Source organism: Leptodactylus fuscus, chromosome 1 (assembly GCF_031893055.1).
Source record: "Leptodactylus fuscus isolate aLepFus1 chromosome 1, aLepFus1.hap2, whole genome shotgun sequence".
NCBI classification, from domain to species: Eukaryota; Metazoa; Chordata; class Amphibia; order Anura; family Leptodactylidae; genus Leptodactylus; species Leptodactylus fuscus.
In genome coordinates this window covers 368,535,210-368,607,298 of record NC_134265.1, presented here as the reverse complement: position 1 = coordinate 368,607,298, position 72,089 = coordinate 368,535,210, and the positions used below count along the sequence as shown (strand labels likewise).

General features: G+C 46.6%; 2 protein-coding genes across 2 annotated transcripts; one reads left to right on the top strand and one right to left on the bottom strand.

Moving 5' to 3' along the window:
- The first annotated feature begins 33,555 nt into the window (after positions 1 to 33,555).
- Positions 33,556 to 36,913, top strand: LOC142188611 (AP-5 complex subunit sigma-1-like). Its single transcript, XM_075261897.1, has 4 exons — positions 33,556 to 33,600; positions 33,731 to 33,772; positions 33,852 to 34,030; positions 36,414 to 36,913. Exons 3-4 carry the CDS (start codon positions 33,861 to 33,863, stop codon positions 36,823 to 36,825), a joined length of 582 nt encoding a protein of 193 aa, XP_075117998.1. The 5' UTR covers positions 33,556 to 33,600; positions 33,731 to 33,772; positions 33,852 to 33,860; the 3' UTR covers positions 36,826 to 36,913.
- A 225-nt stretch (positions 36,914 to 37,138) lies between these two features.
- On the bottom strand, positions 37,139 to 51,992 carry LOC142189632 (uncharacterized). Its single transcript, XM_075262245.1, has 17 exons — positions 51,862 to 51,992; positions 51,653 to 51,724; positions 49,705 to 51,601; positions 49,359 to 49,518; positions 48,071 to 49,222; positions 47,841 to 47,965; positions 44,005 to 45,394; positions 43,482 to 43,598; positions 41,832 to 41,987; positions 40,488 to 41,452; positions 40,301 to 40,406; positions 39,989 to 40,165; positions 39,591 to 39,835; positions 38,733 to 38,895; positions 38,410 to 38,473; positions 38,067 to 38,254; positions 37,139 to 37,194 (listed from the first exon to the last, which is right to left on the bottom strand). The coding sequence occupies exons 1-17, from the start codon at positions 51,990 to 51,992 to the stop codon at positions 37,139 to 37,141; spliced, it is 7,164 nt and encodes a 2,387-aa protein (XP_075118346.1).
- Positions 51,993 to 72,089: the final 20,097 nt, after the last annotated feature.

Below are 72,089 nucleotides of genomic sequence, written 5' to 3'. Positions count from 1 at the left end.
TGACATGGCTGATAACAGATAGTAATAGATTGTATTCCCCTGTCCTACAGTCGGCCTCTCCTCTCCTGACATGGCTGATAACAGATAGTAATAGTTTGTATTCTCCTGTCCTACAGTCGGCCTCTCCTGACATGGCTGATAACAGATAGTAATAGATTGTATTCCCCTTTCCTACAGTCGGCCTCTCCTGACATGGCTGATAACAAATAGTAATAGATTGTATTCCCCTGTCCTACAGTCGGCCTCTCCTCTCCTGACATGGCTGATAACAGATAGTAATAGATTGTATTCTCCTGTCCTACAGTCGGCCTCTCCTGACATGGCTGATAACAGATAGTAATAGATTGTATTCTCCTGTCCTACAGTCGCCCTCTCCTGACATGGCTGATAACAGATAGTAATAGATTGTATTCTCCTGTCCTACAGTCGGCCTCTACTGACATGGCTGATAACAGATAGTAATAGATTGTATTCTCCTGTCCTACAGTCGGCCTCTCCTCTCCTGACATGGCTGATAACAGATAGTAATAGATTGTATTCTCCTGTCCTACAGTCGGCCTCTCCTCTCCTGACATGGCTGATAACAGATAGTAATAGATTGTATTCTCCTGTCCTACAGTCGGCCTCTCCTCTCCTGACATGGCTGATAACAGATAGTATTAGATTGTATTCTCCTGTCCTACAGTCGGCCTCTCCTTTCCTGACATGGCTGATAACAGATAGTAATAGATTGTATTCTCCTGTCCTACAGTCGCCCTCTCCTGACATGGCTGATAACAGATAGTAATAGATTGTATTCCCCTGTCCTACAGTCGGCCTCTCCTGACATGGCTGATAACAGATAGTAATAGATTGTATTCCCCTGTCCTACAGTCGGCCTCTCCTCTCCTTACATGGCTGATAACAGATAGTAATAGATTGTATTCCCCTGTCCTACAGTCGGCCTCTCCTGACATGGCTGATAACAGATAGTAATAGATTGTATTCCCCTGTCCTACAGTCGGCCTCTCCTCTCCTGACATGGCTGATAACAGATAGTAATAGATTGTATTCACCTGTCCTACAGTCGGCCTCTCCTCTCCTGACATGGCTGATAACAGATAGTAATAGATTGTACTCTCCTGTCCTACAGTCGGCCTCTCCTGACATGGCTGATAACAGATAGTAATAGATTGTATTCTCCTGTCCTACAGTCGGCCTCTCCTGACATGGCTGATAACAGATAGTAATAGATTGTATTCCCCTGTCCTACAGTCGGCCTCTCCTCTCCTGACATGGCTGATAACAGATAGTAATAGATTGTATTCTCCTGTCCTACAGTCGGCCTCTCCTGACATGGCTGATAACAGATAGTAATAGATTGTATTCTCCTGTCCTACAGTCGGCCTCTCCTGACATGGCTGATAACAGATAGTAATAGATTGTATTCTCCTGTCCTACAGTCGGCCTCTCCTGACATGGCTGATAACATATAGTAATAGATTGTATTCCTCTGTCCTACAGTCGGCCTCTCCTGACATGGCTGATAACAGATAGTAATAGATTGTATTCTCCTGTCCTACAGTCGGCCTCTCCTCTCCTGACATGGCTGATAACAGATAGTAATAGATTGTATTCCCCTGTCCTACAGTCGGCCTCTCCTCTCCTGACATGGCTGATAACAGATAGTAATAGATTGTATTCTCCTGTCCTACAGTCGGCCTCTCCCCTCCTGACATGGCTGATAACAGATAGTAATAGATTGTATTCCCCTGTCCTACAGTCGGCCTCTCCTCTCCTGACATGGCTGATAACAGATAGTAATAGATTGTATTCACCTCTCCTACAGTCGACCTCTCCTGACATGGCTGATAACAGATAGTAATAGATTGTATTCTCCTGTCCTACAGTCGGCCTCTCCTCTCCTGACATGGCTGATAACAGAAAGTAATAGATTGTATTCCCCTGTCCTACAGTCGGCCTCTCCTCTCCTGACATGGCTGATAACAGATAGTAATAGATTGTATTCCCCTGTCCTACAGTCGGCCTCTCCTCTCCTGACATGGCTGATAACAGATAGTAATAGATTGTATTCTCCTGTCCTACAGTCGGCCTCTCCTCTCCTGACATGGCTGATAACAGATAGTAATAGATTGTATTCTCCTGTCCTACAGTCGGCCTCTCCTCTCCTGACATGGCTGATAACAGATAGTAATAGATTGTATTCTCCTGTCCTACAGTCAGCCCCTCCTCTCCTGACATGGCTGATAACAGAAAGTAATAGATTGTATTCCTCTGTCCTACAGTCAGCCTCTCCTCTCCTGACATGGCTGATAACAGATAGTAATAGATTGTATTCACCTGTCCTACAGTCGGCCTCTCTTGACATGGCTGATAACAGATAGTAATAGATTGTATTCTCCTGTCCTACAGTCGGCCTCTCCCCTCCTGACATGGCTGATAACAGATAGTAATAGATTGTATTCCTCTGTCCTACAGTCAGCCTCTCCTCTCCTGACATGGCTGATAACAGATAGTAATAGATTGTATTCACCTGTCCTACAGTCGGCCTCTCTTGACATGGCTGATAACAGATAGTAATAGATTGTATTCCCCTGTCCTACAGTCGGCCTCTCCCCTCCTGACATGGCTGATAACAGATAGTAATAGATTGTATTCCCCTGTCCTACAGTCGGCCTCTCCTCTCCTGACATGGCTGATAACAGATAGTAATAGATTGTATTCTCCTGTCCTACAGTCGGCCTCTCCTCTCCTGACATGGCTGATAACAGATACTAATAGATTGTATTCTCCTGTCCTACAGTCAGCCCCTCCTGACATGGCTGATAACAGATAGTAATAGATTGTATTCCTCTGTCCTACAGTCAGCCTCTCCTCTCCTGACATGGCTGATAATAGATAGTAATAGATTGTATTCACCTGTCCTACAGTCGGCCTCTCTTGACATGGCTGATAACAGATAGTAATAGATTGTATTCTCCTGTCCTACAGTCGGCCTCTCCCCTCCTGACATGGCTGATAACAGATAGTAATAGATTGTATTCACCTGTCCTACAGTCGGCCTCTCCTCTCCTGACATGGCTGACAACAGATAGTAATAGATTGTATTCTCCTGTCCCACAGTCGGCTTCTCCTCTCCTGACATGGCTGATAACAGATAGTAATAGATTGTATTCACCTGTCCTACAGTCGGCCTCTCCTCTCCTGATGTGGCTGATAACAGATAGTAATAGATTGTATTCTCCTGTCCCACAGTCGGCTTCTCCTCTCCTGACATGGCTGATAACAGATAGTAATAGATTGTATTCTCCTGTCCTACAGTCGGCCTCTCCTGACATGGCTGATAACAGATAGTAATAGATTGTATTCCCTTGTCCTACAGTCGGCCTCTCCTCTCCTGACATGGCTGATAACAGATAGTAATAGATTGTATTCCCCTGTCCTACAGTCGGCCTCTCCTCTCCTGACATGGCTGATAACAGATAGTAATAGATTGTATTCTCCTGTCCTACAGTCGGCCTCTCCCCTCCTGACATGGCTGATAACAGATAGTAATAGATTGTATTCCCCTGTCCTACAGCCGGCCTCTCCTCTCCTGACATGGCTGATAACAGATAGTAATAGATTGTATTCTCCTGTCCTACAGTCGGCCTCTCCCCTCCTGACATGGCTGATAACAGATAGTAATAGATTGTATTCACCTCTCCTACAGTCGGCCTCTCCTGACATGGCTGATAACAGATAGTAATAGATTGTATTCTCCTGTCCTACAGTCGGCCTCTCCCCTCCTGACATGGCTGATAACAGATAGTAATAGATTGTATTCTCCTGTCCTACAGTCGGCCTCTCCTGACATGGCTGATAACAGATAGTAATAGATTGTATTCCCCTGTCCTACAGTCGGCCTCTCCTCTCCTGACATGGCTGATAACAGATAGTAATAGATTGTATTCTCCTGTCCTACAGTCGGCCTCTCCTGACATGGCTGATAACAGATAGTAATAGATTGTATTCTCCTGTCCTACAGTCGCCCTCTCCTGACATGGCTGATAACAGATAGTAATAGATTGTATTCTCCTGTCCTACAGTCGGCCTCTCCTCTCCTGACATGGCTGATAACAGATAGTAATAGATTGTATTCTCCTGTCCTACAGTCGGCCTCTCCTTTCCTGACATGGCTGATAACAGATAGTAATAGATTGTATTCTCCTGTCCTACAGTCGCCCTCTCCTGACATGGCTGATAACAGATAGTAATAGATTGTATTCCCCTGTCCTACAGTCGGCCTCTCCTGACATGGCTGATAACAGATAGTAATAGATTGTAATCCCCTGTCCTACAGTCGGCCTCTCCCCTCCTGACATGGCTGATAACAGATAGTAATAGATTGTATTCTCCTGTCCTACAGTCGGCCTCTCCTGACATGACTGATAACAGATAGTAATAGATTGTATTCCCCTGTCCTACAGTCGGCCTCTCCTCTCCTGACATGACTGATAACAGATAGTAATAGATTGTATTCTCCTGTCCTACAGTCGGCCTCTCCTGACATGGCTGATAACAGATAGTAATAGATTGTATTCTCCTGTCCTACAGTCGGCCTCTCCTCTCCTGACATGTCTGATAACAGATAGTAATAGATTGTATTCCCCTGTCCTACAGTCGGCCTCTCCTCTCCTGACATGGCTGATAACAGATAGCAATAGATTGTATTCCCTGTCCTACAGTCGGCCTCTCCTCTCCTGACATGGCTGACAACAGATAGTAATAGATTGTATTCCCCTGTCCTACAGTCGGCCTCTCCTCTCCTGACATGGCTGATAACAGATAGTAATAGATTGTATTCTCCTGTCCTACAGTCGGCCTCTCCTCTCCTGACATGGCTGATAACAGATAGTAATAGATTGTATTCTCCTGTCCTACAGTCGGCCTCTCCCCTCCTCACATGGCTGATAACAGATAGTAATAGATTGTATTCCCCTGTCCTACAGTCGGTCTCTTCTGACATGGCTGATAACAGATAGTAATAGATTGTATTCCCCTGTCCTACAGTCGGCCTCTCCTCTCCTGACATGGCTGATAACAGATAGTAATAGATTGTATTCCCCTGTCCTACAGTCGGCCTCTCCTGACATGGCTGATAACAGATAGTAATAGATTGTATTCCCCTGTCCTACAGTCGGCCTCTCCTCTCCTGACATGGCTGATAACAGATAGTAATAGATTGTATTCCCCTGTCCTACAGTCGGCCTCTCCTCTCCTGACATAGCTGATAACAGATAGTAATAGATTGTATTCCCCTGTCCTACAGTCGGCCCCTCCTGACATGGCTGATAACAGATAGTAATAGATTTTATTCCCCTGTCCTACAGTCGGCCTCTCCCCTCCTGACATGGCTGATAACAGATAGTAATAGTTTGTATTCTCCTGTCCTACAGTCGGCCTCTCCTCTCCTGACATGGCTGATAACAGATAGTAATAGATTGTATTCCCCTGTCCTACCTTCGGCCTCTTCTCTCCTGACATGGCTGATAACAGATAGTAATAGATTGTATTCTCCTGTCCTACAGTCGGCCTCTTCTGACATGGCTGATAACAGATAGTAATAGATTGTATTCCCCTGTCCTACAGTCGGCCTCTCCTCTCCTGACATGGCTGATAACAGATAGTAATAGATTGTATTCTCCTGTCCTACAGTCGGCCTCTCTTCTCCTGACATGGCTGATAACAGATAGTAATAGATTGTATTCCCCTGTCCTACAGTCGGCCTCTCTTCTCCTGACATGGCTGATAACAGATAGTAATAGATTGTATTCCCCTGTCCTACAGTTGGCCTCTCCTCTCCTGACATGGCTGATAACAGATAGTAATAGATTGTATTCTCCTGTCCTACAGTCGGCCTCTCCTCTCCTGACATGGCTGATAACAGATAGTAATAGATTGTATTCTCCTGTCCTACAGTCGGCCTCTCCTCTCCTGACATGGCTGATAACAGATAGTAATAGATTGTATTCCCCTGTCCTACAGTCGGCCTCTCCCCTCCTGACATGGCTGATAACAGATAGTAATAGATTGTATTCTCCTGTCCTACAGTCGGTGTCTCCTGACATGGCTGATAACAGATAGTAATACATTGTATTCCCCTGTCCTACAGTCAGCCTCTCCTGACATGGCTGATAACAGATAGTAATAGATTGTATTCTCCTGTCCTACAGTCGGCCTCTCCTCTCCTGATGTGGCTGATACCAGATAGTAATAGATTGTATTCCCCTGTCCTACAGTCGGCCCCTCCTGACATGGCTGATAACAGATAGTAATAGATTGTATTCCCCTGTCCTACAGTCGGCCTCTTCTCTCCTGACATGGCTGATAACAGATAGTAATAGATTGTATTCCCCTGTCCTACAGTCGGCCTCTCCTCTCCTGACATGGCTGATAACAGATAGTAATAGATTGTATTCCCCTGTCCTACAGTCGGCCTCTCCTCTCCTGACATGGCAGATAACAGATAGTAATAGATTGTATTCCCCTGTCCTACAGTCGGCCTCTCCTCTCCTGACATGGCTGATAACAGATAGTAATAGATTGTATTCTCCTGTCCTACAGTCGGCCTCTCCTCTCCTGACATGGCTGATAACAGATAGTAATATATTGTATTCTCCTGTCCTACAGTCGGCCTCTCCTCTCCTGACATGGCTGATAACAGATAGTAATAGATTGTATTCTCCTGTCCTACAGTCCGCCTCTTCTGACATGGCTGATAACAGATAGTAATAGATTGTATTCTCCTGTCCTACAGTCGGCCTCTCCCCTCCTCACATGGCTGATAACAGATAGTAATAGATTGTATTCCCCTGTCCTACAGTCGGCCTCTCCCCTCCTCACATGGCTGATAACAGATAGTAATAGATTGTATTCCCCTGTCCTACAGTCGGTCTCTTCTGACATGGCTGATAACAGATAGTAATAGATTGTATTCTCCTGTCCTACAGTCGGCCTCTCCTCTCCTGATGTGGCTGATAACAGATATTAATAGATTGTATTCTCCTGTCCCACAGTCGGCTTCTCCTCTCCTGACATGGCTGATAACAGATAGTAATAGATTGTATTCTCCTGTCCTACAGTCGGCCTCTCCTGACATGGCTGATAACAGATAGTAATAGATTGTATTCCCTTGTCCTACAGTCGGCCTCTCCTCTCCTGACATGGCTGATAACAGATAGTAATAGATTGTATTCCCCTGTCCTACAGTCGGCCTCTCCTCTCCTGACATGGCTGATAACAGATAGTAATAGATTGTATTCTCCTGTCCTACAGTCGGCCTCTCCCCTCCTGACATGGCTGATAACAGATAGTAATAGATTGTATTCCCCTGTCCTACAGCCGACCTCTCCTCTCCTGACATGGCTGATAACAGATAGTAATAGATTGTATTCTCCTGTCCTACAGTCGGCCTCTCCCCTCCTGACATGGCTGATAACAGATAGTAATAGATTGTATTCACCTCTCCTACAGTCGGCCTCTCCTGACATGGCTGATAACAGATAGTAATAGATTGTATTCTCCTGTCCTACAGTCGGCCTCTCCCCTCCTGACATGGCTGATAACAGATAGTAATAGATTGTATTCTCCTGTCCTACAGTCGGCCTCTCCTGACATGGCTGATAACAGATAGTAATAGATTGTATTCCCCTGTCCTACAGTCGGCCTCTCCTCTCCTGACATGGCTGATAACAGATAGTAATAGATTGTATTCTCCTGTCCTACAGTCGGCCTCTCCTGACATGGCTGATAACAGATAGTAATAGATTGTATTCTCCTGTCCTACAGTCGCCCTCTCCTGACATGGCTGATAACAGACAGTAATAGATTGTATTCTCCTGTCCTACAGTCGGCCTCTCCTCTCCTGACATGGCTGATAACAGATAGTAATAGATTGTATTCTCCTGTCCTACAGTCGGCCTCTCCTTTCCTGACATGGCTGATAACAGATAGTAATAGATTGTATTCTCCTGTCCTACAGTCGCCCTCTCCTGACATGGCTGATAACAGATAGTAATAGATTGTATTCCCCTGTCCTACAGTCGGCCTCTCCTGACATGGCTGATAACAGATAGTAATAGATTGTAATCCCCTGTCCTACAGTCGGCCTCTCCCCTCCTGACATGGCTGATAACAGATAGTAATAGATTGTATTCTCCTGTCCTACAGTCGGCCTCTCCTGACATGACTGATAACAGATAGTAATAGATTGTATTCCCCTGTCCTACAGTCGGCCTCTCCTCTCCTGACATGACTGATAACAGATAGTAATAGATTGTATTCTCCTGTCCTACAGTCGGCCTCTCCTGACATGGCTGATAACAGATAGTAATAGATTGTATTCTCCTGTCCTACAGTCGGCCTCTCCTCTCCTGACATGGCTGATAACAGATAGTAATAGATTGTATTCCCCTGTCCTACAGTCGGCCTCTCCTCTCCTGACATGGCTGACAACAGATAGTAATAGATTGTATTCCCCTGTCCTACAGTCGGCCTCTCCTCTCCTGACATGGCAGATAACAGATAGTAATAGATTGTATTCCCCTGTCCTACAGTCGGCCTCTTCTGACATGGCTGATAACAGATAGTAATAGATTGTATTCTCCTGTCCTACAGTCGGCCTCTCCTTTCCTGACATGGCTGATAACAGATAGTAATAGATTGTATTCTCCTGTCCTACAGTCGGCCTCTCCTCTCCTGACATGGCTGATAACAGATAGTAATAGATTGTATTCTCCTGTCCTACAGTCGGCCTCTCCCCTCCTCACATGGCTGATAACAGATAGTAATAGATTGTATTCCCCTGTCCTACAGTCGGTCTCTTCTGACATGGCTGATAACAGATAGTAATAGATTGTATTCCCCTGTCCTACAGTCGGCCTCTCCTCTCCTGACATGGCTGATAACAGATAGTAATAGATTGTATTCCCCTGTCCTACAGTCGGCCTCTCCTGACATGGCTGATAACAGATAGTAATAGATTGTATTCCCCTGTCCTACAGTCGGCCTCTCCTCTCCTGACATGGCTGATAACAGATAGTAATAGATTGTATTCCCCTGTCCTACAGTCGGCCTCTCCTCTCCTGACATGGCTGATAACAGATAGTAATAGATTGTATTCCCCTGTCCTACAGTCGGCCCCTCCTGACATGGCTGATAACAGATAGTAATAGATTTTATTCCCCTGTCCTACAGTCGGCCTCTCCCCTCCTGACATGGCTGATAACAGATAGTAATAGTTTGTATTCTCCTGTCCTACAGTCGGCCTCTCCTCTCCTGACATGGCTGATAACAGATAGTAATAGATTGTATTCCCCTGTCCTACCTTCGGCCTCTTCTCTCCTGACATGGCTGATAACAGATAGTAATAGATTGTATTCTCCTGTCCTACAGTCGGCCTCTTCTGACATGGCTGATAACAGATAGTAATAGATTGTATTCCCCTGTCCTACAGTCGGCCTCTCCTCTCCTGACATGGCTGATAACAGATAGTAATAGATTGTATTCTCCTGTCCTACAGTCGGCCTCTCTTCTCCTGACATGGCTGATAACAGATAGTAATAGATTGTATTCCCCTGTCCTACAGTCGGCCTCTCTTCTCCTGACATGGCTGATAACAGATAGTAATAGATTGTATTCCCCTGTCCTACAGTTGGCCTCTCCTCTCCTGACATGGCTGATAACAGATAGTAATAGATTGTATTCTCCTGTCCTACAGTCGGCCTCTCCTCTCCTGACATGGCTGATAACAGATAGTAATAGATTGTATTCTCCTGTCCTACAGTCGGCCTCTCCTCTCCTGACATGGCTGATAACAGATAGTAATAGATTGTATTCCCCTGTCCTACAGTCGGCCTCTCCCCTCCTGACATGGCTGATAACAGATAGTAATAGATTGTATTCTCCTGTCCTACAGTCGGTGTCTCCTGACATGGCTGATAACAGATAGTAATACATTGTATTCCCCTGTCCTACAGTCGGCCTCTCCTGACATGGCTGATAACAGATAGTAATAGATTGAATTCTCCTGTCCTACAGTCGGCCTCTCCTCTCCTGATGTGGCTGATACCAGATAGTAATAGATTGTATTCCCCTGTCCTACAGTCGGCCCCTCCTGACATGGCTGATAACAGATAGTAATAGATTGTATTCCCCTGTCCTACAGTCGGCCTCTTCTCTCCTGACATGGCTGATAACAGATAGTAATAGATTGTATTCCCCTGTCCTACAGTCGGCCTCTCCTCTCCTGACATGGCTGATAACAGATAGTAATAGATTGTATTCCCCTGTCCTACAGTCGGCCTCTCCTCTCCTGACATGGCAGATAACAGATAGTAATAGATTGTATTCCCCTGTCCTACAGTCGGCCTCTCCTCTCCTGACATGGCTGATAACAGATAGTAATAGATTGTATTCTCCTGTCCTACAGTCGGCCTCTCCTCTCCTGACATGGCTGATAACAGATAGTAATAGATTGTATTCTCCTGTCCTACAGTCGGCCTCTCCTCTCCTGACATGGCTGATAACAGATAGTAATAGATTGTATTCTCCTGTCCTACAGTCCGCCTCTTCTGACATGGCTGATAACAGATAGTAATAGATTGTATTCTCCTGTCCTACAGTCGGCCTCTCCCCTCCTCACATGGCTGATAACAGATAGTAATAGATTGTATTCCCCTGTCCTACAGTCGGCCTCTCCCCTCCTCACATGGCTGATAACAGATAGTAATAGATTGTATTCCCCTGTCCTACAGTCGGTCTCTTCTGACATGGCTGATAACAGATAGTAATAGATTGTATTCTCCTGTCCTACAGTCGGCCTCTCCTCTCCTGATGTGGCTGATAACAGATAGTAATAGATTGTATTCTCCTGTCCCACAGTCGGCTTCTCCTCTCCTGACATGGCTGATAACAGATAGTAATAGATTGTATTCTCCTGTCCTACAGTCGGCCTCTCCTGACATGGCTGATAACAGATAGTAATAAATTGTATTCCCTTGTCCTACAGTCGGCCTCTCCTCTCCTGACATGGCTGATAACAGATAGTAATAGATTGTATTCTCCTGTCCTACAGTCGGCCTCTCCCCTCCTGACATGGCTGATAACAGATAGTAATAGATTGTATTCCCCTGTCCTACAGCCGGCCTCTCCTCTCCTGACATGGCTGATAACAGATAGTAATAGATTGTATTCTCCTGTCCTACAGTCGGCCTCTCCCCTCCTGACATGGCTGATAACAGATAGTAATAGATTGTATTCACCTCTCCTACAGTCGGCCTCTCCTGACATGGCTGATAACAGATAGTAATAGATTGTATTCTCCTGTCCTACAGTCGGCCTCTCCCCTCCTGACATGGCTGATAACAGATAGTAATAGATTGTATTCTCCTGTCCTACAGTCGGCCTCTCCTGACATGGCTGATAACAGATAGTAATAGATTGTATTCCCCTGTCCTACAGTCGGCCTCTCCTCTCCTGACATGGCTGATAACAGATAGTAATAGATTGTATTCTCCTGTCCTACAGTCGGCCTCTCCTGACATGGCTGATAACAGATAGTAATAGATTGTATTCTCCTGTCCTACAGTCGCCCTCTCCTGACATGGCTGATAACAGATAGTAATAGATTGTATTCTCCTGTCCTACAGTCGGCCTCTCCTCTCCTGACATGGCTGATAACAGATAGTAATAGATTGTATTCTCCTGTCCTACAGTCGGCCTCTCCTTTCCTGACATGGCTGATAACAGATAGTAATAGATTGTATTCTCCTGTCCTACAGTCGCCCTCTCCTGACATGGCTGATAACAGATAGTAATAGATTGTATTCCCCTGTCCTACAGTCGGCCTCTCCTGACATGGCTGATAACAGATAGTAATAGATTGTATTCCCCTGTCCTACAGTCGGCCTCTCCCCTCCTGACATGGCTGATAACAGATAGTAATAGATTGTATTCTCCTGTCCTACAGTCGGCCTCTCCTCTCCTGACATGACTAATAACAGATAGTAATAGATTGTATTCTCCTGTCCTACAGTCGGCCTCTCCTGACATGGCTGATAACAGATAGTAATAGATTGTATTCTCCTGTCCTACAGTCGGCCTCTCCTCTCCTGACATGGCTGATAACAGATAGTAATAGATTGTATTCCCCTGTCCTACAGTCGGCCTCTCCTCTCCTGACATGGCTGACAACAGATAGTAATAGATTGTATTCCCCTGTCCTACAGTCGGCCTCTCCTCTCCTGACATGGCTGATAACAGATAGTAATAGATTGTATTCCCCTGTCCTACAGTCGGCCTCTTCTGACATGGCTGATAACAGATAGTAATAGATTGTATTCTCCTGTCCTACAGTCGGCCTCTCCTTTCCTGACATGGCTGATAACAGATAGTAATAGATTGTATTCTCCTGTCCTACAGTCGGCCTCTCCTCTCCTGACATGGCTGATAACAGATAGTAATAGATTGTATTCTCCTGTCCTACAGTCGGCCTCTCCTTTCCTGACATGGCTGATAACAGATAGTAATAGATTGTATTCTCCTGTCCTACAGTCGGCCTCTCCCCTCCTCACATGGCTGATAACAGATAGTAATAGATTGTATTCCCCTGTCCTACAGTCGGTCTCTTCTGACATGGCTGATAACAGATAGTAATAGATTGTATTCCCCTGTCCTACAGTCGGCCTCTCCTCTCCTGACATGGCTGATAACAGATAGTAATAGATTGTATTCCCCTGTCCTACAGTCGGCCTCTCCTCTCCTGACATGGCTGATAACAGATAGTAATAGATTGTATTCCCCTGTCCTACAGTCGGCCTCTCCTCTCCTGACATGGCTGATAACAGATAGTAATAGATTGTATTCCCCTGTCCTACAGTCGGCCCCTCCTGACATGGCTGATAACAGATAGTAATAGATTGTATTCTCCTGTCCTACAGTCGGCCTCTCCCCTCCTGACATGGCTGATAACAGATAGTAATAGATTTTATTCCCCTGTCCTACAGTCGGCCTCTCCCCTCCTGACATGGCTGATAACAGATAGTAATAGTTTGTATTCTCCTATCCTACAGTCGGCCTCTCCTCTCCTGACATGGCTGATAACAGATAGTAATAGATTGTATTCCCCTGTCCTACCTTCGGCCTCTTCTCTCCTGACATGGCTGATAACAGATAGTAATAGATTGTATTCTCCTGTCCTACAGTCGGCCTCTTCTGACATGGCTGATAACAGATAGTAATAGATTGTATTCCCCTGTCCTACAGTCGGCCTCTCCTCTCCTGACATGGCTGATAACAGATAGTAATAGATTGTATTCTCCTGTCCTACAGTCGGTCTCTCCTGACATGGCTGATAACAGATAGTAATAGATTGTATTCCCCTGTCCTACAGTCGGCCTCTCTTCTCCTGACATGGCTGATAACAGATAGTAATAGATTGTATTCCCCTGTCCTACAGTCGGCCTCTCTTCTCCTGACATGGCTGATAACAGATAGTAATAGATTGTATTCCCCTGTCCTACAGTTGGCCTCTCCTCTCCTGACATGGCTGATAACAGATAGTAATAGATTGTATTCTCCTGTCCTACAGTCGGCCTCTCCTCTCCTGACATGGCTGATAACAGATAGTAATAGATTGTATTCTCCTGTCCTACAGTCGGCCTCTCCTCTCCTGACATGGCTGATAACAGATAGTAATAGATTGTATTCCCCTGTCCTACAGTCGGCCTCTCCTGACATGGCTGATAACAGATAGTAATAGATTGAATTCTCCTGTCCTACAGTCGGCCTCTCCTCTCCTGATGTGGCTGATACCAGATAGTAATAGATTGTATTCCCCTGTCCTACAGTCGGCCCCTCCTGACATGGCTGATAACAGATAGTAATAGATTGTATTCCCCTGTCCTACAGTCGGCCTCTTCTCTCCTGACATGGCTGATAACAGATAGTAATAGATTGTATTCCCCTGTCCTACAGTCGGCCTCTCCTCTCCTGACATGGCTGATAACAGATAGTAATAGATTGTATTCCCCTGTCCTACAGTCGGCCTCTCCTCTCCTGACATGGCAGATAACAGATAGTAATAGATTGTATTCCCCTGTCCTACAGTCGGCCTCTCCTCTCCTGACATGGCTGATAACAGATAGTAATAGATTGTATTCTCCTGTCCTACAGTCGGCCTCTCCTCTCCTGACATGGCTGATAACAGATAGTAATAGATTGTATTCTCCTGTCCTACAGTCGGCCTCTCCTCTCCTGACATGGCTGATAACAGATAGTAATAGATTGTATTCTCCTGTCCTACAGTCCGCCTCTTCTGACATGGCTGATAACAGATAGTAATAGATTGTATTCTCCTGTCCTACAGTCGGCCTCTCCCCTCCTCACATGGCTGATAACAGATAGTAATAGATTGTATTCCCCTGTCCTACAGTCGGCCTCTCCCCTCCTCACACGGCTGATAACAGATAGTAATAGATTGTATTCCCCTGTCCTACAGTCGGTCTCTTCTGACATGGCTGATAACAGATAGTAATAGATTGTATTCTCCTGTCCTACAGTCAGCCTCTCCTCTCCTGACATGGCTGATAACAGATAGTAATAGATTGTATTCCCCTGTCCTACAGTCGGCCTCTCCCCTCCTGACATGGCTGATAACAGATAGTAATAGATTGTATTCCCCTGTCCTACAGTCGGCCTCTCCTCTCCTGACATGACTGATAACAGAAAGTAATAGATTGTATTCTCCTGTCCTACAGTCGGCCTCTCTTCTCCTGACATGGCTGATAACAGATAGTAATAGATTGTATTCTCCTGTCCTACAGTCGGCCTCTCCTGACATGGCTGATAACAGATAGTAATAGATTGTATTCCCCTGTCCTACAGTCGGCCTCTCCCCTCCTCACATGGCTGATAACAGATAGTAATAGATTGTATTCTCCTGTCCTACAGTCGGCCTCTCCTCTCCTGACATGGCTGATAACAGATAGTAATAGATTGTATTCCCCTGTCCTACAGTCGGCCTCTCCTCTCCTGATGTGGCTGATAACAGATAGTAATAGATTGTATTCTCCTGTCCTACAGTCGGCCTCTCCTCTCCTGACATGGCTGATAACAGATAGTAATAGATTGTATTCCCCTGTCCTACAGTCGGCCTCTCCTCTCCTGATGTGGCTGATAACAGATAGTAATAGATTGTATTCTCCTGTCCTACAGTCGGCCTCTCCTCTCCTGACATGGCTGATAACAGATAGTAATAGATTGTATTCTCCTGTCCTACAGTCGGCCTCTCCTCTCCTGACATGGCTGATAACAGATAGTAATAGATTGTATTCCCCTGTCCTACAGTCGGCCTCTCCTCTCCTGATGTGGCTGATAACAGATAGTAATAGATTGTATTCTCCTGTCCTACAGTCGGCCTCTCCTCTCCTGACATGGCTGATAACAGATAGTAATAGATTGTATTCCCCTGTCCTACAGTCGGCCTCTCCTCTCCTGATGTGGCTGATAACAGATAGTAATAGATTGTATTCTCCTGTCCTACAGTCGGCCTCTCCTCTCCTGACATGGCTGATAACAGATAGTAATAGATTGTATTCCCCTGTCCTACAGTCGGCCTCTCCCCTCCTCACATGGCTGATAACAGATAGTAATAGATTGTATTCTCCTGTCCTACAGTCGGCCTCTCCTCTCCTGACATGGCTGATAACAGATAGTAATAGATTGTATTCTCCTGTCCTACAGTCGGCCTCTCCTCTCCTGACATGGCTGATAACAGATAGTAATAGATTGTATTCTCCTGTCCTACAGTCGGCCTCTCCTCTCCTGACATGGCTGATAACAGATAGTAATAGATTGTATTCCCCTGTCCTACAGTCGGCCTCTCCTCTCCTGATGTGGCTGATAACAGATAGTAATAGATTGTATTCTCCTGTCCTACAGTCGGCCTCTCCTCTCCTGACATGGCTGATAACAGATAGTAATAGATTGTATTCCCCTGTCCTACAGTCGGCCTCTCCTCTCCTGATGTGGCTGATAACAGATAGTAATAGATTGTATTCTCCTGTCCTACAGTCGGCCTCTCCTCTCCTGACATGGCTGATAACAGATAGTAATAGATTGTATTCTCCTGTCCTACAGTCGGCCTCTCCTCTCCTGACATGGCTGATAACAGATAGTAATAGATTGTATTCTCCTGTCCTACAGTCGGCCTCTCCTGACATGGCTGATAACAGATAGTAATAGATTGTATTCCCCTGTCCTACAGTCGGCCTCTCCCCTCCTGACATGGCTGATAACAGATAGTAATAGATTGTATTCTCCTGTCCTACAGTCGGCCTCTCCTCTCCTGACATGGCTGATAACAGATAGTAATAGATTGTATTCCCCTGTCCTACAGTCGGCCTCTCCCCTCCTGACATGGCTGATAACAGATAGTAATAGATTGTATTCCCCTGTCCTACAGTCGGCCTCTACTCTCCTGACATGGCTGATAACAGAAAGTAATAGATTGTATTCTCCTGTCCTACAGTCGGCCTCTCTTCTCCTGACATGGCTGATAACAGATAGTAATAGATTGTATTCTCCTGTCCTACAGTCGGCCTCTCCTGACATGGCTGATAACAGATAGTAATAGATTGTATTCCCCTGTCCTACAGTCGGCCTCTCCCCTCCTCACATGGCTGATAACAGATAGTAATAGATTGTATTCCCCTGTCCTACAGTCGGTCTCTTCTGACATGGCTGATAACAGATAGTAATAGATTGTATTCTCCTGTCCTACAGTCGGCCTCTCCTCTCCTGATGTGGCTGATAACAGATAGTAATAGATTGTATTCTCCTGTCCCACAGTCGGCTTCTCCTCTCCTGACATGGCTGATAACAGATAGTAATAGATTGTATTCTCCTGTCCTACAGTCGGCCTCTCCTGACATGGCTGATAACAGATAGTAATAGATTGTATTCCCTTGTCCTACAGTCGGCCTCTCCTCTCCTGACATGGCTGATAACAGATAGTAATAGATTGTATTCCCCTGTCCTACAGTCGGCCTCTCCTCTCCTGACATGGCTGATAACAGATAGTAATAGATTGTATTCTCCTGTCCTACAGTCGGCCTCTCCCCTCCTGACATGGCTGATAACAGATAGTAATAGATTGTATTCCCCTGTCCTACAGCCGGCCTCTCCTCTCCTGACATGGCTGATAACAGATAGTAATAGATTGTATTCTCCTGTCCTACAGTCGGCCTCTCCCCTCCTGACATGGCTGATAACAGATAGTAATAGATTGTATTCACCTCTCCTACAGTCGGCCTCTCCTGACATGGCTGATAACAGATAGTAATAGATTGTATTCTCCTGTCCTACAGTCGGCCTCTCCCCTCCTGACATGGCTGATAACAGATAGTAATAGATTGTATTCTCCTGTCCTACAGTCGGCCTCTCCTGACATGGCTGATAACAGATAGTAATAGATTGTATTCCCCTGTCCTACAGTCGGCCTCTCCTCTCCTGACATGGCTGATAACAGATAGTAATAGATTGTATTCTCCTGTCCTACAGTCGGCCTCTCCTGACATGGCTGATAACAGATAGTAATAGATTGTATTCTCCTGTCCTACAGTCGCCCTCTCCTGACATGGCTGATAACAGACAGTAATAGATTGTATTCTCCTGTCCTACAGTCGGCCTCTCCTCTCCTGACATGGCTGATAACAGATAGTAATAGATTGTATTCTCCTGTCCTACAGTCGGCCTCTCCTTTCCTGACATGGCTGATAACAGATAGTAATAGATTGTATTCTCCTGTCCTACAGTCGCCCTCTCCTGACATGGCTGATAACAGATAGTAATAGATTGTATTCCCCTGTCCTACAGTCGGCCTCTCCTGACATGGCTGATAACAGATAGTAATAGATTGTAATCCCCTGTCCTACAGTCGGCCTCTCCCCTCCTGACATGGCTGATAACAGATAGTAATAGATTGTATTCTCCTGTCCTACAGTCGGCCTCTCCTGACATGACTGATAACAGATAGTAATAGATTGTATTCCCCTGTCCTACAGTCGGCCTCTCCTCTCCTGACATGACTGATAACAGATAGTAATAGATTGTATTCTCCTGTCCTACAGTCGGCCTCTCCTGACATGGCTGATAACAGATAGTAATAGATTGTATTCTCCTGTCCTACAGTCGGCCTCTCCTCTCCTGACATGGCTGATAACAGATAGTAATAGATTGTATTCCCCTGTCCTACAGTCGGCCTCTCCTCTCCTGACATGGCAGATAACAGATAGTAATAGATTGTATTCCCCTGTCCTACAGTCGGCCTCTTCTGACATGGCTGATAACAGATAGTAATAGATTGTATTCTCCTGTTCTACAGTCGGCCTCTCCTTTCCTGACATGGCTGATAACAGATAGTAATAGATTGTATTCTCCTGTCCTACAGTCGGCCTCTCCTCTCCTGACATGGCTGATAACAGATAGTAATAGATTGTATTCTCCTGTCCTACAGTCGGCCTCTCCCCTCCTCACATGGCTGATAACAGATAGTAATAGATTGTATTCCCCTGTCCTACAGTCGGTCTCTTCTGACATGGCTGATAACAGATAGTAATAGATTGTATTCCCCTGTCCTACAGTCGGCCTCTCCTCTCCTGACATGGCTGATAACAGATAGTAATAGATTGTATTCCCCTGTCCTACAGTCGGCCTCTCCTGACATGGCTGATAACAGATAGTAATAGATTGTATTCCCCTGTCCTACAGTCGGCCTCTCCTCTCCTGACATGGCTGATAACAGATAGTAATAGATTGTATTCCCCTGTCCTACAGTCGGCCTCTCCTCTCCTGACATGGCTGATAACAGATAGTAATAGATTGTATTCCCCTGTCCTACAGTCGGCCCCTCCTGACATGGCTGATAACAGATAGTAATAGATTTTATTCCCCTGTCCTACAGTCGGCCTCTCCCCTCCTGACATGGCTGATAACAGATAGTAATAGTTTGTATTCTCCTGTCCTACAGTCGGCCTCTCCTCTCCTGACATGGCTGATAACAGATAGTAATAGATTGTATTCCCCTGTCCTACCTTCGGCCTCTTCTCTCCTGACATGGCTGATAACAGATAGTAATAGATTGTATTCCCCTGTCCTACAGTCGGCCTCTTCTGACATGGCTGATAACAGATAGTAATAGATTGTATTCCCCTGTCCTACAGTCGGCCTCTCCTCTCCTGACATGGCTGATAACAGATAGTAATAGATTGTATTCTCCTGTCCTACAGTCGGCCTCTCTTCTCCTGACATGGCTGATAACAGATAGTAATAGATTGTATTCCCCTGTCCTACAGTCGGCCTCTCTTCTCCTGACATGGCTGATAACAGATAGTAATAGATTGTATTCCCCTGTCCTACAGTTGGCCTCTCCTCTCCTGACATGGCTGATAACAGATAGTAATAGATTGTATTCTCCTGTCCTACAGTCGGCCTCTCCTCTCCTGACATGGCTGATAACAGATAGTAATAGATTGTATTCTCCTGTCCTACAGTCGGCCTCTCCTCTCCTGACATGGCTGATAACAGATAGTAATAGATTGTATTCCCCTGTCCTACAGTCGGCCTCTCCCCTCCTGACATGGCTGATAACAGATAGTAATAGATTGTATTCTCCTGTCCTACAGTCGGTGTCTCCTGACATGGCTGATAACAGATAGTAATACATTGTATTCCCCTGTCCTACAGTCGGCCTCTCCTGACATGGCTGATAACAGATAGTAATAGATTGAATTCTCCTGTCCTACAGTCGGCCTCTCCTCTCCTGATGTGGCTGATACCAGATAGTAATAGATTGTATTCCCCTGTCCTACAGTCGGCCCCTCCTGACATGGCTGATAACAGATAGTAATAGATTGTATTCCCCTGTCCTACAGTCGGCCTCTTCTCTCCTGACATGGCTGATAACAGATAGTAATAGATTGTATTCCCCTGTCCTACAGTCGGCCTCTCCTCTCCTGACATGGCTGATAACAGATAGTAATAGATTGTATTCCCCTGTCCTACAGTCGGCCTCTCCTCTCCTGACATGGCAGATAACAGATAGTAATAGATTGTATTCCCCTGTCCTACAGTCGGCCTCTCCTCTCCTGACATGGCTGATAACAGATAGTAATAGATTGTATTCTCCTGTCCTACAGTCGGCCTCTCCTCTCCTGACATGGCTGATAACAGATAGTAATAGATTGTATTCTCCTGTCCTACAGTCGGCCTCTCCTCTCCTGACATGGCTGATAACAGATAGTAATAGATTGTATTCTCCTGTCCTACAGTCCGCCTCTTCTGACATGGCTGATAACAGATAGTAATAGATTGTATTCTCCTGTCCTACAGTCGGCCTCTCCCCTCCTCACATGGCTGATAACAGATAGTAATAGATTGTATTCCCCTGTCCTACAGTCGGTCTCTTCTGACATGGCTGATAACAGATAGTAATAGATTGTATTCTCCTGTCCTACAGTCGGCCTCTCCTCTCCTGATGTGGCTGATAACAGATAGTAATAGATTGTATTCTCCTGTCCCACAGTCGGCTTCTCCTCTCCTGACATGGCTGATAACAGATAGTAATAGATTGTATTCTCCTGTCCTACAGTCGGCCTCTCCTGACATGGCTGATAACAGATAGTAATAAATTGTATTCCCTTGTCCTACAGTCGGCCTCTCCTCTCCTGACATGGCTGATAACAGATAGTAATAGATTGTATTCCCCTGTCCTACAGTCGGCCTCTCCTCTCCTGACATGGCTGATAACAGATAGTAATAGATTGTATTCTCCTGTCCTACAGTCGGCCTCTCCCCTCCTGACATGGCTGATAACAGATAGTAATAGATTGTATTCCCCTGTCCTACAGCCGGCCTCTCCTCTCCTGACATGGCTGATAACAGATAGTAATAGATTGTATTCTCCTGTCCTACAGTCGGCCTCTCCCCTCCTGACATGGCTGATAACAGATAGTAATAGATTGTATTCACCTCTCCTACAGTCGGCCTCTCCTGACATGGCTGATAACAGATAGTAATAGATTGTATTCTCCTGTCCTACAGTCGGCCTCTCCCCTCCTGACATGGCTGATAACAGATAGTAATAGATTGTATTCTCCTGTCCTACAGTCGGCCTCTCCTGACATGGCTGATAACAGATAGTAATAGATTGTATTCCCCTGTCCTACAGTCGGCCTCTCCTCTCCTGACATGGCTGATAACAGATAGTAATAGATTGTATTCTCCTGTCCTACAGTCGGCCTCTCCTGACATGGCTGATAACAGATAGTAATAGATTGTATTCTCCTGTCCTACAGTCGCCCTCTCCTGACATGGCTGATAACAGATAGTAATAGATTGTATTCTCCTGTCCTACAGTCGGCCTCTCCTCTCCTGACATGGCTGATAACAGATAGTAATAGATTGTATTCTCCTGTCCTACAGTCGGCCTCTCCTTTCCTGACATGGCTGATAACAGATAGTAATAGATTGTATTCTCCTGTCCTACAGTCGCCCTCTCCTGACATGGCTGATAACAGATAGTAATAGATTGTATTCCCCTGTCCTACAGTCGGCCTCTCCTGACATGGCTGATAACAGATAGTAATAGATTGTAATCCCCTGTCCTACAGTCGGTCTCTCCCCTCCTGACATGGCTGATAACAGATAGTAATAGATTGTATTCCCCTGTCCTACAGTCGGCCTCTCCCCTCCTGACATGGCTGATAACAGATAGTAATAGATTGTATTCTCCTGTCCTACAGTCGGCCTCTCCTGACATGACTGATAACAGATAGTAATAGATTGTATTCCCCTGTCCTACAGTCGGCCTCTCCTCTCCTGACATGACTGATAACAGATAGTAATAGATTGTATTCTCCTGTCCTACAGTCGGCCTCTCCTGACATGGCTGATAACAGATAGTAATAGATTGTATTCTCCTGTCCTACAGTCGGCCTCTCCTCTCCTGACATGGCTGATAACAGATAGTAATAGATTGTATTCCCCTGTCCTACAGTCGGCCTCTCCTCTCCTGACATGGCTGACAACAGATAGTAATAGATTGTATTCCCCTGTCCTACAGTCGGCCTCTCCTCTCCTGACATGGCTGATAACAGATAGTAATAGATTGTATTCCCCTGTCCTACAGTCGGCCTCTTCTGACATGGCTGATAACAGATAGTAATAGATTGTATTCTCCTGTCCTACAGTCGGCCTCTCCTTTCCTGACATGGCTGATAACAGATAGTAATAGATTGTATTCTCCTGTCCTACAGTCGGCCTCTCCTCTCCTGACATGGCTGATAACAGATAGTAATAGATTGTATTCTCCTGTCCTACAGTCGGCCTCTCCCCTCCTCACATGGCTGATAACAGATAGTAATAGATTGTATTCCCCTGTCCTACAGTCGGTCTCTTCTGACATGGCTGATAACAGATAGTAATAGATTGTATTCCCCTGTCCTACAGTCGGCCTCTCCTCTCCTGACATGGCTGATAACAGATAGTAATAGATTGTATTCCCCTGTCCTACAGTCGGCCTCTCCTGACATGGCTGATAACAGATAGTAATAGATTGTATTCCCCTGTCCTACAGTCGGCCTCTCCTCTCCTGACATGGCTGATAACAGATAGTAATAGATTGTATTCCCCTGTCCTACAGTCGGCCTCTCCTCTCCTGACATGGCTGATAACAGATAGTAATAGATTGTATTCCCCTGTCCTACAGTCGGCCCCTCCTGACATGGCTGATAACAGATAGTAATAGATTGTATTCTCCTGTCCTACAGTCGGCCTCTCCCCTCCTGACATGGCTGATAACAGATAGTAATAGATTTTATTCCCCTGTCCTACAGTCGGCCTCTCCCCTCCTGACATGGCTGATAACAGATAGTAATAGTTTGTATTCTCCTGTCCTACAGTCGGCCTCTCCTCTCCTGACATGGCTGATAACAGATAGTAATAGATTGTATTCCCCTGTCCTACCTTCGGCCTCTTCTCTCCTGACATGGCTGATAACAGATAGTAATAGATTGTATTCTCCTGTCCTACAGTCGGCCTCTTCTGACATGGCTGATAACAGATAGTAATAGATTGTATTCCCCTGTCCTACAGTCGGCCTCTCCTCTCCTGACATGGCTGATAACAGATAGTAATAGATTGTATTCTCCTGTCCTACAGTCGGTCTCTCCTGACATGGCTGATAACAGATAGTAATAGATTGTATTCCCCTGTCCTACAGTCGGCCTCTCTTCTCCTGACATGGCTGATAACAGATAGTAATAGATTGTATTCCCCTGTCCTACAGTCGGCCTCTCTTCTCCTGACATGGCTGATAACAGATAGTAATAGATTGTATTCCCCTGTCCTACAGTTGGCCTCTCCTCTCCTGACATGGCTGATAACAGATAGTAATAGATTGTATTCTCCTGTCCTACAGTCGGCCTCTCCTCTCCTGACATGGCTGATAACAGATAGTAATAGATTGTATTCTCCTGTCCTACAGTCGGCCTCTCCTCTCCTGACATGGCTGATAACAGATAGTAATAGATTGTATTCCCCTGTCCTACAGTCGGCCTCTCCCCTCCTGACATGACTGATAACAGATAGTAATAGATTGTATTCTCCTGTCCTACAGTCGGTGTCTCCTGACATGGCTGATAACAGATAGTAATACATTGTATTCCCCTGTCCTACAGTCGGCCTCTCCTGACATGGCTGATAACAGATAGTAATAGATTGAATTCTCCTGTCCTACAGTCGGCCTCTCCTCTCCTGATGTGGCTGATACCAGATAGTAATAGATTGTATTCCCCTGTCCTACAGTCGGCCCCTCCTGACATGGCTGATAACAGATAGTAATAGATTGTATTCCCCTGTCCTACAGTCGGCCTCTTCTCTCCTGACATGGCTGATAACAGATAGTAATAGATTGTATTCCCCTGTCCTACAGTCGGCCTCTCCTCTCCTGACATGGCTGATAACAGATAGTAATAGATTGTATTCCCCTGTCCTACAGTCGGCCTCTCCTCTCCTGACATGGCAGATAACAGATAGTAATAGATTGTATTCCCCTGTCCTACAGTCGGCCTCTCCTCTCCTGACATGGCTGATAACAGATAGTAATAGATTGTATTCTCCTGTCCTACAGTCGGCCTCTCCTCTCCTGACATGGCTGATAACAGATAGTAATAGATTGTATTCTCCTGTCCTACAGTCGGCCTCTCCTCTCCTGACATGGCTGATAACAGATAGTAATAGATTGTATTCTCCTGTCCTACAGTCGGCCTCTCCTGACATGGCTGATAACAGATAGTAATAGATTGTATTCTCCTGTCCTACAGTCGGCCTCTCCCCTCCTCACATGGCTGATAACAGATAGTAATAGATTGTATTCCCCTGTCCTACAGTCGGCCTCTCCCCTCCTCACACGGCTGATAACAGATAGTAATAGATTGTATTCCCCTGTCCTACAGTCGGTCTCTTCTGACATGGCTGATAACAGATAGTAATAGATTGTATTCTCCTGTCCTACAGTCAGCCTCTTCTGACATGGCTGATAACAGATAGTAATAGATTGTATTCCCCTGTCCTACAGTCGGCCTCTCCTCTCCTGACATGGCTGATAACAGATAGTAATAGATTGTATTCCCCTGTCCTACAGTCAGCCTCTCCCCTCCTGACATGGCTGATAACAGATAGTAATAGATTGTATTCCCCTGTCCTACAGTCGGCCTCTCCTCTCCTGACATGGCTGATAACAGAAAGTAATAGATTGTATTCTCCTGTCCTACAGTCGGCCTCTCTTCTCCTGACATGGCTGATAACAGATAGTAATAGATTGTATTCTCCTGTCCTACAGTCGGCCTCTCCTGACATGGCTGATAACAGATAGTAATAGATTGTATTCCCCTGTCCTACAGTCGGCCTCTCCCCTCCTCACATGGCTGATAACAGATAGTAATAGATTGTATTCTCCTGTCCTACAGTCGGCCTCTCCTCTCCTGACATGGCTGATAACAGATAGTAATAGATTGTATTCTCCTGTCCTACAGTCGGCCTCTCCTCTCCTGACATGGCTGATAACAGATAGTAATAGATTGTATTCTCCTGTCCTACAGTCGGCCTCTCCTCTCCTGACATGGCTGATAACAGATAGTAATAGATTGTATTCCCCTGTCCTACAGTCGGCCTCTCCTCTCCTGATGTGGCTGATAACAGATAGTAATAGATTGTATTCTCCTGTCCTACAGTCGGCCTCTCCTCTCCTGACATGGCTGATAACAGATAGTAATAGATTGTATTCCCCTGTCCTACAGTCGGCCTCTCCTCTCCTGATGTGGCTGATAACAGATAGTAATAGATTGTATTCTCCTGTCCTACAGTCGGCCTCTCCTCTCCTGACATGGCTGATAACAGATAGTAATAGATTGTATTCCCCTGTCCTACAGTCGGCCTCTCCCCTCCTCACATGGCTGATAACAGATAGTAATAGATTGTATTCTCCTGTCCTACAGTCGGCCTCTCCTCTCCTGACATGGCTGATAACAGATAGTAATAGATTGTATTCTCCTGTCCTACAGTCGGCCTCTCCTCTCCTGACATGGCTGATAACAGATAGTAATAGATTGTATTCTCCTGTCCTACAGTCGGCCTCTCCTCTCCTGACATGGCTGATAACAGATAGTAATAGATTGTATTCCCCTGTCCTACAGTCGGCCTCTCCTCTCCTGATGTGGCTGATAACAGATAGTAATAGATTGTATTCTCCTGTCCTACAGTCGGCCTCTCCTCTCCTGACATGGCTGATAACAGATAGTAATAGATTGTATTCCCCTGTCCTACAGTCGGCCTCTCCTCTCCTGATGTGGCTGATAACAGATAGTAATAGATTGTATTCTCCTGTCCTACAGTCGGCCTCTCCTCTCCTGACATGGCTGATAACAGATAGTAATAGATTGTATTCTCCTGTCCTACAGTCGGCCTCTCCTCTCCTGACATGGCTGATAACAGATAGTAATAGATTGTATTCTCCTGTCCTACAGTCGGCCTCTCCTGACATGGCTGATAACAGATAGTAATAGATTGTATTCCCCTGTCCTACAGTCGGCCTCTCCCCTCCTGACATGGCTGATAACAGATAGTAATAGATTGTATTCTCCTGTCCTACAGTCGGCCTCTCCTCTCCTGACATGGCTGATAACAGATAGTAATAGATTGTATTCCCCTGTCCTACAGTCGGCCTCTCCCCTCCTGACATGGCTGATAACAGATAGTAATAGATTGTATTCCCCTGTCCTACAGTCGGCCTCTCCTCTCCTGACATGGCTGATAACAGAAAGTAATAGATTGTATTCTCCTGTCCTACAGTCGGCCTCTCTTCTCCTGACATGGCTGATAACAGATAGTAATAGATTGTATTCTCCTGTCCTACAGTCGGCCTCTCCTGACATGGCTGATAACAGATAGTAATAGATTGTATTCCCCTGTCCTACAGTCGGCCTCTCCCCTCCTCACATGGCTGATAACAGATAGTAATAGATTGTATTCTCCTGTCCTACAGTCGGCCTCTCCTCTCCTGACATGGCTGATAACAGATAGTAATAGATTGTATTCCCCTGTCCTACAGTCGGCCTCTCCCCTCCTGACATGGCTGATAACAGATAGTAATAGATTGTATTCCCCTGTCCTACAGTCGGCCTCTCCTCTCCTGACATGGCTGATAACAGATAGTAATAGATTGTATTCTCCTGTCCTACAGTCGGCCTCTCCTGACATGGCTGATAACAGATAGTAATAGATTGTATTCCCCTGTCCTACAGTCGGCCTCTCCTGACATGGCTGATAACAGATAGTAATAGATTGTATTCACCTGTCCTACAGTCGGCCTCTCCTCTCCTGACATGGCTGATAACAGATAGTAATAGATTGTATTCCCCTGTCCTACAGTCGGCCTCTCCCCTCCTGACATGGCTGATAACAGATAGTAATAGATTGTATTCCCCTGTCCTACAGTCGGCCTCTCCTCTCCTGACATGGCTGATAACAGATAGTAATAGATTGTATTCCCCTGTCCTACAGTCGGCCTCTCTTCTCCTGACATGGCTGATAACAGATAGTAATAGATTGTATTCTCCTGTCCTACAGTCGGCCTCTCCTGACATGGCTGATAACAGATAGTAATAGATTGTATTCCCCTGTCCTACAGTTGGCCTCTCCTGACATGGCTGATAACAGATAGTAATAGATTGTATTCCCCTGTCCTACAGTCGGCCTCTCCTGACATGGCTGATAACAGATAGTAATAGATTGTATTCCCCTGTCCTACAGTTGGCCTCTCCTGACATGGCTGATAACAGATAGTAATAGATTGTATTCTCCTGTCCTACACTCGGCCTCTCCCCTCCTCACATGGCTGATAACAGATAGTAATAGATTGTATTCTCCTGTCCTACAGTCGGCCTCTCCTCTCCTGACATGGCTGATAACAGATAGTAATAGATTGTATTCTCCTGTCCTACAGTCGGCCTCTCCTCTCCTGACATGGCTGATAACAGATAGTAATAGATTGTATTCTCCTGTCCTACAGTCGGCCTCTCCTCTCCTGACATGGCTGATAACAGATAGTAATAGATTGTATTCCCCTGTCCTACAGTCAGCCCCTCCTCTCCTGACATGGCTGATAACAGATAGTAATAGATTGTATTCCCCTGTCCTACAGTCAGCCTCTCCTCTCCTGATGTGGCTGATAACAGATAGTAATAGATTGTATTCCCCTGTCCTACAGTCGGCCTCTCCTCTCCTGATGTGGCTGATAACAGATAGTAATAGATTGTATTCTCCTGTCCTACAGTCGGCCTCTCCTGACATGGCTGATAACAGATAGTAATAGATTGTATTCCCCTGTCCTACAGTCGGCCTCTCCCCTCCTGACATGGCTGATAACAGATAGTAATAGATTGTATTCTCCTGTCCTACAGTCGGCCTCTCCTCTCCTGACATGGCTGATAACAGATAGTAATAGATTGTATTCCCCTGTCCTACAGTCGGCCTCTCCTGACATGGCTGATAACAGATAGTAATAGATTGTATTCCCCTGTCCTACAGTTGGCCTCTCCTGACATGGCTGATAACAGATAGTAATAGATTGTATTCCCCTGTCCTACAGTCGGCCTCTCCTGACATGGCTGATAACAGATAGTAATAGATTGTATTCCCCTGTCCTACAGTCGGCCTCTCCTCTCCTGACATGGCTGATAACAGATAGTAATAGATTGTATTCTCCTGTCCTACAGTCGGCCTCTCCTCTCCTGACATGGCTGATAACAGATAGTAATAGATTGTATTCCCCTGTCCTACAGTCGGCCTCTCCTCTCCTGACATGGCTGATAACAGATAGTAATAGATTGTATTCCCCTGTCCTACAGTTGGCCTCTCCCCTCCTGACATGGCTGATAACAGATAGTAATAGATTGTATTCCCCTGTCCTACAGTCGGCCTCTCCTCTCCTGACATGGCTGATAACAGATAGTAATAGATTGTATTCTCCTGTCCTACAGTCGGCCTCTCCTGACATGGCTGATAACAGATAGTAATAGATTGTATTCCCCTGTCCTACAGTCGGCCTCTCCTCTCCTGACATGGCTGATAACAGATAGTAATAGATTGTATTCCTCTGTCCTACAGTCGGCCTCTCCTCTCCTGACATGGCTGATAACAGATAGTAATAGATTGTATTCCCCTGTCCTACAGTCGGCCTCTCCCCTCCTGACATGGCTGATAACAGATAGTAATAGATTGTATTCTCCTGTCCTACAGTCGGCCTCTCCTGACATGGCTGATAACAGATAGTAATAGATTGTATTCACCTGTCCTACAGTCGGCCTCTCCCCTCCTCACATGGCTGATAACAGATAGTAATAGATTGTATTCTCTTGTCCTACAGTCGGCCTCTCCTCTCCTGACATGGCTGATAACAGATAGTAATAGATTGTATTCCCCTGTCCTACAGTCGGCCTCTCCCCTCCTGACATGGCTGATAACAGATAGTAATAGATTGTATTCTCCTGTCCTACAGTCGGCCTCTCCCCTCCTGACATGGCTGATAACAGATAGTAATAGATTGTATTCTCCTGTCCTACAGTCGGCCTCTCTTCTCCTGACATGGCTGATAACAGATAGTAATAGATTGTATTCTCCTGTCCTACAGTCGGCCTCTCCTCTCCTGACATGGCTGATAACAGATAGTAATAGATTGTATTCTCCTGTCCTACAGTCGGCCTCTCCTGACATGGCTGATAACAGATAGTAATAGATTGTATTCTCCTGTCCTACAGTCGGCCTCTCTTCTCCTGACATGGCTGATAACAGATAGTAATAGATTGTATTCCCCTGTCCTACAGTCGGCCTCTCCTGACATGGCTGATAACAGATAGTAATAGATTGTATTCTCCTGTCCTACAGTCGGCCTCTCCTGACATTGCTGATAACAGATAGTAATAGATTGTATTCCCCTGTCCTACAGTCGGCCTCTCCTGACATGGCTGATAACAGATAGTAATAGATTGTATTCTCCTGTCCTACAGTCGGCCTCTCCCCTCCTGACATGGCTGATAACAGATAGTAATAGATTGTATTCTCCTGTCCTACAGTCGGCCTCTCCTGACATGGCTGATAACAGATAGTAATAGATTGTATTCCCCTGTCCTACAGTCGGCCTCTCCTCTCCTGACATGGCTGATAACAGATAGTAATAGATTGTATTCCCCTGTCCTACAGTCGGCCTCTCCTCTCCTGACATGGCTGATAACAGATAGTAATAGATTGTATTCCCCTGTCCTACAGTCGGCCTCTCCTCTCCTGACATGGCTGATAACAGATAGTAATAGATTGTATTCCCCTGTCCTACAGTCGGCTTCTCCTGACATGGCTGATAACAAATAGTAATAGATTGTATTCTCCTGTCCTACAGTCGGCCTCTCCTGACATGGCTGATAACAGATAGTAATAGATTGTATTCCCCTGTCCTACAGTCGGCCTCTCCCCTCCTGACATGGCTGATAACAGATAGTAATAGATTGTATTCCCCTGTCCTACAGTCGGCCTCTCCTGACATGGCTGATAACAGATAGTAATAGATTGTATTCCCCTGTCCTACAGTCGGCCTCTCCCCTCCTGACATGGCTGATAACAGATAGTAATAGATTGTATTCTCCTGTCCTACAGTCGGCCTCTCCCCTCCTGACATGGCTGATAACAGATAGTAATAGATTGTATTCCCCTGTCCTACAGTCGGCCTCTCCTCTCCTGACATGGCTGATAACAGATAGTAATAGATTGTATTCTCCTGTCCTACAGTCGGCCTCTCCTCTCCTGACATGGCTGATAACAGATAGTAATAGATTGTATTCCCCTGTCCTACAGTCGGCCTCTCCTCTCCTGACATGGCTGATAACAGATAGTAATAGATTGTATTCTCCTGTCCTACAGTCGGCCTCTCCTGACATGGCTGACAACAGATAGTAATAGATTGTATTCCCCTGTCCTACAGTCGGCCTCTCCCCTCCTGACATGGCTGATAACAGATAGTAATAGATTGTATTCCCCTGTCCTACAGTCGGCCTCTCCTGACATGGCTGATAACAGATAGTAATAGATTGTATTCCCCTGTCCTACAGTCGGCCTCTCCCCTCCTGACATGGCTGATAACAGATAGTAATAGATTGTATTCTCCTGTCCTACAGTCGGCCTCTCCCCTCCTGACATGGCTGATAACAGATAGTAATAGATTGTATTCTCCTGTCCTACAGTCGGCCTCTCTTCTCCTGACATGGCTGATAACAGATAGTAATAGATTGTATTCTCCTGTCCTACAGTCGGCCTCTCCTCTCCTGACATGGCTGATAACAGATAGTAATAGATTGTATTCTCCTGTCCTACAGTCGGCCTCTCTTCTCCTGACATGGCTGATAACAGATAGTAATAGATTGTATTCCCCTGTCCTACAGTCGGCCTCTCCTGACATGGCTGATAACAGATAGTAATAGATTGTATTCCCCTGTCCTACAGTTGGCCTCTCCTGACATGGCTGATAACAGATAGTAATAGATTGTATTCCCCTGTCCTACAGTCGGCCTCTCCTCTCCTGACATGGCTGATAACAGATAGTAATAGATTGTATTCTCCTGTCCTACAGTCGGCCTCTCCTGACATGGCTGATAACAGATAGTAATAGATTGTATTCCCCTGTCCTACAGTCGGCCTCTCCTCTCCTGACATGGCTGATAACAGATAGTAATAGATTGTATTCTCCTGTCCTACAGTCGGCCTCTCCTGACATGGCTGATAACAGATAGTAATAGATTGTATTCCCCTGTCCTACAGTCGCCCTCTCCTCTCCTGACATGGCTGATAACAGATAGTAATAGATTGTATTCTCCTGTCCTACAGTCGGCCTCTCCTCTCCTGACATGGCTGATAACAGATAGTAATAGATTGTATTCCCCTGTCCTACAGTCGGCCTCTCCTCTCCTGACATGGCTGATAACAGATAGTAATAGATTGTATTCTCCTGTCCTACAGTCGGTCTCTCCTGACATGGCTGATAACAGATAGTAATAGATTGTATTCTCCTGTCCTACAGTCGGCCTCTCCTGACATGGCTGACAACAGATAGTAATAGATTGTATTCCCCTGTCCTACAGTCGGCCTCTCCCCTCCTGACATGGCTGATAACAGATAGTAATAGATTGTATTCCCCTGTCCTACAGTCGGCCTCTCCTGACATGGCTGATAACAGATAGTAATAGATTGTATTCCCCTGTCCTACAGTCGGCCTCTCCCCTCCTGACATGGCTGATAACAGATAGTAATAGATTGTATTCTCCTGTCCTACAGTCGGCCTCTCCCCTCCTGACATGGCTGATAACAGATAGTAATAGATTGTATTCTCCTGTCCTACAGTCGGCCTCTCTTCTCCTGACATGGCTGATAACAGATAGTAATAGATTGTATTCTCCTGTCCTACAGTCGGCCTCTCCTCTCCTGACATGGCTGATAACAGATAGTAATAGATTGTATTCTCCTGTCCTACAGTCGGCCTCTCTTCTCCTGACATGGCTGATAACAGATAGTAATAGATTGTATTCCCCTGTCCTACAGTCGGCCTCTCCTGACATGGCTGATAACAGATAGTAATAGATTGTATTCTCCTGTCCTACAGTCGGCCTCTCCTGACATGGCTGATAACAGATAGTAATAGATTGTATTCCCCTGTCCTACAGTCGGCCTCTCCTCTCCTGACATGGCTGATAACAGATAGTAATAGATTGTATTCTCCTGTCCTACAGTCGGCCTCTCCTGACATGGCTGATAACAGATAGTAATAGATTGTATTACCCTGTCCTACAGTCGGCCTCTCTTCTCCTGACATGGCTGATAACAGATAGTAATAGATTGTATTCCCCTGTCCTACAGTCGGCCTCTCCTCTCCTGACATGGCTGATAACAGATAGTAATAGATTGTATTCCCCTGTCCTACAGTCGGCCTCTCCTCTCCTGACATGGCTGATAACAGATAGTAATAGATTGTATTCCCCTGTCCTACAGTCGGCCTCTCCCCTCCTGACATGGCTGATAACAGATAGTAATAGATTGTATTCCCCTGTCCTACAGTCGCCCTCTCCTCTCCTGACATGGCTGATAACAGATAGTAATAGATTGTATTCCCCTGTCCTACAGTCGGCCTCTCCTGACATGGCTGATAACAGATAGTAATAGATTGTATTCCCCTGTCCTACAGTCAGCCTCTCCTCTCCTGACATGGCTGATAACAGATAGTAATAGATTGTATTCTCCTGTCCTACAGTCGGCCTCTCCTCTCCTGACATGGCTGATAACAGATAGTAATAGATTGTATTCTCCTGTCCTACAGTCGGTCTCTCCTGACATGGCTGATAACAGATAGTAATAGATTGTATTCCCCTGTCCTACAGTCGCCCTCTCCTCTCCTGACATGGCTGATAACAGATAGTAATAGATTGTATTCCCCTGTCCTACAGTCGGCCTCTCCTCTCCTGACATGGCTGATAACAGATAGTAATAGATTGTATTCTCCTGTCCTACAGTCGGCCTCTCCTGACATGGCTGATAACAGATAGTAATAGATTGTATTCCCCTGTCCTACAGTCGCCCTCTCCTCTCCTGACATGGCTGATAACAGATAGTAATAGATTGTAGTCACACTGTTTCTGACTGTACATTTCCATATCTATAGAGAGCTGCACATACTATACTTGACCACCGGAGGGCGCACCGATCTCACAGCTCAGATCTCTTCTTTCCTCATCTGCACTATCTCTCTCTTTCCACTAGGTGGCGCTGTTTCTCTGATCCTCCGGGTTTATCGCTGTGGGACTACAGTTCCCATGATGCAATGTGACATAGACAGGAAGTGACGTACAATGATTTTTTATAAGTCATGTGATCAGGCCTCCCTTGTTATGGCTGCAGTGTGGAGCAGAGGTGAGTGTGTGCCAGTGATGTGCGGTACCGCAGCCGTCTTCTCGTAGTAGGCGTGGACTATATATATGACGTCATGTGCCTTATTGTAGTGACGTCATGCTCTCACTAACGTCTCCTCTCTTCCTTGCAGCTTGATGTGTGAGTGGAGCAGAATCAGGCTGAGTATCTGCAGGTAGGAGCTGAGGCCTGGTATTATGTTCTGTGCTGTTTCCGGGGTTCTCCCCTCAGGCTGACTCTCTGTTGTGTTACAGCGCCCCCTCATGGTGTACGGCTTCATCCTCCACACGGTGGGCTCCGCCCCTGAGGGCCCCCGGATCCTGTACCATCGCGTCTTCTCCTGCCGTCTGGTGGATGAGCAGCGGCGGACGGAAGAAGCTTATCTGGAGCAGGAGACCGTCAGCAGGAAGGCGCAGGTGGAGGCCGTGGCCAGGTAACGTGTCCTCCGGGGGAGGGGCTGACAACGGCTGGAGGTAGTCAGAGCCTGCAGGGGGCGCACTACTCCCATAATGCCTCATAACATAGCGCTCATTGGCTCCGCCTCCTCCCACGGGCTAGTGACCACGGATCTTGATTTAGACACGGGAAGTGCGCGGCTCCGGCCCCAATGATTGGTACCAGTCTGGAGGGATGTCCGTGACGTGCCGCCGCCGTGTCTGCCTCAAGATACGGCAGCAACAAACCGCTAGCGGAAAACCGATGGCTAGTGATCGACATCGGCCGCCATTGTGAGGAGGCGGAGTCCGAGGCAAAATCCATGTGAACTAGCCCTTAGTTGTCACCATCCTCTCCCCGTCCTGTTGTATGTCACTCCCCACCCCCAATGTGTCACCCCTCGTCTCCCCAATGTGTCGCCCCTTATCTCTTTCCTTCTCCCACTCCGCCTCTTGTCTCCGCCTTCTGTCCTGCTGCATCACCCGTGGTCTCTGCTCTCTCTCCTGCTCTGTTGTGCATGGTTTCCACCACCTTCTCCTCCTCTCTCCCGATGCGTCGCCCGCGGTCTCCTCTTTTCTCCTGATGCGTCGGCCGTGGTCTCTGCTCTCTCTCCTGATCTTTTGTGCATGGTTTCCACCACCTTCTCTTTTCGCCTGATGCCTCGCCCGTGGTCTCCTCTTCTCTCCTGATGCGTCACCCGCGGTCTCCTCTTCTTTCCCGATGCGTCGCCCGCAGTCTCCTCTTCTCTCCCGATGCGTCGCCCGCGGTCTCCTCCTCTCTTCTGATGCGTCGCCCGCGGTCTCCTCCTCTCTCCCGATGCGTCACCCGTGGTCTCCTCTTCTCTCCTGATGCGTCACCCGCGGTCTCCTCCTCTCTCCTGATGCGTCGCCCGCGGTCTCCTCTTCTCTCCTGATGCGTCACCCGTGGTCTCCTCTTCTCTCCTGATGCGTCACCCGCGGTCTCCTCTCTCTTGATGCGTCGCCCGTGGTCTCCTCTTCTCTCCTGATGTGTCGCCCGTGGTCTCCTCCTCTCTCTTGATGCGTCGCCCGCGGTCTCCTCTCTCTTGATGCGTCGCCCGTGGTCTCCTCCTCTCTTCTGATGCGTCGCCCGCAGTCTCCTCTTCTCTCCTGATGCGTCACCCGTGGTCTCCTCTCTCTTGATGCGTCGCCCGTGGTCTCCTCTCTCTTGATGCGTCGCCCGTGGTCTCCTCTTCTCTCCTGATGCGTCACCCGTGGTCTCCTCCTCTCTCCTGATGCGTCACCCGTGGTCTCCTCTTCTCTCCTGATGCGTCACCCGTGGTCTCTTCTCTCCTGATGTGTCGCCCGTGGTCTCCTCCTCTCTCTTGATGCGTCGCCCGTGGTCTCCTCTTCTCTCCTGATGCGTCACCCGTGGTCTCCTCTTCTCTCCTGATGCGTCACCCGTGGTCTCCTCCTCTCTTCTGATGCGTCACCCGCGGTCTCCTGTCTCTTGATGCGTCGCCCGTGGTCTCCTCTTCTCTCCTGATGCGTCACCCGTGGTCTCCTCTTCTCTCCTGATGTGTCGCCCGTGGTCTCCTCCTCTCTCCCGATGCGTCGCCCGCGGTCTCCTCTTCTCTCCTGATGCGTCACCCGTGGTCTCCTCTCTCTTGATGCGTCGCCCGTGGTCTCCTCCTCTCTCTTGATGCGTCGCCCGTGGTCTCCTCCTCTCTCCTGATGCGTCGCCCATGGTCTCCTCCTCTCTCTTGATGCGTCACCCGTGGTCTCCTCCTCTCTCCTGATGCGTCGCCCGTGGTCTCCTCCTCTCTCCTGATGCGTCACCCGTGGTCTCCTCCTCTCTCCTGATGCGTCGCCTGTGGTCTCCTCCTCTCTCCTGATGCGTCACCCGCGGTCTCTTCTCTCTTGATGCGTCGCCCGTGGTCTCCTCTTCCTCCTGATGCGTCGTCCGCGGTCTCCTCTCTCTTGATGCGTCGCCCGCGGTCTCCTCCTCTCTCCTGATGCGTCACCCGTGGTCTCCTCTTCCTCCTGATGCGTCGCCCGCGGTCTCCTCTTCTCTCCTGATGCGTCACCCGTGGTCTCCTCCTCTCTCCTGATGCGTCGCCCGTGGTCTCCTCCTCTCTCCTGATGCGTCACCCGTGGTCTCCTCCTCTCTCCTGATGCGTCGCCCGTGGTCTCCTCCTCTCTCCTGATGCGTCACCCGCGGTCTCTTCTCTCCTGATGTGTCGCCCGTGGTCTCCTCCTCTCTCCTGATGTGTCGCCCGTGGTCTCCTCCTCTCTCCTGATGCGTCGCCCGCGGTCTTCTCTCCACCTGTTGTCTCCGCCTCCTTCCCGATGTGTTGCTCCTCCCATGATGCCTTGCCTGTTGTGCCTGCTCCCTCCATGACGCTTGTCCCGTTCCCTCCTCAGACAGGTGGACTCTCTCTGTCTCCTGAGGCGTCAGGTCTCGGCTCGGCCGCTAGCTGACACGGAGGAGGCGATCACTCTCCATGAGGAGGATGTTGGGGTGCTGGGGTTACCAGTGGGGGAGCCCTTCCCGCAGGAGATGACGGTGGTGTGGCTGGGGGTGCACCACCTGGGCTTCTCCCTGATCTGTGACCTCCAGGACAACCTGTCACTGGCAGAGATGACGCTGAGGATGCTGGTGAAGTACCTGCTGGACACGCTGCGCCTCCTCAGCCTCGGCAGCAGTGCCGTCCTCCGGCCCGACAAGATGGAGATGATCATGGACGCCTTCATGCCACAGGGGGCGCTGCTATTCCTCAGCCACCAGGCTATACAGACACTGGAGAAGGAGCTGAGTGGTAGCATGACCCTGTGACGAGCGGCGCCCCCTGTCTGTAGCCGATAATACAGCCAGCGGAGGGCGTCACCCAGTGTTAGTGTAAATAAAGTTTTGTAATTGCCAAGACGGTGATTTGTATCTTGTTCTCACTTTATTCATAACGTATAAAATCCTCCAAACACAACGAGAGCTGCAGCAAACCCCTCCCCCCCGCACAGCCCCGGAGACCCAAATATATTAAGAAAAAATATATAAAATATAATAATTAGCTAATAAAAAAATAGAAACAAATCTACAAAACACAGAAGGGAGGAGTCAGCAATAGGGGCGGAGCCTGTATTGTCACACGTCAGGGCGGGGTCAATTCCAGGGGGTCTTCCTGCCCAGGATGTGATTGGTCAATTTCTGCAAGAAAATACAGAGAAGAATTAGAGGAAATGCAAATATCAGAGGCCCCAGCAGCACAGAGGATGTCAGGAGAGGAGTGTGCAGATCCTATAGAGTTACATAGTGGGAGGAGCAGGGTCACAGCAGCACAGAGGATGTCAGGAGAGGAGTGTGCAGATCCTATAGAGTTACATAGTGGGAGGAGCAGGGTCACAGCAGCACAGAGGATGTCAGGAGAGGAGTGTGCAGATCCTATAGAGTTACATAGTGGGAGGAGCAGGGTCACAGCAGCACAGAGGATGTCAGGAGAGGAGTGTGCAGATCCTATAGAGTTACATAGTGGGAGGAGCAGGGTCACAGCAGCACAGAGGATGTCAGGAGAGGAGTGTGCAGATCCTATAGAGTTACATAGTGGGAGGAGCAGGGTCACAGCAGCACAGAGGATGTCAGGACAGGAGTGTGCAGAGCTTATAGAGGAGGTCACAGGGTGAGAGTTACATAGTGGGAGGAGCAGGGCCCCCAGCAGCACAGAGTATCTAAGAACTATATGATCTTGGGTGAGTTCCATAAAGACAGCAGAGTCCTCCGGCGCAGATTGGAACCTCTAAATGACTAGCATGTTCCCCTCCTGAAATGCTCTGTGCTGCTGTAGAGTATTTATAGATGAAGGTCACATTAACCCCTTCACAGGCGGACTTGTAGCCCTGTAGGGGGATTATGTTGTTAATCTGGAGCAGCGAGTAGATGCTGCCCTCACGTGGCAGTGTATTGGTATTACGCCTCCTGTGGTGTTCTGCAGGTATTACGCCTCCTGTGACGGTGTATGGGTATTACGCCTCCTGTGGTGTTGTGCAGGTATTACGCCTCCTATGGTGTTCTGCAGGTATTACGCCTCCTGTGGTGTTCTGCGGGTATTACACCTCCTGTGGTGTTCTGCAGGTATTGCGCCTCCGGTGGCAGCGTTGCAGTACTGCTCACCTTCCTGTACAGCTGGGCCCTCAGCCGATTGCTCTCGTACTCCGACCTCCTCTTCTCTTCTTCCTTCCTCTTCCTGATTTCTGGAAGCTGCTGGTAAATCCTGAAATAATCAGTCCAATGTGTCAGTCCAGAAGGGGGCGCTATGACCTTCTCTCATGTATACTGACCCCGCACTCTGAGCCTCGCCCTGTACATTCGCAGTTGCCCCTACATGACACCCACAGGCCCACCCTATAGTGCGGGGCCCCATCTCACCTCTTTGACCTCTGGATCATCTCTTTCTTCGGGATGCTTCGGTTCTGCTCTGATAATGCGGGACCTACAAGGAGAGGACACGTGTGAGATGAGGCGATGGCGGCTGTGGGCGTGGCCTCCGCTGGCGGCTGTGGGCGTGGCCTCCGCTCCCGCCTCATTACAGTAAATTATTACTCTGACAGTCATCTACAGGCACCTGCAGAGGGCAGCACTGGGCGACAAGTAACTACAGGAACCCAAAGAGACCAATTCAGAATGACAAACAGCAATGACATATAAAGGGGCGTCAGGACAGAGTAGTGTAGGTGGTGAATTGCCATCACCTTTGTATCGGGGGTCTCCGCTCCTCCGCGCCTGGTTGAAGAGTTCTTCTCTCTCTCCCTGGAACACGCTCTGTAGTTTTCGTTCCTCGGTGAGGAGCTGCAGCCGTTTCACCCTCTCCCCAGAGCGGAAGATGAAGTCCGGCCGATGAGACCTCAGAGACTCCTAAGACATAAGCAGAGAATAAGACAGGATTGGGGCCCGCTCCGCCCCTGACACCACACCCCAGGTCCTGCGCCGTTCCTCACACCACACCACTGGGCCCTCTGCACCCCTGACGCCACACCCTGGGGCCCACTCCGCCCCTGACGCCACACCCTGGGGCCCACTCCGCCCCTGACACCACACCACTGGGCCCTCTGCACCCCTGACGCCACACCCTGGGGCCCACTCCGCCCCTGACGCCACACCCCGGGGCCCACTCCGCCCCTGACGCCACACCCCGGGGTCCGCTCCGTCCCTCACATCACACCCCGGGGTCCGCTCCGTCCCTCATACCACACCCCGGGGTCCGCTCCGTCCCTCACACCACACCCCGGGGTCCGCTCCGTCCCTCACACCACACCCCGGGGTCCGCTCCGTCCCTCACACCACACCCCGGGGTCCGCTGCACCCCTGACGCCACACCCCAGGTCCTGCTCCGCCCCTGACACCACACCCCAGGGCCCGCTTCACCCCTGACACCACACCCCGGGGCCCGCTGCACCCCTGACGCCGCACCCCGGGGCCCACTCCACCCCTGTTGACACACCACGGGGCCCACTGCACCCCTGATGCCACACACAAGGTCCTGCTCCATCCCTGACGCCACACCCCGGGGCCCACTCCACCCCTGACGCCACACCTGGGGCTCCACTCACCTGTAGGGTCACTCTGATGAACGGCTTGTCCTGTGCACTGGGGATGACTCTGGTTTTGAGGATGGGGCTCTCTGATCTCCCGGTCACCCACTCCTGCTCGTTCTTCTCCCGCAGAGGTTCTCTCCAGGGCTTGGTGCTGGTCACTGGCTCATACCAGGCCGGGCCTGGACCCCTCCGGACCCTCGGCTCATTCTCCTTCCGGGACTCAGATTTTAGGTCTTCAGCTGGAACAAACCAGCTCATCCCTGTGAGGACGATGGAGGAAAACAGGCCGGATTATACCATAGGAACCCCCATAAATGTTCAATTCTATAAGTTCCCTGCCACTCTGGGTCAGGAAACGCTGAGTAACTTCTTTCATTCTATTGATGGCTTCCTACAGTATAGACATCACCCACCTGGTGGGTTGTACTGCGCCGCTATGTTCACTTTGCTCCTGGCTGTTCTCGTACTGGTCTCCTTGGTCACAGAAGGTGCTGGATCAGACATCAGCCTTTCACCCCCTGGAGATGGGAATGTGGTCCCCACATCTCTGGTGTTCCTCCTGGTGGCGCTCATCACAATCTCCAGCTCCCCTACAACAATCGTAAACACTCAGCACGGACCAGCGGAGGGGACACCAACAACAGGCTGCCGGGCCTCTCTGTAGACCTTAGTAAGGAGATCTGATGGTAGGGTAGATACTTCTAGAAGGCGCAGAGGTCACCTACCTGCCTGGACGCCCTTGTTCAGACCTCTGCTACTCTTCTTTTGTCTCAGCGCTGGACTTGGTTCCCATAAACCACTTGACGAGGTGACAGATTCAGCATCCGCCATCTTCATAAGAGAAAGAGACAGCGAGTGACTACTCTGAAGACTAACCGTGAGATAAGCGGCATCAGCGCCGTGCCGTCATACCTGACTCTTCAGGAGCTCCTGCATCTCCATCCTGGACTGCTCCCGGCCTGTAGATGACTGTTTTGAGCCTTTTGCCTTCTCCTCGGTGCGTTTCTTTTGCAGGTCGATGGTGCTGTAGAGACGGCCGAGCCTCGATGAGGGCAAAACCCGCTCAGGCCCAAATGCGTTAATGAGTCTGATGGTGTCTATGGTGGACACGGAGCCGGTCCCAGATGAGATATCGCTGCTGGTCTGTGACTCGGTGGTGGTGGCATCATCGGTCACAGTGCTGGGGTCTGAGTGCAGTGAGCCGGTGTCAGGACTGTCCTCGTAGGGTTTACCCACTGAGCCATCATCCACAGACTGTGCAGAGTCCACTCCCAGCTTCCTCCTGTACCACTGCTCCCGGGCAGCTTTCTTCTGATGGTGCTTGTCCTTCTCTTCATCTTTAGAGGACCTCAGTGAATGTGGCGGAGGATTCTGTAGCAGTCTGGCCAGTCGCTCTAGACGCTCCACAAGGGACACCTCCAGCCTGTTGCTGGACTCTGTGGTCCGTCTTCTCTTGCTTTCCGTATAGCGCGCCCACAGGTCGTCCAGGCTCTGGTTGGAGGTGACGCTCTGACATTTATCTCTCTGGTCTCCATCACTCTGTCCACTCTTGTCACTTCGTCCTGAGAGGTCCTTACTAGTCACGGAGTAAGTTTTCTTCCTCTCGGTCACTTCTAGGGTCCTGGACCCCGCCAGACCATTAAGATCTGACTGGTCTTGGGAATAGTCCATTTCTGGTTGTAAAGGAAGGAACTCGTCCTCGAAGGTAGAAGTCGTATACACCCGTGGTCCTCTGGGGTCCGACCTCTTTGTGGACTCAGAACCTCTATGATGGACAACGCTGAAGGACATTTTACTCCCGGGATCCTTCGCTGCCGGTGTCTGCCGTGAGGCGGGTGCTGATGGATATTGGGATGGGGTCGAGTTATCAGTCCGATCTAGAACAAAAAGATACTGAAGAAGTGTCCATACAAGAAGTGATGCCAATGACATGTGAAGGTCTCTACACGTCAGAAAGATTTACATCTCATCTTATACTCCAGTCACATCCAGAGCTGCACGCTAACCATAGAGTATAATGGAGACGCTCTCCTCCTCCTCACAAGGAGCTCATCACTAGCCCTGGCTGGGAGCAGCGTTATGTCTTATACTCCTTTTCTCTTGGCATCTTGCTGCAGCGCCTGCTGCTTCAGTGTCTGTACGTCTTCTAGACAATGAGCACTACAGATCCTGTGCAAGAGATCAGAAGTGTGAATACAGCTCTGGATGTGACTGCGCTCTCTCCATAGACTTGTACAGCAGGGTGCTGGCGCTCACCTCTCGCCAGCTTCTGCCTTCGCTCCGCTGTTTTCGGGCTGGGCTCTTTGCTGTAGATGCCGTCTCTGTGTTTGGGTATAGAAGGGTCTGAGAACTTCTCCGGTGCCGAACCCAAGACGTCCGGGGGAAACTTTGGTGAAATGGCATCATTGGAGCCTGTATGTAAGAAGAGAAGGTGAAGATGAGGGAGAAGAAGAGACAAAAGAAGTGGAAGAGTCAGAAGAGAAGAAGAATAAACGGAGGAGGAGGAGGAAGAAGAAACAAAGAAGGCGGAAGAGTCAGAAGAGGAGAAGAAGAAACGGAGGAGGAGGAGAAGAAGAAACAAAGAAGGCGGAAGAGGAAGAAGAGGAGAAGAAGAAACGGAGGAGAAGAAGAAACAAAGAAGGCGGAGGAGGAAGAAGAGGAGAAGAAGAAACAAAGAAGGTGGAGAAGAAACAAAGAGGGTGGAAGAGGAAGAAACAGAGGAGGAGGAGAAGAAGAAACAAAGAAGGTGGAAGAGACAGAAGAGGAAAAGAAGAAACGGAGGAGGAGGAGAAGAATAAACAAAGAAGGCGGAAGAGGAAGAAGAGGAGAAGAAGAAACAAAGAAGGTGGAAGAGACAGAAGAGGAAAAGAAGAAACGGAGGAGGAGGAGAAGAATAAACAAAGAAGGCGGAAGAGGAAGAAGAGGAGAAGAAGAAACAAAGAAGGTGGAAGAGACAGAAGAGGAAAAGAAGAAACGGAGGAGGAGAAGGAGAAGAAACAAAGAAGGTGGAAGAGGAAGAAGAGGAGAAGAAGAAACGGAGGAGGAGGAGGAAGAAGAGGAGAAGAAGAAACGGAGGAGAAAAAACAAAGAAGGTGGAAGAGGAAGAAGAGGAGAAGAAGAAACGGAGGAGGAGGAAGAAGAGAAGAAGAAACGGAGGAGAAAAAACAAAGAAGGTGGAAGAGGAAGAAGAGGAGAAGAAGAAACGGAGGAGGAGGAGAAGAAGAAACAAAGAAGGTGGAAGAGACAGAAGAGGAAAAGAAGAAACGGAGGAGGAGAAGGAGAAGAAACAAAGAAGGTGGAAGAGGAAGAAGAGGAGAAGAAGAAACGGAGGAGGAGGAGGAAGAAGAGAAGAAGAAACGGAGAAGAAACAAAGAAGGTGGAAGAGGAAGAAGAGGAGAAGAAGAAACGGAGGAGGAGGAAGAAGAGGAGAAGAAGAAACGGAGGAGGAGGAGAAGAAGAAACAAAGAGGGTGGAAGAGGAAGAAGAGGAGAAAAAGAAACAGAGGAGGAGAAGAAGAAACAAGGCGGAAGAGGAAGAAGAAACAAGGCAGAAAAGGAAGAAGAAACAAAGAGGGTGGAAGAGGAAGAAGAAGAGACGGAGGAGGAGGAGAAGAAGAAACAAGGCAAAAGAGACAGGAGGAGGAGGAGAACGTTTATTATCAGGGTTAAGGCAGGTTGGAGGGAGCGCAGACATTTATGTTCATGTTCCCTGTCGTAATGACAAGAAGACCCTGCCGCTGCTGGAGTAACACTGCGCTCACACTACCGAGCAGCGCCCCCTGCAGGGAGGAGACGGCCATATAGGCCCCAACCGTGGCTGGACTCTGCGACTAATCAGAATCAGAGGACATAATAATGATCGGCAGCTCCTCATATGAGAACTGGGGGTGATCCAGGTCTGTCTTACCTGGGTGGGAGCTCTCGATGGTACTGACCGGGGACATCCTGGACCCTCCTTCCATGACAGGCACATAGAACAGCTCGGGGCTCCCCGGGGGTCGATATGGCAGCAGCAGGGGCTGATCTGCAAACATCACAGTGTTATCCTGTATTCTAGCATAGGGGTCTAGTTATAGGGGGTGCAGAGCTAGAGGTCACACTCCCCTTCTACCACATGGCGGGGGCTGGATACCGATTCAGGGATTGGGGCCTTTATACTAGTGCAACCACTCCCACTGCTGCACAGGAAAAAGGTCATAGGTCAGAACTTATAATCCCTTCAGACACAATTTGACCCCCCTCATGCTACTTAAAATTGTTTTTTCCACCCGTGGCTCACCCTGCCATGTTGAGGACATCTGATCCCTCCAAGATGTCATTATGCAGGTGCAGTTATACATCTGGAACTGATGACATCATAGAGGTCTACTACAGAATGTGTGATGTCATTGCAGGAGTGCAGCCCAGAATACTTATAAGACAGTGCTCACCGGTGGCCCGGGACAGGCAGGACAGTGGGGTACGAGAGGGCGTCTGATGTTCAGGAGTCTGGTTGACTTTCAGGATTGATGATGTGGAGGCTTCTCTTAGTGACCCGTCAACAAAGATCTCAGCCGAGAAGCTGGTTTTCTGTGGACTTTCAGTGGTGATCTGGGTGGTGGCATCAGATAATGGAGAACGTCTTCTCTCAGAATGGATTAGTCTGTCGGGAATGTTTTCTTTGTCTGTGAACTGGAGCACATCTTCAGGAATGGTCTTCATGTCTCTTATAGGGTATACGTGAGAAGGACTGGATGGTTCGGTACCAGCAGAGAGGTCGTTCTGGCTCAGGACCTGCTCATTCCTGGAGAGGTTTGCAGAAGATGACCTAGACATATCAGCCTTTGCTCTTGGTTCCAAAGCCAATAAACCAGTATCTAATGTCACCAGAGCTTTGGACACGTCTATAACTTTCATGTCCTCCTTTGGAGAGATTGTCACATGGACACAAGAAAGGGCTTTGCGAGTTGGAGAAGACATAGATGGAGGTGATCCATCCCCATCGGCTTTGGGTCCACTACATGTAGTCAGTTGGCTATCGCCACCATCACTCTTCACTTGGCAACCATAGTTGATGACTAAAGCTTCCGAATTGACTTTTTCAGGATCCACATTTTGCTTCTGAGGACCTGAGGATGGATCAAATCTCCCAATAGATGGAGAAGTAAGTGGCGATGCAACTGTAGAACATTCTTTATCCCTGGCCCAGGAACTTGCCGAGAACTCTTGGGTTGTAGAATCGCCAGATCGCCATCGTTGAGAAGTCACAAGAGCGGTATCTGCACGTTTGTCCTCCAGACGTGATGGTGAAGGAGTTGGGTGATAAACGTGGTGGACATTTAGAGAAGCTGGAGGAGGTCTAAGGTCAAAGCTGTGGTTGGTTGGCGATTTATCATGGTCAACGTGTAAGTCAAAAGGAAGTGGTGGAGAACGTCTATCGGGAGAAGAGGACGGAGGTGAAGAACGTTTACGAGAGGAGAATGTGATAGAGGATATTGGTTTGGTGGCCTCTTCAGTGGATTTCACTAGTGGTGCGTCTCGTCTGTCCAGCTCACTAACATTTCTTCTTGGAGTTTCGTGATATTGAAGCTCAGTTATTGGGTCTTGTTGGCTAGGAGCAGACATTGGTGGAGACTGAGCAGACACGACAGAGGACACATCTTCAGTCCTCCCACCATATGTAGCGTTGCGTTGTATATCGAAAGCTTGAACAGAGGTGATATCTTTGGTGTCCTCCTCATTAGAGTTGGTAACAGGTAACTGCAAGGGCGATGGGGTCAACCGTAGCTGGAATTCTACTGCGTCCCCTGAAGAAGCTCGCCTTATAGGGTGAGGATGATCCTGAAAACAATGGTGTGATACGTTTAATGAGTGGTTTTGTAGACTGGTAAAGCTGGCCGTACCCCCTATACCCTACTGGGATAAGAAGAATCTGCAAATCCTCATTGATGGCCTCTACTATGACGGAACCTGACTACAACTACAGCCAAACTCTCCTTAATAGATCACCACTGGATCCCCACCTTGTCATCTTTACTTGAGTCCCTATAAATGATATGGAAAGAGTTAATACTAGCTATTTCTGGTGCCTGGAGTGTGGAGCTCTTCCTAAACATGGCGGCTCCGCTGCCGCCCACGCTTCCTTTCTTCCCCCGTTGTCTTGCTTTGTGCGAGGACAGATACCCATGTTCTACGCTCAGGGCCTTTCATTCGTTATAAATATCTCCCAAGGGATAAAAAAGCATTTGGTATAAAGATGAAACAACAACGAGATGCGGATAAAAGCGAGTGCGCTGAATGAAGGCTATATATATAACACTTCCGGCACTCGGGTCAGGGTCGGCACAGTCGCGCTTTGTAGACTTGTTAGTCTCACATAGTAGATGGTTACGTGAAGCTTCAGGAAACCCCTGACACTCACAGAAACCTCCCAACAACGTCACGCCGATAATCTCAAGGACACGGAATTCTATGGCTGTATAGAAAGCTATTTCTGGGAGTCGAGGGGTCAGCGCTGCCCCCCGGAAGAGACGCCATATAAGACATAAAGGGAAACTGCTGGGTTACTTTCCATCCGGGTGGTGACAATATCTAAGGACTTGTTCCCGGACAATATTGGGCTCTCCTGTTTTGGCAAAACTACTATTGGTGCAGGGCTTGCTGGGAGTGGAAGGCGCCATAAGAGGATGTTCTTGTGATGTCTATGGGCAGTTTGGATGACGGCTTCTCCATACCACCCCGCAGGTTTCTCACCATCTATCTGCCCCCTCCTGGTCCTCCGCACTAGACCCTCATCGGGCTTATTCACATCCGGGCATTTCCTTTTTTCCGTGAGCGATTTGTTCCCATTCGCGAAAAAAGAAGCGACCTGCCCCTTCTTGAGGCAGATTCTGCGGCTGATTCAGCCCCGGCGTCCACCTCACGACACCACCCTCCGGACTAGGCCTGGGCCTAATACGGAGCGGAAAGCACTGCACCGGCATCCCGTTGTGGCAGCCGCGACGGAACGTGAATTAGCCCTTATTCTCGCCAAGGATTATCGCAATACACAAGAACACTGAAGCGCCTGACGGTGGAGGGTCCATGGAAAGAAACACGGAGGATGTTTTATATAACAAACAGCAAGCAGGGTCACACTGAGGATACAAACATAAACACTGGTGTCTTAAAGGGATCATATTAAGCTATGCAGCAACTCCTAGGTGGCTGATACTCGGCTCCGGCCTCTGTCTGCTCTTCTCACATATACTGGTAGCAGCAGGAAGGCAAAGGGGGGGAGGGGTGAGCACCTAAGTCTTCAGGAAGAGCAGATCACATAGGTTGTAACGTATCAGAATACAGATGAGGGGGGGGAGCACCCAAGTCTTCAGGAGGAGCAGATCACATAGGTTGTAACGTATCAGAATATAGACAGGGGTGGGGGTTGGGCTTACTTCAGCAGCACATATACGTAAAAAAAAAAAAAAATTGGAACGATACAGAGAAGATTAGCGCGCGCGCGCACACACACACACACACGAGAATAAGGAGATGCGACATGGGAAGGAAGGGGGAGTCACGCAGGCTGTGTATGATGAGTAATGAGTGTAGAGAAAACCCCAAGGCAAGTTCTGCAGTGATGTCTGTCAGTACAAGGTCCCTCGTGGACTATAGAAGGAGATGGTATCTCGGCATCCTGGACACGCAGACCTCATATCCGCAGCACTAATATAACCAGTCAATGTTATATATCCACCCCCCGACCTATTCTCTTCAGGTCCATTCCTATGCTTGCTGTCAGTGAATAGGAACCTGCTTGTTCACCTCCAGAATACTTTCTCCCGACCTGCTACTTCTCACAGCTGGAGGTTTGCTGTAGTTTCAGGCAATCTTCTGGAACATGATGGATATTCTCTGCGCTGGTCCCATTGGGGGCGGGGGATATATGCGCTACCTATGTGCTTACTCACAGACATCCCCATAAATGTCCCCCGGCACTGAGGGATGAAGTCACCAAATCTAGGAGAAAGATTTTCTCTATACAACAGCTGGATAGATCTGGTAGAGTAAAGGCAACGGTTCCGTCATGCAGAGAAGCACGGCACACAGCAGAGTGTGAACTTACCTGAAGTCCACGCGGGACGCTGCATCATAACAAGTAAGGAGAAGTTACTAGAAGGAACTGACAACAATCCGAGCCCTGCCCCCCTGCTGTTATATCTCAATGGCGCCCCCTATCTATGAAGTGACCACATACTACTCCCTAACCAGTATTGCTCACGATGCCCCAATACATAAGTCTGTGCACCTTCTCGGCTTCCTTAGCGCTCTCCAGCAGTTCTCTCTTGATCTCCTCAATCCGTCGTCTGTCCTCATCACTCAGCTCCGAGTCCGGGATCACCGGGTGACTGGTCAGCTTTATCTTCATCGAACCTTACAACAAAGTGCAATGGAAGAAGATCAATAAAAGTTGAGGAGCCTGGATCCATCAGCCTGAACGGTCAGGACAGTGGTCAGACTCTATAGGTGGCATCTTACCGCGTGTCCTCCGTTCCTCCTCCGCCGAATCTTGCATTGCTCGCACCGTGTAAGCCAATGGGTTATCGTTCTTCAGGAGACTTGTGACTCGTGCGGCCAGGGAGTCTCCGCTACTTTCATCGCTCTCTAGCTCCGTCCCCTGAACAAATCCAGGTCCCGTCACAGCCAACGCATTTCTCAAGCCCATTACTGAGCTTGAAACGCCGCTCAGAAGTTGTTGACTGCGCTGAACCTTCTCAGTTATGGCCCCATCATTCCCCATGCTAAATTTAGATGGCACCATCTTGTTTGTTGTGGCTTTACTGCAGCCTTCTGGCTCAGATCTTCCCCACTGACTCTGTAGAGTAAATGGAGCAGCCAAGGAGCTTCTGTTTTCGACAAGTTCTAAGTAAGAGCTGTCCCGAGTTGTCGGCGGAGAGTCATTATTCCAAGTCACCGACAAATCTTTGTTTACGGAGTGATCACCGGTTAAGCTGCTATTAAATGAAGAGTCCCAGGACATGTCCTTCAACAGGATGTCCAGAGGAGTGGCTGACCTACTATGGAGAGAGTCTTCTAAATTTAGACTCCTTGATGGAGCCTCAGTATATGGATCCCCGATTGGAGAAGCTCGGTGTAAACTAGAACCAGTTCTATCAAGGCCGGCGTCCTCTGCTTCTGCCAAGAGCTTCTGAATCTCTTTGAGGGTTTTGGATCCAACAAAAGAATCATTGACAAGATCCCTGGAGGGAGGTTTTATTGGGTACCCTTGTAAGGATGGCACCTGATCATTGACAATATCGTGTGAGGTGGTCCCTTCAGACCCACCAGACTCCGACTGCTCGATCAGATACTTCACCTGCGTTAGCTCCACGTGGTCCTCACTGACGAAGCCTTGACATGCAGAGTTAAGGTCACTGGTTGGTTGCAGAGCTGGCGACATCTCGACATGGGTGGAGAGTGCCCTCAACTCATTGCCAACACCACGAGGCATGGTGTCATCCTGACTGATCGGTCTATCATTAGCTGACCCAAGGCCAAATGAAGGAGACATTTCAGTGGGCAAAGGAGATTCTGGCCCAACTTCTGATCCCATAGGGATAGACACGCTGGTGGTGGAGGTGGATGAATACAGGCTGGACTGAGAGATGTTCACTGCGCTTTGGGAGCCACCTAACCAAAAAAAGAACCCCAAAACACAAAATCATTACAGGCTGAGACTACGAGAGCAAGGGCAGTACTCAATACTATTATATAAGACACTGAACCAGAAGATGTGAGCCCTGCAGAAGAACCATCTGACAGTTACCTTCGGAGAGCCTCATGCTTCGGCTTGGTGTGGCTGTGGATCCCTTGATGGTTCTCAGCTCTGAGGGCAAGAATTCTGGTTCTCGGATGGGTCCCTTTAGAGCAAAGGGTGTGAGGATAGCGGTGGGGGACTGATCGATGCCGAGGTTCCTGAGATACGTCTACAAAACAAAGGCATTCTGGTTAATATAAGCAAAGCGTCACAAGAAGGTTCAGAACCATGAAGGCATCTTATAATGAGAAGAGGTGATTGTCAGGGTGCTGACAGCTGGACCTATCGTAAGGACAATCCGGATGACAGAAGACTATGCTACGAATGACACCCAACAGCCCTAGGAACTACTTACAGGTATTCTTCCTTCTATGTCCAGTTCCTCCTTCCCAGAAGTCTCCTCAGTAGGTGACCACTCAATACTTCCACCTTCCTTGGTCAGCTGGTGTTGGCCAGAAGTCCGAGAGCCCACGACCATCTCCTTCTCATGGTGACTGGAGTGAGAGCTATTGGCGTAATCTTGCTCAGAAGAAACATCACTGAATCGATCCATTGTCACAACGTTACGACTCTGCTTTCCCGATGTATTAAACACCTCCTCTTGTCCACTACGAACAACCTCCTTAAGGTCTGAAGATATCTGCTTGCTAGGAAGATCATGGCCTCCAACACTTGGACCTCTAGTGGAGGAGGAACCTCTCAATGAGTCAAGTGATTGTGACGTTTTGGACTTGGTTGCGTGACGTACTTCTTCAGTTTGATCTCTTGCAGGTAAGACAGAGTTATAAGACTGAGATCTGGTGATCGCGGAGGCGATGCTTGACCCTTTCTCAGCCGCACTTAGATTGGTCATAGAAGATGTGGCATTGAGTGAGGCGGAGAGCGCTTTCTTTGGAGTAGCGGTGGTACCGGTCTGTTTGGATAGCATGCGGTTCAAGGAATCAGCCACGGCATTATAAGCTAACTTTTTAGGAGACACTCCGGTTAAGCCGCGGAGAACTAACGCGTCAAATGACTGGTTTGTATTCCAGGCTCCGACCTTTTCGATATAATTCAGACTTGGCAGAGACTGAATCCTCCTCCTTTGTGGAGACAATGATCTCTGAGAGTCACTGCTCTCGGGGTAACCTTGGCTGCTCTGGATAGATTGGGGCACCGCAGAAGGAGCCACATTACGGGGAGGAGATTCGGAGGAAGGCTCTTCATTTAAGGACATGTCAGAACCGGTCAGCTTGGCTTTGATTTGCTGTATTCGCCCTGACAGTGGTTTCCGATTCACTGTAAACGTTCCAGGTGTCGACTGAGAGATAGGATGAGGTAATCTGCCGATGAACAAAGTCTCGTCCACAGGAGTATTTCCTGTCTGTAATATGTCCGTGTCTTTATGTCCACGTTCGATGCTACAACGAGATGACATACTCAGCTCGTCCCGTAAGTGAGCTTCTGCCGACGTGTCATCTACCTTGTTGGGGGGCTCAGTAGGCGTTTTGTTGAGGACAGGAGAGCTTCCAGGGGCCATGGAGTCTTTTCTGCTCTTAGTACTGCCTGACATGTCCCTTTCCTGGCTTCGCTGTAGGATTTCAGAGAATAGTTGCTGGTGGAGAGCGTCTCTCGACGGTCGAAGAGTAATCCCGGACTGCTTTAGCTGACTGGAGTCATTGGGATCATCGGCTTCTTTCTCAACGTCTTTGGAAAAATCAATTTCACTGGCGTCTCTGAATGATTCTTCCAATGACTGGTTGGAGCTTGTCCTGAGATCATAGTGCACACCGAGCTCCAAGGTGTTGAGGTTTCCTTCTTCAGGATCAGGTTTCCCTCTCATTCCATGAACCTTTTCGGCCCCGCCAGTAGAGGAAGACTTTGAGGACCTTCCACTGCTACTTGACATGCCCACTTCTTTCTCCAAAAGTTCCAACAGCACAGGGGCCGGGACGGTGCTGCTTAAGAAAGCCCCGTCCTCACTTCTCAGTTCCTTGCCCAATGTATCTCCCACAGGTTGAATGATGTCATTAGATGATGTCCTATGTACGACTACCGATTCTGGCTCATTGTCCGCGGAAGGATTTTTGTCCTCTTTTTCTCTGTGACCATCTCCAGTGTCTCGTGGGGCTTTCCTCGAGTACTGCCGAGACAGTGACAGACCGCCATTCCCCTCGTCCAGTGTTATCTCCTTGCTGGTCAGCTCCACTACGTCACTTATCTGCAATGACTTTGGTGGCGGTCCGGGGAACTCCGAAATGTCTAGTGAAGCTCTGCAGTGATACAAAGAACAATGGTGACATAAGACAATGTGAGCAGCTCACCTGGAAAGCGTTTGGTCATCTAGCACATACGGTATATGTCCAGTTCTCTGGTCTTCAGGGATGGCCAACAATCTACAAAACCATGGTGGACCTAAGGTTACTTGGCACCCTAATATATTATGACCCTCACCACTGTATGCTCACCTTAACCCTACCCGTGATACGTATGTCCCCTGTGAAGTGAAGGCTTCATGGAGTGGTCACTGTACCTTAGGGGAGCAAACTCGTCCTCCTCTGTCTTCTGGAACAACGTGTCTTCAAAGAACTTGTCCCCTGGGGTGGAATCAGTGGTCAGCAGAGGGAGGCAGGGAGACAGGCGACTATCCTGGACCTCTGTCATATAGACACAGCACAACCATTACACATAGACTCGCTCTTGAGGTCGGAGCATTCACGTACCAGATCCTTACCCAGCTGTAGTGTGTGCGCCCGCCCGGCGGAGAAGCCTTTCCTTATCTCCGTGTCTGACAGCAGCGTGCCCTCCTCCAAACTCGGGAAGTCTGTCTGCTCCCCGCGGGGGACCGCCTCACTAAGCATGGCCACGCTGGCGTCTTCCTCTGCCGGTAGCTGGTACCACGACTCTGCCATCTGGGTGGGACAAATATACAATTTATTCACCCAGCCCCAAAGTTATACTTGCCCTCCCCCCCACCGTTCTGGCCAAGTGTGACCTCAATGAAAGCTGGAATCTGATTGGTTGTCATGAGTGACAAAAACCCGAAGGAGTCACGTAATAGAGTCAGCTAACCACTGTGACCAATCAGATCTCAGACACGGTTGCTAGAGGTAACAGCACCATTTTCTTTCCTCTGTTTAGGCCGGATGCTTTCCTGGTGTAAACAACAGAACAGAATGACGTACCCCGTCCTATTAATGAGCGGCCCCCAAATGTGATACCTGCCATGTTCTGGAGATGAAGCATCAGAAAAAGTGACAGACAAAAGAGGTGACGCCATCCCCAGCCCCGGCGTCAGCAAATCGGGAGTTTTACATTTCATTAAAATAAATAATTAAATTACATAAAAATTAAAAATCGCAGGTTTTTTGTTTCCCTTGAGTGCCCTACAAATAGCGCGGTAGGTGTCACAGCTGCCAGCGACTATTTATAGAAGCTCCTCGCCACCGGCGGGCGCAGACGCCGCTTTTGTTCTTCAACGTGACGTCAGATAAAAAAGAAATAATCAAATCTGTAATAAATTGTGAAAAGAAGAAGAAGAAGAAGATGAAGAGGGCCGAGGAAGTCAGTATACACCCGAGAGAATGGGAACCGAGACGCCGACACCACCAAATACAGAAGAGGCCTCGTATAGAACCCCCAAATTATATACACCCCTTATCTGTCACACCGATACTCAGGAACCACCAGCTCAACAAATCATCTATTACTACTGACAACCAGCTGTATATATCATGTCTGAGAGGTTGTCACAGCCCCGCCCATTACTGACAACCAGCTGTATACAGTCCTATGTATAAGTTAGTGCCCCCCTATTAATCTTAATCCTTGTTAGGTGTAAATATGTTGGTGTTTGCCATGTCAGTCTGATCTCTCTAATAACTGATGGACACAGTAATATTTCAGGATTGGAATGAGGTTTATTGTACTAACAGAGAATGTGCAATATGCATTACACCAAAATGTGACCGGTGCAGAAGTCTGGGCACCTCAACAGAACAGTGCCAGTAATATTTAGTAGCTCCTCCTTTTGCCTCTAGTCGCTTCCTGTTGCTGTTAATCAGTTCCTGGATCCTGGATGAAGGGATTTTGGACCATTCCTCTTTACAAAACAATTCGCGTTCAGTTCAGTTTGATGGTGGCCGAGCATGGACAGCCCGCTCTCAAATGATCTGAAAACAAAGATTGTTCTACATAGTTGTTCAGGGGAAGGAGACAAAAAGTCTCAGAGATTTAACCTGTCAGTTTCCAATGTGAGGAACATAGTAAGGAAATGGAAGACCACAGGGACAGTTCTTGTTAAGCCCAGAAGTGGCAGGCCAAGAAAAATATCAGAAAGGCAGAGAAGAAGAATGGTGAGAACAGTCAAGGACAATCCACAGACCACCTCCAAAGAGCTGCAGCATCATCTTGCTGCAGATGGTGTCACTGTGCATCGGTAACAATACAGCGCACTTTGCACAAATAGAAGCTGTATGGGAGAGTGATGAGAAAGAAGCCGTTTCTGCACGTACGCCACAAACAGAGTCGCCTGAGGTATGAAAAAGCACATTGGGACAAGCCAGCTTCATTTTGGAAGAAGGTCCTGTGGACTGATGAAACAAAGATTGAGTTGTTTGGTCATACAAAAAGGCGTTATGCATGGCGTCTAAAAAAACAGCATTCCAAGAAAAACACATGCTACCCACTGTAAAATTTGGTGGAGGTTCCATCATGCTTTGGGGCTGTGTGGCCAATGCCGGCACCGGGAATCTTGGTAAAGTTGAGGGTCGCATGGATTCCACTCAGTATCAGCAGATTCTTGAGAATAATGTTCAAGAATCAGTGACGAAGTTGAAGTTACGCCGGGGATGGATATTTCAGCAAGACAATGATCCAAAACACCGCTCCAAATCCTCAGGCATTCATGCAGAGGAACAATTACAATGTTCTGGAATGGCCATCCCAGTCCCCAGACCTGAATATCATTGAACATCTGTGGGATGATTGGAAGCGGGCTGTCCATGCTCGGCCACCATCACACTGAACTGAACGCGAATTGTAAAGAGGAACGGTCCAAAATCCCTTCATCCAGGATCCAGGAACTGATTAACAGCTACAGGAAGCGACTAGAGGCAAAAGGAGGAGCTACTAAATATTACTGGCACGTCTCTGTTGGGGTGCCCAGACTTTTGCACCGGTCACATTTTGGTGTAATGCATATTGCACATTCTCTGTTAGTACAATAAACCTCATTCCAATCCTGAAATATTACTGTGTCCATCAGTTATTAGAGAGATCAGACTGACATGGCAAACACCAACATATTTACAACCAAAAATGATTAAGATTAATAGGGGGGCACTAACTTTTTCATAGGACTGTATATCATGTCTGAGAGTTTGTCACAGCCCCGCCCCCTGTTACTGACATCATACAGTTATACTGTACTATACATGCTGCGGTTGCTGAGGTACAGGCTGTGCAGATGGCGCCCCCCGCTGGGAGATCTCCCTGATCTCAGCTCATCATTAGGGAATCCCTGCAGGTTAATTATCAGGTAATAAAGGAAAAACACAAACACCAGCCTGTATATACTGTATATAATACACAGAATCTATAGGTCTACCAGCCCGTACATACTGTATATAATACACAGGATCTATAGGTCTACCAGCCTGTATATACTGTATATAATACACAGGATCTATAGGTCTACCAGCCTGTATATACTGTATATAATACACAGGATCTATAGGTCTACCAGCCCGTATATAATACACAGGATCTATAGGTCTACCAGCCCGTATATACTGTATATAATACACAGGATCTATAGGTCTACCAGCCCGTACATACTGTATATAATACACAGGATCTATAGGTCTACCAGCCCGTACATACTGTATATAATACACAGGATCTATAGGTCTACCAGCCTGTATATACTGTATATAATACACAGGATCTATAGGTCTACCAGCCTGTATATAATACACAGGATCTATAGGTCTACCAGCCCGTATATACTGTATATAATACACAGGATCTATAGGTCTACCAGCCTGTATATAATACACAGGATCTATAGGGCTACCAGCCTGTATATACTGTATATAATACACAGGATCTATAGGTCTACCAGCCCGTATATAATACACAGGATCTACAGGTCTACCAGCCCGTATATACTGTATATAATACACAGGATCTATAGGTCTACCAGCCTGTATATAATACACAGGATCTATAGGTCTACCAGCCCGTATATACTGTATATAATACACAGGATCTATAGGTCTACCAGCCCGTATATACTGTATATAATACACAGGATCTATAGGTCTACCAGCCGGTATATACTGTATATAATACACAGGATCTATAGGTCTACCAGCCCGTATATACTGTATATAATACACAGGATCTATAGGTCTACCAGCCTGTATATAATACACAGGATCTATAGGGCTACCAGCCTGTATATACTGTATATAATACACAGGATCTATAGGTCTACCAGCCCGTATATAATACACAGGATCTATAGGTCTACCAGCCCGTATATACTGTATATAATACACAGGATCTATAGGTCTACCAGCCGGTATATACTGTATATAATACACAGGATCTATAGGTCTACCAGCCCGTATATACTGTATATAATACACAGGATCTATAGGTCTACCAGCCGGTATATACTGTATATAATACACAGGGTCTATAGGTCTACCAGCCTGTATATACTGTATATAATACACAGGATCTATAGGTCTATCAGCCCGTATATACTGTATATAATACACAGGGTCTATAGGGCTGCCAGCCTGTATATACTGTATATAATACACAGGATCTATAGGTCTACCAGCCTGTATATACTGTATATAATACACGGGATCTATAGGTCTACCAGCCTGTATATACTGTATATAATACACAGGACCTATAGGTCTACCAGCCCGTATATACTGTATATAATACACAGGATCTATAGGTCTACCAGCCTGTATATACTGTATATAATACACAGGATCTATAGGTCTACCAGCCTGTATATAATACACAGGATCTATAGGTCTACCAGCCCGTATATACTGTATATAATACACAGGATCTATAGGTCTACCAGCCCGTATATACTGTATATAATACACAGGATCTATAGGTCTACCAGCCGGTATATACTGTATATAATACACAGGATCTATAGGTCTACCAGCCGGTATATACTGTATATAATACACAGGATCTATAGGTCTACCAGCCGGTATATACTGTATATAATACACAGGGTCTATAGGTCTACCAGCCTGTATATACTGTATATAATACACAGGATCTATAGGTCTATCAGCCCGTATATACTGTATATAATACACAGGGTCTATAGGGCTGCCAGCCTGTATATACTGTATATAATACACAGGATCTATAGGTCTACCAGCCTGTATATACTGTATATAATACACGGGATCTATAGGTCTACCAGCCTGTATATACTGTATATAATACACAGGACCTATAGGTCTACCAGCCCGTATATACTGTATATAATACACAGGGTCTATAGGTCTACCAGCCCGTATATGCTGTATATAATACACAGGGTCTATAGGGCTACCAGCCTGTATATACTGTATATAATACACAGGATCTATAGGTCTACCAGCCCGTATATACTGTATATAATACACAGGATCTATAGGGCTACCAGCCTGTATATACTGTATATAATACACAGGACCTATAGGGCTACCAGCCTGTATATACCGTATATAATACACAGGATCTATAGAGCTACCAGCCTGTATATACAGTATATAATACACAGGATCTATAGGTCTACCAGCCCGTATATACTGTATATAATACACAGGATCTATAGGTCTACCAGCCCGTATATACTGTATATAATACACAGGATCTATAGGGCTACTAGCCCGTATATACTGTATAAAATACACAGGATCTATAGGTCTACCAGCCCGTATATACTGTATATAATACACAGGATCTATAGGTCTACCAGCCGGTATATACTGTATATAATACACAGGGTCTATAGGTCTACCAGCCTGTATATACTGTATATAATACACAGGATCTATAGGTCTACCAGCCTGTATATACTGTATATAATACACAGGATCTATAGGGCTACCAGCCTGTATATACTGTATATAATACACAGGATCTATAGGTGTACCAACCTGTATATACTGTATATAATACACAGGATCTATAGGGCTACCAGCCCGTATATACTGTATATAATACACAGGATCTATAGGAGTACCAGCCGGTATATACTGTATATAATACACAGGATCTATAGGTCTACCAGCCTGTATATACTGTATATAATACACAGGATCTATAGGGCTACCAGCCTGTATATACTGTATATAATACACAGGATCTATAGGTCTACCAGCCCGCATATACTGTATATAATACACAGGATCTATAGGTCTACCAGCCCGTATATACTGTATATAATACACAGGATCTATAGGTGTACCAGCCGGTATATACTGTATATAATACACAGGATCTATAGGTGTACCAACCTGTATATACTGTACATAATACACAGGATCTATAGGTCTACCAGCCCGTATATACTGTATATAATACACAAGATCTATAGGTCTACCAGCCTGTATATACTGTATATAATACACAGGATCTATAGGGCTACCAGCCCGTATATACTGTATATAATACACAGGATCTATAGGGCTACCAGCCTGTATATACTGTATATAATACACAGGATCTATAGGGCTACCAGCCTGTATATACTGTATATAATACACAGGATTTATAGGGCTACCAGCCTGTATATACTGTATATAATACACAGGATCTATAGATGTACCAGCCGGTATATACTGTATATAATACACAGGATCTATAGATGTACCAGCCGGTATATACTGTATATAATACACAGGATCTATAGGGCTACCAGCCCGTATATACTGTATATAATACACAGAATCTATAGGTGTACCAGCCCGTATATACCGTATATAATACACAGGATCTATAGGTGTACCAGCCTGTATATACCGTATATAATACACAGGGTCTATAGCTCTACCAGCCGGTATATACCGTATATAATACACAGGATCTATAAGGCTACCAGCCTGTATATACTGTATATAATACACAGGATCTATAGGTCTACCAGCCCGTATATACTGTATATAATACACAGGATCTATAGGTCTACCAGCCTGTATATACTGTATATAATACACAAGGTCTATAGGTCTACCAGCCTGTATACAATACACAAGGTCTATAGGTCTACCAGCCTGTATATACTGTATATAATACACAGGATCTATAGGTCTACCAGCCTGTATATACTGTATATAATACACAGGATCTATAGGGCTACCAGCCTGTATATACTGTATATAATACACAGGATCTATAGGTGTACCAGCCGGTATATACTGTATATAATACACAGGATCTATAGGTCTACCAGCCCGTATATACTGTATATAATACACAGGGTCTATAGGGCTACCAGCCTGTATATACTGTATATAATACACAGGATCTATAGGTCTACCAGCCTGTATATACTGTATATAATACACAGGATCTATAGGTCTACCAGCCTGTATATACTGTATATAATACACAGGATCTATAGGTGTACCAGCCCGTATATACTGTATATAATACACAGGATCTATAGGGCTACCAGCCTGTATATACTGTATATAATACACAGGATCTATAGGTCTACCAGCCTGTATATACTGTATATAATACACAGGATCTATAGGTCTACCAGCCTGTATATACTGTATATAATACACAGGATCTATAGGTCTACCAGCCCGTATATACTGTATATAATACACAGGATCTATAGGGCTACCAGCCTGTATATACTGTATATAATACACAGGATCTATAGGGCTACCAGCCTGTATATACTGTATATAATACACAGGATCTATAGGTCTACCAGCCCATATATAATACACAGGATCTATAGGTCTACCAGCCCGTATATACTGTATATAATACACAAGATCTATAGGGCTACCAGCCTGTATATACTGTATATAATACACAGGATCTATAGGTCTACCAGCCTGTATATACTGTATATAATACACAGGATCTATAGGTCTACCAGCCTGTATATACTGTATATAATACACAGGATCTATAGGTCTACCAGCCCGTATATACTGTATATAATACACAGGATCTATAGGGCTACCAGCCGGTATATACTGTATATAATACACAGGATCTATAGGTCTACAAGCCCGTATATACTGTATATAATACACAGGATCTATAGGTCTACCAGCCTGTATATACTTTATATAATACACAGGATCTATAGGTCTACCAGCCCGTATATACTGTATATAATACAGAGGATCTATAGGTCTACCAGCCCTTATATACTGTATATAATACACAGGATCTATAGCTCTACCAGCCGGTATATACCGTATATAATACACAGGATCTATAGGTCTACCAGCCGGTATATACCGTATATAATACACAGGATCTATAGGTCTACCAGCCTGTATATACTGTATATAATACACAGGATCTATAGGTCTACCAGCCTGTATATACTGTATATAATACACAGGATCTATAAGTCTACCAGCCTGTATATACTGTATATAATACACAGGATCTATAGGGCTACCAGCCTGTATATACTGTATATAATACACAGGATCTATACGTCTACCAGCCTGTATATACTGTATATAATACACAGGATCTATAAGTCTACCAGCCTGTATATACTGTATATAATACACAGGATCTATAGAGCTACCAGCCTGTATATACTGTATATAATACACAGGATCTATAGAGCTACCAGCCTGTATATACTGTATATAATACACAGGATCTATACGTCTACCAGCCTGTATATACTGTATATAATACACAGGATCTATAAGTCTACCAGCCTGTATATACTGTATATAATACACAGGATCTATAGGTCTACCAGCCCGTATATACTGTATATAATACACAGGATCTATAGGTCTACCAGCCGGTATATACTGTATATAATACACAGGATCTATAGGTCTACCAGCCTGTATATACTATATATAATACACAGGATCTATAGGGCTACCAGCCCGTATATACTGTATATAATACACAGGATCTATAGGTGTACCAGCCCGTATATACTGTATATAATACACCGGATCTATAGGTCTACCAGCCTGTATATACTGTATATAATACACAGGACCTATAGGTCTACCAGCCTGTATATACTGTATATAATACACAGGGTGTATAGGTCTACCAGCCTGTATATACTGTATATAATACACAGGGTCTATAGGTGTAACAGACTGTATATAATACACAGGACCTATAGGGCTACCAGCCTGTATATACCGTATATAATACACAGGATCTATAGAGCTACCAGCCTGTATATACAGTATATAATACACAGGATCTATAGGTCTACCAGCCGGTATATACTGTATATAATACACAGGATCTATAGGGCTACCAGCCTGTATATACTGTATATAATACACAGGATCTATAGGTCTACCAGCCGGTATATACTGTATATAATACAGAGGATCTATAGGGCTACCAGCCCGTATATACTGTATATAATACACAGGATCTATAGGTCTACCAGCCGGTATATACTGTATATAATACACAGGATCTATAGGTGTACCAGCCGGTATATACTGTATATAATACACAGGATCTATAGGGCTACCAGCCGGTATATACTGTATATAATACACAGGGTCTATAGGTCTACCAGCCTGTATATACTGTATATAATACACAGGATCTATAGGTCTACCAGCCTGTATATACTGTATATAATACACAGGATCTATAGGTCTACCAGCCGGTATATACTGTATATAATACACAGGGTCTATAGGTCTACCAGCCTGTATATACTGTATATAATACACAGGGTCTATAGGTCTACCAGCCTGTATATACTGTATATAATACACAGGATCTATAGGGCTACCAGCCTGTATATACTGTATATAATACACAGGATCTATAGGTGTAACAGCCTGTATATACTGTATATAATACACAGGATCTATAGGTCTACCAGCCGGTATATACTGTATATAATACACAGGATCTATAGGGCTACCAGCCGGTATATACTGTATATAATACACAGGATCTATAGGTCTACCAGCCGGTATATACTGTATATAATACACAGGATCTATAGGGCTACCAGCCTGTATATACTGTATATAATACACAGGATCTATAGGGCTACCAGCCCGTATATACTGTATATAATACACAGGATCTATAGGTAGCCTGTAGACATATAACACACAGTATGTATAGCAGCCTATACACATGACACACAGCGCGCAGTGATACCGCAGAGCAGCAGTATTTCCAGCACTATTCACACATGACATCCACTCACCGCCGTCTCCTCTTCCCTCTCCGTGTCCGCCTCAGTCCTCTGCGCCTGCGCACTGCAGCCACCGCTCACTCTCGGCCGTTACTATGGACGCGGCCCGGGGGCCTGAGCGGGAAGAATGGAGGGAGCACAGCGACACCTGCCGGGGAACATCCGCATAACAGACACCAGGAAGCAGATAGCGACACCTGCCGGGGATCAAGCGCACTGCGTATCATATATAGAGATTACCGGCCTCTACGGCCAACTGTGGTACTGCAGGCGCCGCTTATCTGAATGTCCAGGACGACAGCAGCCCCTGCAGGACCAACACTGTACTACAACACTCTACACTATGAGGATAGAAGGGGCGGAGTCATATCAAATCAAACAAGCCTTATTGGCACGTCCAAATAGATATTTGGCATTGCCAAAGCTAGTGGAGGGGATGGGGAGTTGGAGTCGGAGTCGGGTGGGAGGGTGAGGGGTGAGTGGTGGGTATGGGAGGCGGGTGTATTGGGATAAATATAACAGTCCGTGGAGTCTCATCTTCCTCTTCATTGGTGACCGCTATATGGGGGGGTGGGGTGGGGTGGGGTGGGGCGGGTGTATTGGGATAAATATAACAGTCCATGGAGTCTCATCTTCCTCTTAGTTGGTGACCGCTATATGGGGAGGTGGGGGTGGGGCGGGTGTATTAGGATAAATATAACAGTCCGTGGAGTCTCATCTTCCTCTTCATTGGTGACCGCTATATGGGGAGGTGGGGGTGGGGTGGGCTGGGGCGGGTGTATTGGGATAAATATAACAGTCCGTGGAGTCTCATCTTCCTCTTAGTTGGTGGCCGCTATATGGGGAGGTGGGGGTGGGGTGGGGCGGGTGTATTGGGGTAAATATAACAGTCCGTGGAGTCTCATCTTCCTCTTTGTTGGTGACTGCTATATGGGGGGGTGGGGGTGGGGCGGGTGTATTGGATAAATATAACAGTCCGTGGAGTCTCATCTTCCTCTTCGTTGGTGACTGCTATATGGGGAGGTGGGGGTGGGGTGGGGCGGGTATATTGGGATAAATATAACAGTCCGTGGAGTCTCATCTTCCTCTTCGTTGGTGACTGCTATATGGGGGGGGGTGGGGGGGGGGGGCGGGTGTATTGGATAAATATAACAGTCCGTGGAGTCTCATCTTCCTCTTCATTGGTGACTGCTATATGGGGGGGTGGGGGTGGGGCGGGTGTATTGGATAAATATAACAGTCCGTGGAGTCTCATCTTCCTCTTCGTTGGTGACTGCTATATGGGGAGGTGGGGGTGGGGTGGGGCGGGTGTATTGGGATAAATATAACAGTCCGTGGAGTCTCATCTTCCTCTTCGTTGGTGACCTCTATATGGGGAGGTGGGGCGGGGCGGGTGTATTGGGATAAATATAACAGTCCATGGAGTCTCATCTTCCTCTTGTTTGGTGACAGCTGGACACGTATTGGGCAGCGATCTCCACAGTGGCCTCTTCTTCTCCCAGTAGGATGTAGAGTTTCCTCTTCTCGTCTGCAGATATGAAGTCTGGGATGTGGGCAGAGAGTCTTTGGTAGTAGACGGCCCTCACAGCTGAGTATTTGGTGCAGTGTAGCAGGAAGTGGGTCTGGTCTTCTAGGGCCCCCTGGTCACAGTGCTGGCACAGTCTCTTCTCCCGTGGCTTGTACGTCTGTCTGTATCGCCCCGTCTCTATCTCTAGGTTGTGGGCGCTCAGTCTGTATCGGCTCAGGGTCTGTCTGTGCTTGGGGTGGCGTATTCTCTCCAGGTAGGTGGCCATGGTGTAGTCCCTTTGTAGGGATTGGTACACATTGGTGAGTTTCTTGGAGTTATTTATTTGGTTTCTCCATTCTTCAATGTACCGCTCTCTGTTTGCCTCTGTGGTCGCCTTTATTTCGGCCTTGGTTATCATCTGTTGGAGTTTTTGGTTTGGTGGTTGGCTGCTGTTTGGTTGGTGAGTGTCTGGTTTGCTCAGGTGGCTTAGCCATGCTTGGTGGTGGTAGGAGTCGGGCTTGCTCCCCTGGATGTGTGCCTGGGAAGCTAGCGCCCTCTTCTGTAAACACTGTTACTTACCTATCCCTGCGCTCCCCGCTGTCGGCTATCTTCTATGACGTCAGGGACGTCATGTGACCAGGGGCCTGCGTCACGACACATAAGGACGCAGGCCCCGGTCATGTGACGTCTGAGACATCACACAAGTAGGCCCTGAAGCCTTCAGAGAGAGGTAAGTAATAGAGATGAGCGAACGCCGTTTGATCGAATAGGTATTTGATCGAATATCAGGCCATTCGAGGTATTCGATTGTGATTGAATACCACGAGGCAAACGCAGTAAAAATTTGTATCCCCTCCCACCTTCCCTGGCGCTTTTTTTTGGGGGGGACAGGAACTACGACAATGAAGGCATCGAAAAAAAATCAGAAAAAGTTATTGGCTGCCGAAATCAGGTGACCTCCAATTTAGACGAATGGTGGATTTAACATTCAATTAATTTGGGACTGTGACTGTGAGACAGGGACAGATGTACAGGCAGGGTTAGCTAGGGGTTACCTTTATTTAGGGGGGGATGTCACTCACCCAGCTCTTTGGGGCTCTATCTGGTCGGGATCCCTGTCAGCTTGTGATATGCAGGAGCTGACTTTTTCCCATAGGAATGTATTGACCAGTGTTGATTGGCCGAATGCCATACAGAGTACAGCATTCAGCCAATCAACGCTGGTTCTTCCGGAAGCTCGTCTGTGAGGAGGTGGAGTCTAATATCGGACCAGAATGGAGACTGCTGTGGACCAATATTAGACTCCGCCTCCTACGTCAGAATCAACGTTGATTGGCCGAAGAACCGCTGAACCCTGCTGCACACTCAGCTATGCTGCATCTCTGATGCAGCTGAGCTGAGTGTGCAAGCAGGGTTCAGCGGTTCTCTGGTGTAGCAGTGCTGGTTGTGCGCTCAGCTCGGCTGCATCTCCGGTGTGGTTGAGCTGAGCGCACAGCCAGCACGCACTGCTAAATCTCGGCATAGAAAAGCATTGACCAGCGTTGATTGGCCGAATGCCATACAGAGTACAGCATTCGGCCAATCAATGTTGGTTCTGCTGGTGGAGGCGTAATCTAAGATCGGTCCACAGCAGTCTCCATTCTGGTCCGATCTTACCAGATTATAGTAGCTGGCCTTACAACTACTTTATTTCGTAGTCAGGTCTGCAGAGAGCAGCTTTGGCCATAAGCAACCATGACAGTATTGTCCAGTCTATTTAACATTCAGTGTAATCGTGAGAGGCGACGCACTTCTAATTTTAATAAATTACATTTGGTAACATCGTAACCATAACAAACCGCACAATAACATCACAACACTAGTTACGGTGAGCATAAAAGGCGTCAATGAGAATGGTGAAAATGATATAGTTTATGTAGGAGGTATGAAATTATTACATGGGGTCACCGCCCTCGAAAAAGCCACTCCAACTTTTGCCGTGAAATACAATTCATGAATCACCATGTGAAGGGCCCCCAGACTGCGCCCACCACTACCCAGAAGCTCCAGTCCACGTCTACACCACAATAGCAATAGGTTGCCTTTGGTTGTATATACATTACTTATCCTGTATTATACTCCAGAGCTGCGCTCACTATTCTGCTGGTGCAGTCACTGTGTACATACATTACATTACTTATCCTGTATTATACTCCAGAGCTGCGCTCACTATTCTGCTGGTGCAGTCACTGTGTACATACATTACATTACTTATCCTGTATTATACCCCAGAGCTGCGCTGACTATTCTGCTGGTACAGTCACTGTGTACATACATTACATTACTTATCCTGCATTATACTCCAGAGCTGCGCTCACTATTCTGCTGGTGCAGTCACTGTGTACATACATTACATTACTTATCCTGTATTATACCCCAGAGCTGCGCTCACTATTCTGCTGGTGCAGTCACTGTGTACATACATTAAATTACTTATCCTGCATTATACTCCAGAGCTGCGCTCACTATTCTGCTGGTGCAGTCACTGTGTACATACATTACATTACTTATCCTGTATTATACCCCAGAGCTGCGCTCACTATTCTGCTGGTGCAGTCACTGTGTACATACATTAAATTACTTATCCTGTATTATACTCCAGAGCTGCGCTCACTATTCTGCTGGTACAGTCACTGTGTACATACATTACATTACTTGTCCTGTATTATACTCCAGAGCTGCGCTCACTATTCTGCTGGTGCAGTCACTGTGTACATACATTACATTACTTATCCTGTATTATACCCCAGAGCTGCGCTCACTATTCTGCTGGTACAGTCACTGTGTACATACATTACATTACTTATCCTGTATTATACTCCAGAGCTGCGCTCACTATTCTGCTGGTGCAGTCACTGTGTACATACATTACATTACTTATCCTGTATTATACCCCAGAGCTGCGCTCACTATTCTGCTGGTACAGTCACTGTGTACATACATTACATTACTTATCCTGTATTATACTCCAGAGCTGCGCTCACTATTCTGCTGGTGCAGTCACTGTGTACATACATTACATTACTTATCCTGTATTATACCCCAGAGCTGCGCTCACTATTCTGCTGGTGCAGTCACTGTGTACATACATTACATTACTTATCCTGTATTATACTCCAGAGCTGCGCTCACTATTCTGCTGGTGCAGTCACTGTGTACATACATTACATTACTTATCCTGTATTATACTCCAGAGCTGCGCTCACTATTCTGCTGGTACAGTCACTGTGTACATACATTACATTACTTATCCTGTATTATACTCCAGAGCTGCGCTCACTATTCTGCTGGTGCAGTCACTGTGTACATACATTACATTACTTATCCTGTATTATACTCCAGAGCTGCGCTCACTATTCTGCTGGTACAGTCACTGTGTACATACATTACATTACTTATCCTATATTATACTCCAGAGCTGCGCTCACTATTCTGCTGGTACAGTCACTGTGTACATACATTACATTACTTATCCTGTATTATACTCCAGAGCTGCGCTCACTATTCTGCTGGTGTAGTCACTGTGTACATACATTACATTACTTATCCTGTATTATACTCCAGAGCTGCGCTCACTATTCTGCTGGTACAGTCACTGTGTACATACATTACATTACTTATCCTGTATTATACTCCAGAGCTGCGCTCACTATTCTGCTGGTACAGTCACTGTGTACATACATTACATTGCTTATCCTGTATTATACTCCAGAGCTGCGCTCACTATTCTGCTGGTACAGTCACTGTGTACATACATTACATTACTTATCCTGTATTATACTCCAGAGCTGCGCTCACTATTCTGCTGGTGCAGTCACTGTGTACATACATTACATTACTTATCCTGTATTATACTCCAGAGCTGCGCTCACTATTCTGCTGGTACAGTCACTGTGTACATACATTACATTACTTATCCTGTATTATACTCCAGAGCTGCGCTCACTATTCTGCTGGTGCAGTCACTGAGTACATACATTACATTACTTATCCTGTATTATACTCCAGAGCTGCGCTCACTATTCTGCTGGTACAGTCACTGTGTACACACATTACATTACTTATCCTGTATTATACTCCAGAGCTGCGCTCACTATTCTGCTGGTACAGTCACTGTGTACATACATTACATTACTTATCCTGTATTATACTCCAGAGCTGCGCTCACTATTCTGCTGGTACAGTCACTGTGTACATACATTACATTACTTATCCTGTATTATACTCCAGAGCTGCGCTCACTATTCTGCTGGTACAGTCACTGTGTACATACATTACATTACTTATCCTGTATTATACTCCAGAGCTGCGCTCACTATTCTGCTGGTGCAGTCACTGTGTACATACATTACATTACTTATCCTCTATTATACTTCAGAGCTGCGCTCACTATTCTGCTGGTACAGTCACTGTGTACATACATTACATTACTTATCCTCTATTATACTTCAGAGCTGCGCTCACTATTCTGCTGGTGCAGTCACTGTGTACATACATTACATTACTTATCCTGTATTATACTCCAGAGCTGCGCTCACTATTCTGCTGGTGCAGTCACTGTGTACATACATTACATTACTTATCCTGTATTATACTCCAGAGCTACGCTCACTATTCTGCTGGTACAGTCACTGTGTACATACATTACATTACTCATCCTGTATTATACTCCAGAGCTGCGCTCACTATTCTGCTGGTACAGTCACTGTGTACATACATTACATTACTTATCCTGCATTATACTCCAGAGCTGCGCTCACTATTCTGCTGGTACAGTCACTGTGTACATACATTACATTACTTATCCTGTATTATACTCCACAGCTGCGCTCACTATTCTGCTGGTACAGTCACTGTGTACATACATTACATTACTTATCCTCTATTATACTTCAGAGCTGCGCTCACTATTCTGCTGGTACAGTCACTGTGTACATACATTACATTACTTATCCTGCATTATACTCCAGAGCTGCGCTCACTATTCTGCTGGTACAGTCACTGTGTACATACATTACATTACTTATCCTGTATTATACTCCACAGCTGCGCTCACTATTCTGCTGGTACAGTCACTGTGTACATACATTACATTACTTATCCTCTATTATACTTCAGAGCTGCGCTCACTATTCTGCTGGTACAGTCACTGTGTACATACATTACATTACTTATCCTGCATTATACTCCAGAGCTGCGCTCACTATTCTGCTGGTGCAGTCACTGTGTACATACATTACATTACTTATCCTGCATTATACTCCAGAGCTGCGCTCACTATTCTGCTGGTGCAGTCACTGTGTACATACATTACATTACTTATCCTGTATTATACTCCAGAGCTACGCTCACTATTCTGCTGGTACAGTCACTGTGTACATACATTACATTACTTATCCTCTATTATACTTCAGAGCTGCGCTCACTATTCTGCTGGTACAGTCACTGTGTACATACATTACATTACTTATCCTGTATTATACTCCAGAGCTGCGCTCACTATTCTGCTGGTGCAGTCACTGTGTACATACATTACATTACTTATCCTGCATTATACTCCAGAGCTGCGCTCACTATTCTGCTGGTACAGTCACTGTGTACATACATTACTTATCCTGTATTATACTCCACAGCTGCGCTCACTATTCTGCTGGTACAGTCACTGTGTACATACATTACATTACTTATCCTCTATTATACTTCAGAGCTGCGCTCACTATTCTGCTGGTACAGTCACTGTGTACATACATTACATTACTTATCCTGCATTATACTCCAGAGCTGCGCTCACTATTCTGCTGGTGCAGTCACTGTGTACATACATTACATTACTTATCCTGTATTATACTCCAGAGCTGCGCTCACTATTCTGCTGGTACAGTCACTGTGTACATACATTACATTACTTATCCTGTATTATACTCCAGAGCTGCGCTCACTATTCTGCTGGTACAGTCACTGTGTACATACATTACATTACTTATCCTGTATTATACTCCAGAGCTGCGCTCACTATTCTGCTGGTGCAGTCACTGTGTACATACATTACATTACTTATCCTGTATTATACTCCAGAGCTGCGCTCACTATTCTGCTGGTACAGTCACTGTGTACATACATTATATTACTTATCCTGTATTATACTCCAGAGCTGCGCTCACTATTCTGCTGGTACAGTCACTGTGTACATACATTACATTACTTATCCTGTATTATACTCCAGAGCTGCGCTCACTATTCTGCTGGTGCAGTCACTGTGTATATACATTACATTACTTATCCTGTATTATACTCCAGAGCTGCGCTCACTATTCTGCTGGTACAGTCAATGTGTACATACATTACATTACTTATCCTGTATTATACTCCAGAGCTGCGCTCACTATTCTGCTGGTGCAGTCACTGTGTACATACATTACATTACTTATCCTATATTATACTCCAGAGCTGCGCTCACTATTCTGCTGGTACAGTCACTGTGTACATACATTACATTACTTATCCTGTATTATACTCCAGAGCTGCGCTCACTATTCTGCTGGTACAGTCACTGTGTACATACATTACATTACTTATCCTGTATTATACTCCAGAGCTGCACTCACTATTCTGCTGGTGTAGTCACTGTGTACATACATTACATTACATATCCTGTATTATACTCCAGAGCTGCGCTCACTATTCTGCTGGTGCAGTCACTGTGTACATAAATTACATCATTATCCTGTATTATACTCCAGAGCTGTGCTCACTATTCTGCTGGTGCAGTCACTGTGTACATACATTACATTACTTATCCTGTATTATACTCCAGAGCGGCGCTCACTATTCTGCTGGTACAGTCACTGTGTACATACATTACATTACTTATCCTGTATTATACTCCAGAGCTGCACTCACTATTCTGCTGGTGCAGTCACTGTGTACATACAATACATTACTTATCCTGTATTATACTCCAGAGCTGTGCTCGCTATTCTGTTGGTGCAGTCACTGTGTACATACATTACATTACTTATCCTATATTATACTCCAGAGCTGCGCTCACTATTCTGCTGGTACAGTCACTGTGTACATACATTACATTACTTATCCTATATTATACTCCAGAGCTGCGCTCACTATTCTGCTGGTACAGTCACTGTGTACATACATTACATTACTTATCCTGTATTATACTCCAGAGCTGCACTCACTATTCTGCTGGTGTAGTCACTGTGTACATACATTACATTACTTATCCTGTATTATACTCCAGAGCTGCGCTCACTATTCTGCTGGTACAGTCACTGTGTACATACATTACATTACTTATCCTGTATTATACTCCAGAGCTGCGCTCACTATTCTGCTGGTATAGTCACTGTGTACATACATTACATTACTTATCCTGTATTATACTCCACAGCTGCGCTCACTATTCTGCTGGTGCAGTCACTGTGTACATACATTACATTACTTTTCCTGTATTATACTCCAGAGCTGCGCTCACTATTCTGCTGGTGCAGTCACTGTGTACATACATTACATTACTTATCCTGTATTATACTCCACAGCTGCGCTCACTATTCTGCTGGTACAGTCACTGTGTACATACATTACATTACTTATCCTCTATTATACTTCAGAGCTGCGCTCACTATTCTGCTGGTACAGTCACTGTGTACATACATTACATTACATTACTTATCCTGCATTATACTCCAGAGCTGCGCTCACTATTCTGCTGGTGCAGTCACTGTGTACATACATTACATTACTTATCCTGTATTATACTCCAGAGCTGCGCTCACTATTCTGCTGGTACAGTCACTGTGTACATACATTACATTACTTATCCTGTATTATACTCCAGAGCTGCGCTCACTATTCTGCTGGTACAGTCACTGTGTACATACATTACATTACTTATCCTGTATTATACTCCAGAGCTGCGCTCACTATTCTGCTGGTACAGTCACTGTGTACATACATTACATTACTTATCCTGTATTATACCCCAGAGCTGCGCTCACTATTCTGCTGGTGCAGTCACTGTGTACATACATTACATTACTTATCCTGTATTATACTCCAGAGCTGCGCTCACTATTCTGCTGGTACAGTCACTGTGTACATACATTACATTACTTATCCTGTATTATACTCCAGAGCTGCGCTCACTATTCTGCTGGTGCAGTCACTGTGTATATACATTACATTACTTATCCTGTATTATACTCCAGAGCTGCGCTCACTATTCTGCTGGTACAGTCACTGTGTACATACATTACATTACTTATCCTATATTATACTCCAGAGCTGCGCTCACTATTCTGCTGGTACAGTCACTGTGTACATACATTACATTACTTATCCTGTATTATACTCCAGAGCTGCGCTCACTATTCTGCTGGTGCAGTCACTGTGTACATACATTACATTACTTATCCTGTATTATACTCCAGAGCTGCGCTCATTATTCTGCTGGTGCAGTCACTGTGTACATACATTACATTACTTATCCTGTATTATACTCCAGAGCTGCGCTCACTATTCTGCTGGTGCAGTCACTGTGTACAAACATTACATTACTTATCCTGTATTATACCCCAGAGCTGCACTCACTATTCTGCTGGTGTAGTCACTGTGTACATACATTACATTACATATCCTGTATTATACTCCAGAGCTGCGCTCACTATTCTGCTGGTGCAGTCACTGTGTACATAAATTACATCATTATCCTGTATTATACTCCAGAGCTGTGCTCACTATTCTGCTG

Bases quoted from the DNA above. Each gene is read 5' to 3' on its own strand.
- LOC142188611 (XM_075261897.1), top strand. From the start codon at position 33,861: ATGGTGTACGGCTTCATCCTCCACACGGTGGGCTCCGCCCCTGAGGGC. The intron at 34,031-36,413 runs GTAACGTGTCCT...TTCCCTCCTCAG, and splicing joins CAGGTGGAGGCCGTGGCCAG to ACAGGTGGACTCTCTCTGTC.
- LOC142189632 (XM_075262245.1), bottom strand. From the start codon at position 51,992: ATGACAGAGGTCCAGGATAGTCGCCTGTCTCCCTGCCTCCCTCTGCTG. The intron at 39,836-39,988 runs GTGGGTGATGTC...TCGTCCTCACAG, and splicing joins GGCGCAGTACAACCCACCAG to GGATGAGCTGGTTTGTTCCA. The intron at 37,195-38,066 runs GTAATACCTGCA...ATTTTCTTGCAG, and splicing joins CGCAGAACACCACAGGAGGC to AAATTGACCAATCACATCCT.